Source organism: Mixophyes fleayi, chromosome 2, assembly GCF_038048845.1.
Source record: "Mixophyes fleayi isolate aMixFle1 chromosome 2, aMixFle1.hap1, whole genome shotgun sequence".
In the NCBI taxonomy this organism is placed as follows: Eukaryota; Metazoa; Chordata; class Amphibia; order Anura; family Limnodynastidae; genus Mixophyes; species Mixophyes fleayi.
This window is the reverse complement of record NC_134403.1, coordinates 143,380,544-143,452,632: the sequence shown is the minus strand read 5'-3', so window position 1 is coordinate 143,452,632 and position 72,089 is coordinate 143,380,544. Positions and strand designations below refer to the sequence as shown.

Sequence of the window (72,089 nt, the reverse complement as noted above, 5' to 3'; positions counted from 1 at the left end):
TGTTGAATGATTCCACACTGCACACGGCCAGAAATGGACACTGCACCAATGAGTGCAATTTGCAGGCAATCCATAGCTGCACTCAGCTGACACTTATTACTGCCTACAACATAAGAGTCGGAAACAGGGAGGGATGTAGCAGACTAATGTAGGCCAAGTACAATAAGGATGTTTCAACACAGTTTCAAAGATGCAAGTCCTGTGTTCATCACAAGTACACTTGTTTTCAGCAAGGCTGGTGCAAATGGTGACCAGCATGAGGCAGCACTCGATTCAAGCTTCGGGCATCTCTAAGGTACATATTTTTCTGTTAACATTTGCACCAGCTACAGGTCAGGTGAAAGGTGCTGAGTGATAGTGATGACAGGGGCATATACACGCTAGAACATTTGTTTGCAATCAAGAGCAACTGTAAAATTAATTTTATGTACAATACTTTTTTTCCCTGTGCATTCTGCTGGGACTTTATATTCCACATATGTATTGTACCTACAGATCTGCTTGTAGTTGAATACAGAGTGTCTTAATGAATGAGGCCTGATGTGAGCAAAATACTCTGGAAATTGTGCAGGAGTTGCGATAATTGAACCTGGTCCCTGTACACCTCTGCCATTTAAGTGAGTGGCAGCGTAAATAGTGGGTCAATAAAATACCAGAAAATCATGAATGCACAATTTTTCAAGGTTTCTGACTGACCTACGGTTTACACTGCTTCTCAATAGTGGCATGGACGCACCTGGATCAGTAATCTTGATGTCTGCACAATTTTCATAGTGGTTCGGACATCTAAATTAGCCCTTACAGCCTTGACAAAAAAGAGAAGTCACAAGAACATTGTCACAAGATAAACTCTGACCTATACCTCTTCTCCTCTCTCGTAACCATCTGTTAACTCCAAGACTTCTTCTGTGATGCTCCCCACTTACGGAAATTCGTACCCCGCCTGATCAGACTCTCCCCTAGCCTTCAATATTTCAAGAACTCTCTAAAAAACTCACCTCTTCACTATAGCCTGTCCTATCCCCAACTCATACTCCTCTCCCAATGTATTCTACCAGCTCCAGTCCCATGCCCACACCTTGTCTGTACTTGTTCTCTTTTTATATGCGATTGTATTTTGTATGATTTGTAAATCTGACTGTCCAACACTATGAAAATTATCTAGTTTTGGCCTGTAGAACTAGAAATGGTGACTCAAGCCCTGCCCAGCAAATCACCCACTTAAACTTTTACTTATTGTGCCCAAATAAGAACAGTCACACCAGCAGAAGCATATTACTACAATAGCAATAGTGCCCTAAACACTGTAACACTACATGTGTCCCCCATATTATACAGGCAGACTATCAACGTTACCTTTAGCCTCTAGCACCAACACATATATCAGCAGCCAGTGCTATCACATAATATATATATATATATATATATATATATATATATATATATATACATATACATATATAAAAAAATGCAGACCAGTGCCAGCAATAATAAAAACACAAATTTTAACAGAAAAAAATAAAAAGATACATTACAATAGTATACCCATTGCTCTCACATATTATATATATATATATATATATATATATATATATATATATATATCATCATCATTTATTTATTTATATAGCGCCACTAATTCTGCAGCGCTGTACAGAGAACTCACTCACATCAGTATCTGCCCCAATGGAGCTTACAGTCTAAATTGCTTAACACACACATGGACAGAAACACAGACTAGGGTCAAATTTGATAGCAGCCAATTAACCTACCAGTATGTTTTTGGAGTGTGGGAGGAAACTGAAGTACCTGGAGGAAACCCACGCAAACACAGGGAGAATATAGAAACTCCACACAGATAAGGCCATGATTGGGAATCGAACTCATGACCCCAGTGCTGAGAGACATATATATATATATATATATATATATATATATATATATATATATATATATATATATATTTGCCACGCTTCCCCTGTTTAGGGGCAAAACTTGCCTTTAAAGACATTGCCGTTTTAAATTTCCCCTAGAAAGTTGCCGAATATCATCAACTTGCACAATCCGCAGTTTAATACATTTACTTTCAAGTCTTCAAAGCCCCCACATATATTAGCAACATGTCAGACCATGCGCTTTGTCAATCGTGCACTGCTGCTTCATTCTCTGTTAATGTTTCTTGCTTTTATATCATACCTTCCAACTGTCCTGCAAGTCAGGACTTATGCCCCTATTAACAGAATATTGGAAGGTATATAACACTCACAACCGTTCTGCTGTGCTTCAGCATCATGCCAATGACGTGTAATGGCCATGCCTGCTTTTGGAGGTGATGTGGCTGTGTCCTGATACTGAAATATAAAATATTAGGAAATATGTTATACTGTGTAAGATTTTCACAATGGGCTGCTCTATTATGGCCCACTGTAAATTCATGTATCAGTTGTTGGTATTGCAGTGATACAGGATCCAATAATGACTGTTATGTTAGGGAAGTGGTAATTGTAAATTGATTTAATTCATGGAAAGTTTGTGGCTGTATTCATGAGTTAAATCAAATCACAATTGCCTTTGCCACCCATCCCACTCCTTTTAATAAAAATCATGACGGTCCTGGAACAACTTAGAGAGCACAGATTGGAATGCGATTAGATACAACAAACCTCTAGTCCTAGTGGTAAATTTTGTCATTGTTACATAAACGGAGGTCAGGGTGTAGCCTAACATGTATTGGAGCAGACATACCTTGTCTTGTCAGTGCTCTGAATAAAATACTGAAATCTACATCCGTGAGTTTACCCGACTCAACTACCTCTAAAAGAGTTTGATCTGCCCTCTGACATCATGGACAGTTCAGGTAGATAATTTTTGGCTGACTTAAGCTGGTAGGTGAAGAATAGTAGGTTACGGCCAAAAAAACAGTGTTTCAGTTGCAAGCCATGAGGCTCTCCTCACTTACAACACTGGAGTGTCAGGGCTGACACAACAGACTTATCAATACCCTACATGGGGTGTCTCAGGAGAAATTAAGAGGATAGAAAAGGCACGGACCATCTGTTTCACCTCCTCCAGAGTCGCGGTGCTCCCCAACTTGTTCTGGTCCTGGTCTCCTGCCAGACCTCCTGATCTGCTTACCTGCCACTGCCAGTGAGGCCCTATAGGGAAATAGGAAATAGCATCACCCTCATAAAGCCTGCACGGCAGCACTCTGATTGTCTGTCATTCATAGCTAGGAGATTGGCTCTTCCTGAGTGAATTTTGTACTCTTTGGGGACTCCTTCAGTTGGCATAAAGGACAGTGAATTTCAGGCCAGGGCATTCCCCATACAATTCAAACTAATCAGACTAGATTAACATGTGCAAAATCATCAGTGGCTTGTAGGGCCTAGGGCTTTTATATGATATATAATATATGCTTGACTACACCTCAATGCATCCTATAGAAGTCTCTTTACCAATCCGAATGTCAACTTGCATTTGTGGGTTCTTTCCCTGTGTCCTTTACAAAGTCCTCTTGTTCTGTCTCCTTGCAAGTTCCGACTAACTCTTAGGCCATCCGCTAACAACATGGGTCTCTGGGCACTTCTTATGGTGCCTGACAGTCAGGGTCCTGTTTGGTGCTTTTTCAGCCCAGGCTGAAATTGCCCTCATATCAGTCTCCCATACTGGGGTCAGTGTGTTCCCTTCTGCCCAAAATTTTCAACCCCTTCACCTATTCCCTTCTCCCTCTCATTCAGTGCTGCCATAAACAGAGACATTTTGTCAGGTCCAAGGCTGCTCTGCTCCTGGGTCCACTGTTTAAATAATCTACCATGGCCCTTAAAATCTTATAAATAAATGCTAATGGGTTAAATATTTAAAACAAGCGGACTATGTTTTTGCAATTCCATAAGAGACAGAGGGCTGCTATTGCTCCAGGAGACTCACTTTAACCATGCCCAGACCTTCCTGTCAAATAAAACTTTCTCCAAGCATTTTATTCCACTTGAAACTTAATTGAATAGCAATACTGGTTTGCAACAGCACTCCATTTAAGTTAGAACAATCTTTTGTTGATCTATAGGGCAGGTACAATATCCTAGTGGCCTAACACAGCCATGTTTCTCTTACATTGGCTTTGATATACTCCCCCATTGTGGGGCATGGTGCATTAATTGAAGAATTGTTAGCATGATTGGAAAACGTGACACAGGGGCGAATTGTGATTGGAGAACACACCAAATTGTATCTGTTACCTAATATGGCTATTAGCCTGTCCTCTCTCTGAACCCATGTACAACACGGTGGCTAAGTGGTTAGCACTTCTGCCTTACAGCACTGGGGTTATGAGTTCAATTCCCGACCATGGCCTTATCTGTGTGGAGTTTGTATGTTTTCCCGTGTTTGCGTGGGTTTCCTCCGGGTGCTCCGACTTTCTCCCACACTTCAAAAACATACTGGTAGATTAATTGGCTGCTATCAAAATTGACCCTAGTCTGTGTGTGTGTCAGGGAATTTATACTGTAAGCTCCAATGCGGCAGGGACTGATATGAGTGTGTCCTCTGTACAGCGCTGCGGAATTAGTGGCGCTATATAAATAAATGATGATGATGAGCCTCTAAAAATGGGCTAAAGCTATAAAGGGTGTTTATCCACAGAACATACATATACCCTTACTTGACCTTACAGGGCCTGCAGATTGAATCCCGGCTCATGGCTTTGTCACGCAACATGAATCATGGTCGGACCACGCAGCCGATTGTCCTAGACTCATGCAATCTCCCTTCCAAATTCAGGTAGAATTAATCCACATAATAATGCGTGTTCGCCCCTGAACCTAATGGACTCCCAGTGATAAACTACAAGAAGTTTCAAAAAACCTCATCCTGGTACTAGTAGATCTATTTAACAATATCTTACCAGGTGTCAAATTGGATGGAGCCCTTGTGATGGCTTTGGATGTTGAAAAAAGGCATTTAATCATGTTTCTTGCATCTTCATTTAGAAAACACTACTTTGTTTGGGTTTCATGTGCGGCTTCACACTATCTCTGGCTCGACAAACGTATTCATTTTTCCTGCTTTGGAAAATCACAATGGTGCCAGGCAGGGTTTGCGTTTTCTTCACTCATCTTTGCGCTAATAATCAAGCCATTTTCAACAAAAAGTAGAAGTAATCCAAATGTATCTGGCTCCCAGGAGCACAAGATTGTATTTTACACCTGGATTTGAACGGTACTCTTTTTCCACATAGATTGAGCAAGGTCTTCTGTCCTTAACAGACATAGCGCCACTCCAGGGCTTCCCTTCCTTTGCCGAGACTACGGATAGATTCTATATACTGAACTCAGGGCTGTTTCAATATTTTCAATCGTGACATTTTTATAGTCAGTGCCTCTGAAACAGGGGCGTGCAGGACAGGGGAGCAGGGGACTTATGCCCCCCAGGCCGGACAGTTAATTTGTATTTTGGGCCGCCTGGTGGTGCAGTTTTAATGCAATGGAGACAGCCTTTGTAGTCTGTGCAGGGGCTGTCACATCGCATAGTACTCACTGCAGCCTCATCATTCATTCACAGAATATTGTACTACAGCTTGTAGTACAATATTCTGTGAATGGATGATGCCCCTGCAGTGAGTATTACGCAATGTGACAGCCCCTGCACAGACCGCAAAGGCTTTCTCCATCGCATCTTACTTGTAAATTAGTGGCTAGATCCCCTTCACCATGTGACATCAGCAGGTCATGCAGTCACATGGTGCACAGTGCAGGAGCTGCTGATGGAAATCGTCATGTTCCTGTGCTGTCATTAATTGAGGAAAAGGTAAGAAGAAGGGGTAAAGTGATGGGGAGGGGGCATGTGTGCGTAAAGCATACGGCAGAGGGGGTATGTGTGTGTAAAGCATGTGGCAGAGTGGGCATGTGTGTGTAAAGCATGCGGCAGAGGGGGCATATGTGGGCAGAGGGGGTATGTGTGTGTAAAGCATGTGGCAGAGGGGGAATGTGTGTGTAAAGCATGTGGCAGAAGGGGCATGTGTGTGTAAAGCATGTGGCAGAGGGGGCATGTGTGTGTAAAGCATGTGGCAGAAGTGACGTGTGTGTAAAGCATGTGGAATAGGGGGCATGTGTGTGTAAAGTGTTATGAATATTGTTTTATGAATAATTTTAACATGGTGTTTTCAAATGTTAATGTAGTTTTATTTGAATAAATAAAAGTATTTTCACACCACTGCCTCTATTATACATAAATATAACAGACTTATAACATCTGTATCTGGTACCAATCCTTGGTAATCTACCCAATCATAATAGACTTAATATAACATTTGATTATACAAGAACTAGTGTTGACCAACACAATATGATTAGTTAATAACACATTACCCATGCTGGGTCATATCACAAGCAGCAACCCCTATACATATTATAAAGTACACAGGAGTTTTTACATACTGTCCAGTAAGCACCTGAGAAGTTTAAACCTTAATACACTTTGTATTACACATTTTGATAGCGCTGGATCAATCATATATGTGTTTAAGCAGCTGCTTTACTTATACACAGATGACTGTTAAGGGGGTATATTTACTAAACTGCAGGTTTGAAAAGATGGAGATGTTGCCTATAGCAACTAATCAGATTCTAGTTATCATTTATATAGTACATTCTACAAAATGACAGCTAGAATCTGATTGCTATAGCCAACATCTCTACTTTTTCAAACTTTCAGTTTAGTAAATATACCCCTAAGTGTAATTCTGTGTGCACAAATACAGTGTATGGAGTATGCTAATATATTGTGTGTGTGAGGGGGGTATGTTAATATAATATGCGAGGGAAGAGAGGTCTTAATATAGTGTGGGAGGTAGGCTATTAATTTAATGGTGGACTGTGAGTTGGAGCTAATTATGTAATAGTGGGTGCTATTAATTTATTTGTGTGGTGATGGTGGGGTTATTTCATTTAATAGTGGGGCCTATTAGTTTAAGGTGAGTTGATGGGACCTTTAATTTAATGCTGGGGTGGTTTGGGGCTATTAATTGAATATGGGGCTGAGTTTGGGGAGGAGTGTTATTTATTAAATGTGAATATGAATTATTTAATGCAGGAAATGGTTGTGGAAAATGGTTATATTTAGTAAACGAAAATGCTATTTAATTTATTGCTGTGGCTGTTTGGTTGAAGGGAAATAGGTTTATTTATTAATAGGGAATAATGTTAAGTTAATGTTCAGGCTAGTTTTAAGGAAATAGATTTATTTATCAAATGTGAATAAGATTTAGATTTTAATGTCAGGGCTGGAGGGGGGCCTAATTATAAAATGTGGGTGATATATTGATAACATGCTGGGGATGGTTGAAGTTTTCTAAATTTCATGTATCCATTCTTTTACCAAATAGGGCCTCCGAGGATCCAGACAAGCAGCAACTGAGCTAAAGACACCAGCATCCACAGGTGGTGACAGTGACAAGAACGGGTAGGAGAGAGCAGGATTCTGCCAACTGTCCTGGATCTGGTGGGGCACACCCAAATGTGGGTGACTTTCTTGCTTAGTCAGGATTTGGTCCGACTACAAAGGACAGTTGAGAGGTATGACCCGCTTCACACTGTACTGTTCGTAATATCACAGATGCTTGCACCTAACAGTAGTGCACACAGTATTGCCTGTATAGTTGTCTAAAATAACCATGTTACATCATAGGGGCTCCCCTGTCTATAGTCCCCTGTGCCCCCCAAGAGCCTTAATCCAGTTCTGGGCCAGGGTGTCAGATTGAAACATAGTGCTTTGTTCCTCCTACCAGTACCACACCTCATATTATTTGTTTTAGGTTAACCCTAAAACAAATAATAGCCCTATTAGAATATAGGCTGAAGCAAAAACAAGCCTTTTGCTGGCAAAAACTTCTGGTTTTTAAAGTTTTTTGCATTTTGATAAATCAGCACCCGTGTTCAGTACTGTAATAGAACATTATTATATAATGTATTGCTATAATATGATATATGCCCCATTATAATCAGCCAGGTAAGAAAAAATAAATAAATAAAATAATATAATATAAAGTGAAGTTTGTTTTTGGTTGCATTATTTGTTTTTATTATTTAAGATTTATCATTTAAAATAATAAAGCATCGCTGGTTTAAGCAATACTAAAATAGCCTCTTTTTCTATTGATAAATATATATTGTACCAAAAACCACCCTTTAAGGATGGGCCGCTACTTGTGGGCCAGTGCTGTGTGTTTGCACACAGCACTGCACCACAAATCTGCCAGCCAGCCCCTGCTCTGAAATAATGTGCCACCTCTCCCCAGTGCTCTATGTTACAATCTCTTTGTTGGGTGCAGGCAGGCTAAATGGACTAGTGGCTACAATATATGGACTCCTACTTGCTGTGAAGGCTCAGTCTAAGGAAATTCATAAGTTGGTATGGGAGTGGGAGATGAGGGCGCCCTAGTCCTGGAGGAGTGTTTTGGGGTTAGAATCAATGTGCCTTTTGATCTCCGTGGGTGTGTGCATAAGAGAAAATGGCATTAAAGTGTACCTAAGACAATATCTTGTCTCTAAAAAGCTACATAAAATGTTTCTGGACTCGTTTATCCCCTGCTGGAGGTCTAGCAGTCATGAGGGCACCCTGTCCCATATTTGATGGGAGTGTCTAATACTTTTCCCTATGTGCAAATGCATGTTGCTTACCTTTCATATTCCGTGTTACGACACCTCATTCCAAATACACCTAAACACACACACACAGAGGCTGGTTTGGCATATATTGACTACAGCTAAATGTCAGATAGCTGCTTGATGGAAGAAACCGGAGATCCCCTCTCTCTCCAGTATCCTTGATAGAATTTGGTTTGTATAATGAATGGACATCTCCAGTGTTATATATAACTCACCAAATACATTTTTGTAGATTTGGTCTCCCTGGCTAGATTATTACATGGCCACCCCTCCTCTCCTCTAAGAGTAACATGGTCCTGGTGGCGGAGCAGCTTGAATCCCCCCCCCCCCCATGTCCTCAATATCTTTAGTGCAGGGATCCCAAATCCAATCCCCAGGGGGCCTTAAAGTGCATATTTTCTGTATCTCCTTACTTGAGCACAGACATATTCATTACTGACTGACACATCCACAGGTGGTATAATTATTTTACTTTGTGACCTGGAAAACCTGCACTGTTGGGAGTCCCGGAGGACTGGGTTTGGAAAACTCTGCTTTAGGAAATTAATTAAATTTTTCTTTTTTTCCTTATCTTTTCTGTTGGAATGCTGTATGTTAACTTGAAAGTGTTAATTGGGCAATTTTCATTTTATTTTATTTTTATGTGGACTGCACTGTAACCTCCATTCTGTTACCCGTTCCTTTCTGTATCCCTTTACCCTCATATGTTTGTTGAAATCTCAATAAAAAATATTTCAAAAAAAGAAATTGACGGAGGTCTAACAAATTTCTTCTGTACATTCCAGAAAAGTTCACATGAGGTAGGGGGGATATACACAATCAGAACTACTTGGTACCCACTCAGCAAAGTCATCTGCATCTCCTTGCTGGCTTCTATGAAGAGGAATATAAGAAATTCAGTTTGGCTTTGTAACAGACAGTAGATGTCATTAATATTTATTTATGTTATCTTTTATATTTAATGTGTTTGTGACAAGTCTATTTTAAAGTACATGTAGTTCAGCGACAGCTGGTGTACCTATCTCTGATTTATGTTTGTAAGAAAGTCCTTATCATTATCACTCTGCGCACAGAGCAGCAGCACTGGTCACACTGGTGAAGTTTATATCAGGAAACCATTTATTTTATTCAGCTTTTCCAAGGTCAGTTAAATAAAAACTACAAAATTTCCAACAGTAGACCTAAAGGGGATTTTAAAGTAACTATGCATATTGATAGTTTCTCTTACTATTATAGTCTTTCAAGTGATTGCATCAGTAGGCTAATGAAGATTTGCTCTTGTGCAATAAACATAATTAAGAGAGTGTATGTTATTATTATTATTATTATTATTAATTTTTATTTATAGGGCGCCACTAGGTGTCCGTAGTGCCGTACAGGGACAAACAAAGTTACAATACAAGGGGAGACAGTACAGTACAGTAAACAATAAGCACAGTAACTCGGTGAGCTCAAAGCACAGCTAGAGGAGCGAGGGGAAGGTCCTGCATACGGCCGAGCCCGAGAGGGAGGGCCCGGATGACAGGGAAACCCCCAGAGGGGAGAAGAAAGAGTGAGAGGGGACAGGGGGGAAGAGGGTCCTCGAGGAGGAGGGCTAGGTAGCTGGAGAGCCGAGTTAAGAGTGGTGAGGACAGGAGGAGAGATGACCCTGCTCAGAGGAGCGTACAATCTAAGGGGTGGGGTAGACAGACAGAGAGACACGGGGGAGAGAGGGAGAGATAAGGAAAAGGGAATGAAGGGGAAGAGGTAGAAGGTAAGTTAGGAAATTAAGTGGGAGACTGGAAGGCTTTAAGAAAAAGGTGGGTTTTTAGAGCCCGTTTGAAACTGGACAGATCAGGGGAAGTTCTGATTTCACAATGTTACATTGTGTTTAGATGGTACTCACCATACAGAGTGATATTGGGAAAATTGATTATATTAATGAAAAATTGTGGTATATTTCCTTCTATAAACAAAATATTTTCAGATGTTACATAGATTGCAGCTACTGTTTATGTACCTGCCTGCTTTGGTTAAAATGCTTTCTCATACAGTTGAAAATGATGGGTGGTGAAATGGAATAATATGATGGCTGGTGTGATATGGGCACAGGCTGTTGCAATATATCTGGTATAGGCTGCACTAATGTGCTAGATTCAGGCTAGTTTAATGGGAAGGACGCAGGTTGATGTAAAGTGATGGGTAAAGTCAGGGATAATCTGGCCGCCAAGAGGATTCCAGCGCCCGAAAGCGTGTGCTCCTTTCGGGCCACCCTAGACTTATGGGTGGTAACCATGTGGTCCAGTAAGAAAAAATTGGCTCTCGCAGTCAAAATACGACTCCAACCTTACCTATTCACCACCTTCCCTGGTGAAACTACATTGATAATCAACCAGTTAGCTAGTTATATCTAATTTGAAAATTCTTATGGAGTGTGTGCAGTTTATTTTAAACAAGAATCAGACGGAGCTTATTTTCAATTCGTTTTTTTATTTGATTAAAAATATGCAGAGGAGCATATGAAATATTGCTCAAGTTTTATTTATTAAATAACACAGTCAGCCCTGTGATCTGGTTTGAGTTACTGATCCAGGGGAAGGCAAAGAAAGCCTCTGGAGACATTTCGAAGGGCCTCATTCATTAAGTAAAGTAAGGCAAAAAATGAGTAGGTTTTCTCCTGGACAAACCATGTTACAATGGCCGCCAAAAATATTTTTTAATTTACCTTTCCTTTTTTGTTGGTTCCTCACTCATGTATGCATGCCAATGTATGGGGAGAGGTTTGTCTGTGGTCTGCGGCTGCTCAGTTTTTAAAATTGTTAAAAAAAAAATTAAAAAAAGGATGGCTGCTCCTCTCCTTGTGGGGGCCGTGCAGCTTTTTGCTACAGTGCGCAGCCCCTAACTCCTTCCTGGTGGCCCCTTCTTACATGCTGTGGCAGGATCACCTGCCATTCGCCTGCTGTGTATCAGCAGCATTACGGAAGATGAATCGGATTAGCAACAGGTAAGTTGGGGTGAAGTGAAGGGAGGAATACATCAGCAACAGGGAGAAGGGAGAGGAATGAGTATAATTGAGGAAAGTAATTATTGTAAATAAGGGTGATGATTGGGTTTGATTTTGAGGGTGAAGAGGTTAATGGATCCCTAATGGAGTTAATTATGGCGAGGGAGGTAATGAGGGGGTTAATGAATATGAATGAAATTAATTGATGATGTAGGGGTTAATTAATAATGGGGACGAAGGAGTTTATTGTTATAATCGGGTTACTGAAATGGTTAATAATTTTGAGGAGGGATTAATTAATGACAATGGGGATGAATTTGTATGGCGGTCACTAGTATGCTCTCTGCATTGTATGGTGCTCACTAGCATGCTCTTTGTATTGTATGGTGCTCACTAGCATGCTCTTTGTATTGTATGGTGCTCACTAGCATGCTCTTTGTATTGTATGGTGCTCACTAGCATGCTCTTTGTATTGTATGGCATTCAAAACATGCTGTCTGTATTGTATACTCACTACAATAATACTCTCTGTATTGTATGGCGCTCACTACCATGCATTCTGTATCATATTGCGGTCACTAGAATGTGTCATATATTTATCACCAATACTGGCGAACTTATCATTAAAAGCAATATAATAACTGCTTTTGTCTTGCATTACATTTTGCATGGAATATTTTTTGTTTAAGTCAAACAGAAAAAGCATTTGTTGAATTGACCACCATAGTTGGGACATCCCAAACTTTTGCATACAGGTAGGCAGAGACAATGTGATTTTTATTTGTTATACCGCTGGGTAGAGTTTAGAATTGGGAGATTTACAGGGATGAGGCCCCAGTTAGAATGATCCATATGATAGTGGTCAGGCTTCATGCAATAGGAGCGGACTTCCCCTACACAACTACTATTATGTTAATGCAAATTCTGGGAAACTTCTGCTGGATTAAGCTGCCCCGGTAACTGTAACCGATGCATGTACTCCAACCACTGGTGTGCTGAGTCTGCCCACTACATGGTCCATTGGCCTCACCTACCATCGATGTGGCAAGGGCTAACTATGTTCTAACCCCGCCTACTTTTGTGACCTTACCTATATTTGACTTGGTCCTGTCTACAGGAGGCCACATTATGTTTTTTTCCAGGGCACATTAAGTACCCAATCTTAAGACCCTGGATGGGTCATCCACCACATTTCTGAGTCCATACCACATGGCATGTTGAAAACATTTCACAATTTGTTCCTTAGTGGAGTGTGGAAAAGACTTAATATAACCTTTCCATGTTTTAAAAAACTTTGCAACTCTTGTCCCTCTCCATTGAAGCCTCCACCCAATCCATTCTAAATATAAATGCAATTTGTTCCTTAAATAGAGATATCATTGGGTTACCGCTTTGAAACCAGAGCTGGAGAATTGTTTTTGTGCGGCTGCAATAATTGCTAGCAACACATGCCATACCCTATATCATATCATTTACCAAATAGTCTTCAGTGTATTGGTTTATTAACTACCAAAATCTTCTGATTATTGAACACCCCTATAAACATGGATATAGGCCTGCCCCAGAGGCATCACATCTAAAGCAATTGTCATTCAACAGTTATCCCAATGCAAATCTTTTGTGTGGGGAGAAATTTGTATGATGAAAAAATGTTCAGAAACATCTTTACATATATGCTAGAAGTTAGCAGTCTGCAAAGTTGATCAGTGTTTTGAGTAGGATGTTATTTGACAAGGAGGGGAAACATTTGGTAGTGTAGATATAGCTTTACGTTTAGGAGGTAGTGATTGGAACAAACACACTGATAACTTTGCTTGTGCTTGTTAAACGCAATGGGAGTTATCCGAAATTTGTCATATTTTATTCTTTATTATTTATTCTTTGTTAAAAAGTTGCTATCTTATCCCCATAGATGTCCAGACGGTAAAGGGATAGGATGCCATGCCATTCTATAATTACAATTATAAAAATGTTTGGTCTGGCTGCCATTGTAAGACTTTGACATTGTGGTTAACAATCTGCCCCTTTTATTTCCCCATCTATAGTATTTGTTCTTTGAGAACTCTTAAATTCTGTTTTGCCTGACTTAAAAGAAAATTTTCTAACAGATACCGGAAAAGTTTGTAGTTTTACAGTGATTCTTCCATTGGGCGGTCAATGTACAATCTAAAAACCTGGACCCTGGAATTTAGTAATTTCTGATATCTAGTCCTGGTTTCTATTTTTTTTTAAGCATTTATAATGTGACCTCTCATGACTGCCTTTGATGTCTCTCAAAAGAGTACCAGGTTCTCCTAGTGATCAATGTTATCGTTGGCGAATTTCATTCATTGCGCATTCAAAAAAGATTTAAGGAAATGCCAAAGGAAGGTAGAGTCCTGGTGCCATGTGATTTCAATTGAGATTTACACTGGGGCAAGGTCAGAAATAATAATGTCGTGCAGTTTTGTGATATGACTTTGAGACACAAGTTCCGCCATAACCAGAATATAATCTATTCTTGATAATGCACTGAGTGGAAGAAAAAGGATCTACCAGTTGGATTGATTACTGTCACGCTAATGATACTACAGATGCCACTGACTGGTATTGGCGCAAGTAAATGGAGGCGCGGAGTCTAACGCACCCCTGGTATTCACCAGGGACCTCCGCAAGGAGGTATGAACTTAGCTGCATGAGGTGCGCAGGTCGCAGTTCATCAAGTTAGTTACCAGTGGAGTGGGTGAAGTATAGGGATGGTCGTGCAGTCTGAGTCAGATATCAAATGATAGTGCGGTACACAGGGAGGATAGAGAAGTATGGTCAAAGACAAGCCAAAGGTCAGAATCCAGACAGTGAGCAGTACCAAAACTCAGGACAAGAGAATAGTCAGGAACAAGCCAGAAGTCAGAACCAAACAACTGGAACAGGGAACTGGAGACAGGAACACTGGAGCTGGTGAACCAATACTCTGGCACCAGACTGAGGGAAGGATGTGCTGAATATAGTGGTGGCAAGCTTCTGATAGTATACTGGTGATTTTGACAGTCAGATGCACCTGACCGCCAATAATGGAAGAGGAGAGTGCCCCGTTGCCTGGCAACGGGACGCGGCCTCACCGCACATGCATGTGCAGCGTCGGGGCAGAACCCAGAAGCGCATCCTGTTGCCAGGCAATAGGACACAGCCATCAAGGAGTACAGGTATCCGTCCCCGCCACCTATGGATAGTGCGGGGACAGCACCTGACAATTACTCTCCACTGATCAGAAAGGGATTGATTTGTTGTTAAGGTGTGGATTTGTTTTCATGTTTGGTATGTGGGTTCTGGGCAGATGGCTGTTTGTCTAGCAACAGGTTCTCTGCCGTATTAAATTCTCGTCCCAGTACAAGATGTACATTCACCTACTAGCAAGAAAATGTTGCTAAACAGACTCAATTATTATTATTATTTATTTGTAAGGCGCCACAGATTCCATAGCGCCAGATACAGAGGCAGATAACAAATAGATGAGGTAATATATAATACATACATAGAACCGATGAGTGTGAGTAATGCTCTGGGGACACTGAGTGCAGCAAAATACTTAACAGGACATACAAAGGAGTCAGACAGTGGACAGACATGGGACAACAAGTAGAGAGGACCCTGCCCACGAAAGCTTACATTCTAGAGGGAAGGGTGGTGAGAGACAGTAGAATCAACTGGGAGAAAAAGAGGATGGCAGGCGAAGAAAGGAGGTGATGGATAGAATGGTTAGAAGGTGGTAGGATAGGTGAGCTTGAAAAAAGGAGTTTTGAGTGAGCGTTTGAAGACCTGAAGGTTGAGGGAGAGTAGAGTGAGATGAGGTTTGGAGTTCCAAAGAATGGGGGCAGCACTGCAGAAGTCTGAGGCGAGCATGGGATGAGGTAATTAGAGATGAATTGAGGCAAAGGTTAGATGCAGAGTGGAGTGGTCATGTAGGTATGTACCTTGAGATAAGGTCAGAGATGTAAGGGGGAGAAGCATTGGTATGGCTTTGTAAGTGAAGCTAAGGCACTTGAATTGAATTCTGAAAGAGATAGTGAGCCAATGAAGGGATTTTCGCAGAGGAGTAGCAGAAGAGGAAGATGAGCCTACCTGCAGCATTCTGTATGGATTGAAGGTCAGAAATGTGAGAGTCAGGTCGGCCAGTGAGAAGGAGGTTTCAATAGTCGAGATGAGAAATGATGAGTGAATGGACCAGGATTTTGGTTGGATTCAGAGAGAGGAAGGGACAGATTTTTGTGATGGTACAGAGGAGGAAGTGAGAGGATTTGGTGAAGGACTGGATATGGGGGGTAAAGCTGAGGGCTGAGTCAAGGTGACTCCAAGGCAGCGGGCTTGGGTGGCAGGAGAGAGAGTGATGTTGTCAACCAGGAGTGAGATATTGGAAGGGATAGCAACATTGGCAGGAGGAAAGATGATGAGCTCAGATTTGGAGATGTTGAATTTCAGGAAGTGCTGTGACATCCAGGTAGTTAGACAGCTAGATATCTAATTTAAAAAGGTGGTGAGGAGAAGAGAATGATTGACGGTGTCAAAAGCAGCAGATAGGTCAAGGAGTATGAGACAGGAGAAGTGAATTTTGGACTTTGCTAAGAGTAAGTATTTTTTTTTACTTTAGTGATGGCAGTTTCAGTTGAGTGAGGGGACAGAAACCAGACTGGAGAAGGTCAAGAAAAGAGTGGAAAGAAAGAAAGTTGGACAAGTTGTTAGAGAATTTTAGAGGCAAAGTGAAGCAGAGATAAGGGGCGATAGTTGGAGAGAGAGGATGGGTCAAGGTAAAGGTTTCTTGAGAATAGGGGAGATGAGAGCATGCTTGAAAGCTGAGGGAAAGATACCAGTGGAGAAAGAGAGGTTAATGAGGTGAGCAAAGTGACAACAGGCAGTGGAACTGAGGGAGCGGAGGAACTTGGAGGGGAGAGGATCGAAAGGACAGATTGGAGAAGAAGTGGATGAGAGAATAGAGTGGATCTCTGGCACAGTTACAGGAGGGTAGGAGCCAAGGGTGGCAGAGTGAATGATAGAAACTTAGATAGATTGTTACTTACCTGCTTGTACTTACCCGTACATTACAGCAGACAGAATATCATCCATACATTATTATAAATGAAAAAATGAAATTTAAATTATTTATTGATAAAAATCTTGATATTATTTAAGCATATATGAGGAGCGGACAGCATGTCCCACTGATGTTACAGATTCTTGAGTATTTGAAGTTGTTTTAATTCCAACGATGTACCACCAATGAATCTCTATCAGTGATCCTTGGATTCAACCTCCCAACTGACTGATGGCTTAGTGGTTAACACTTCTCCTCACAGCGCTGGGGTCATGATTTGATTCTGGAGCATGGCCATATCTGTGTGGAGTTTGTATGTTCTCCCGGTGTTTGCAAGGATTTCCTCCGGGTGCTCCGGTTTCCTTCCACACTCCAAAAACATACTAGTAAGTTAATTGGCTGCTATTAAATTTACCTCAGTCTCTCTCGGTGTGTGTATGTTAGGGAATTTAGACTATAAGCTCCAATGGGACAGGGACAGATGTGACCGAGTTCCCTGTACAGTACTGTGGAATAAGTGGCACTACATAAATAGATGAAGATGATGATGACTGGAACAGTTTCTGATCCTTACAATCAGCCTTATAATGATAACAAGATGAAATATACTGTTAAATAAAACTATGTGAGAAACTTCAGGCCCCCAAGAGAAATTTCAGGCCCCAGTTTTATTGGACTCCTTCTACAGCCACTGAAGGCGGAGCGGCCACACCTGGATGGGCCCACTACACAGGCCACCCTTTCTGCGCCCCGGGGTATAACATACTGATTCATTAAGGAAAATAAAGCAAAAACTTGAGTAACTTTGGACCTTGGCAAAACCATGTTGTTTTGGAGGGGGAGGTAAATTTAAAATGTGAGAACAAATTTACAGTTGGGGTAGAGCATGTCCTAGATCAACTCTAAATTTCACTGTACAAATAAGCTCAAGTATTTGTGTGCTACATGAAAAAACAGACAGTATATATCTTATGTGCAAAATAATGATAAACTGATTTGCATCCCTTGCATTGTAACATGGTTTTGTCCAGGAGAAAACGTACTTTCCTTAATGAATCAGGCCCACTATGCCCAGGCGCATATAATGTAGATGATGTAAGTTAGTTGTTGGTATAGAGCTCAGTGGCTGATTAATCAAAGGGCAAGAAGCTCATTCAATTGGGAAAATGGGTGTTTTCACTTTGCCCTTTTTAATGGAGTTATAGGGAGCCTATATATCAAGCATTGAGGTGGTACATTTTCCTTAGATGGCATTACCAGAACTGAAGAATTAAAAATCATTTATTAAATACCATTGCATGAGCCTATTTATCAAGCATTGAGGTGGTACACAAGTGCAGGCACTAAAAATGCTTTATTTATTACTGTTGAAATTACTTTTATTTATTTATTATACAGGCTCCACTAAAACTCATTAGTGCCACACTGCTTGTTCCACATGAACCATTGTTTTCAAATTTCCCACTGCCTGGTTCAAGTCAGTGAGTAAGCGTGTAGAGTTATGTGAGGAGGCTGGCAGTGGACTCATCCGGTCATCTGGAGCAAGGCAAGTTCCCTGGGTGGGTCCCCTGGTTCCCTGGCATTGGTGGCAGCAAATCAAAACCACCAATTGGTGGCCGGGATGCTGCCAGCCAATCGATGGCCAGGATGGTGAACAAATCAGGGCTCACCCCCAGCCATTCAAATCTTTGGCACTGCAGCAGCGGCTGATATTTCAGCCACTGTGCTCGGCGCCATTTCAGCAGTTTGTCGGTGCAGAGCAAGAAGAGAGGTCGTCGTGGGACATCAGGAGTGGCAAATCAGAGAAGAAGATAGCAGTGGCAAGAAGCCTTTGTCAGGGATAAGCGCACCCCTGCCCAAGAATATAGAAGAATTCAGAAGGAGACAATAGAAGATGGAAAAGAATAAGAGAAGCCGCAGAAGTACCTTGAGGATGGCGGCAGCGAGGAAAGCATTTGAGGACACCCCAGGAAGTTTGGTCGGAGCCAGGTAAGACGCTTGTGTGCAACACATCTAGTAGGCCTGTGCCTGCACTCTCCACACTCCCTTCTTTTTCACACTTGGGCACAAAGCTCTGACTACATTCAGGCACTGAGTCCACGGGGCATCAGTGGGCACAAGGCCTAACGACTATAGGGCTATTTAGGAAGCAAATAATCACCGCGGGGTGGAGGTGGCGACGATCAAAAGTATTGGTGGTCAGTAGTCAGCAAGGAGGAGCGAGGCTCCTCAGCGAGGAGCGACGCTGGCCAGCACATCTCAACTACAGGTAAGTGAAGGGGGGAACTGACCATGTATATCTATAGGGATGGAGGGGGGACTGCCATGAATATCGATAGGGATGAAGGGGGGACTGCCATGTATATCTATAGGGAGGGAAAGGTGGGGACTGCCATGCATATCTATAGGGAGGGAAAGGGGGGGACTGCCATGCATATCTATAGGGAGGGAAAGGGGGGACTGCCATGCATATCTATAGGGAGGGAAAGGGGTGGACTGCCATGCATATCTATAGGGAGGGAAAGGGGGGGGGGAACTGCCATGCATATCTATTGGGAGGGAAAGGGGGGGACTGCCATGTATATCTATAGGGAGGGAGAGAGTTGGACTGCCATGCATATCTATAGGGAGGGAGAGGGGGGGGGCTGCCATGTATATCTATAGGGATGGAAAGGGGTGGGACTGCCATGCATATGTATAGGGAGGGAAAGGGGGGGACTGCCATTCATATCTTTAGGGTGGGAGAGGGGGGACTGTCATACAAATCTATAGGGTGGCAGGGGGGGGCTGCCATAAAAATCTATAGGGAGGGAGAGAGGTATATATGTGTGAAGGAGGGCAGAGGAGGGGGGCTGATATATGTGACTGGGGGAGTTTTGATGTGACGGGGGAATAGCTACAGAGTGGAGGTAAGGAAAATAGCTGCAGGGGGGGATAGATGCAGGGTGGGAGGTAAGGAAAATGCCTGCAGGGGGTTAAAGAAAATGGCTGCAGCAGGGTTTAAGGAAAATGGCTGCGGGGGGGGGGGGCTGTGTTAAGAAAAATGGCTGCAGGGGGTATTTAAAAAATAGAGCAGCTTTGGGGTGCATAATCCCATGATTGTGTGGCGGTTACATGGATACTCTCTGTGGTCTCAGCAATCACTAGAATACTAAATATTAGTGAGATGGGGCTGGTCAAGTTTTGTATTTGATTGACCACAAATATTCAGATATTGCTTATATATGCCTGTACAATGGGATACTTTTAGCTGGCCATAATGGAGTGTTTTGTTTTAACTAAAGGGCCTAATCATTCAGGGTTTGTTAACATTTTGCATTATAATTAGAGATGGTCACTGACCCCCGTGTTTTGGTTTTGGATTCGGTTTTGGATCTGGATTACCGTCGTGTTTTGGTTTTGGTTTTGGTTTTGCAAAACCGCCATTGCGTGTTTTGGTTTTGGTTTTGGTTTTGTTTGGTTTTGTTTTGCTATTTTGTTGGAAAATACATGTTTTTGTGCCTAAAATAACCCAATTTAGTGCTCCAACTGTTTTAGAGATAAGTAATCTAATTGTTGAGGTAATAAATCATCCAAAAAAACTGTTTAATTCTTCGTTGGTAGGCCTTCATTTATTCTACACACAAAACAGATTGTCTTCCTCTCCATCTATGCATATTGGCAATGCAGCCATCGTCTTTGAATGTATATTACACCCTACACTTATAGTTAAATAGGTAAAGAAATGGAAAAAGACAGTTTGCTTTCTGTCTCTATAGGCCCCCTCCACTTTTTTAAAAAAACAAAAAATTCAGCCATTATAGACTGTACAATATTAATTGACATGGAGAAAGCCAGTTTGGTTTCTGTCTCTCTAGGCCCCCCTCCACTTGTATAAAATACCAAAAAATCCAGCCGTTATAGACTGTACAATATTAATTGACATGGAGAAAGCCAGTTTGGTTTCTGTCTCTCTAGGCCCCCCTCCACTTGTATAAAATACTAATAAATTCAGCCGTTATATACTGTACAATATAAATTGAAATGGACAAAGGCAGTTTGGTATCTGTCTGCATCAGATCCTCTCTCCACTAGGAGTAAAATAGAAAACTATTCAGCCGTTATATAATCTAGAATATAAATAGAAATTGAGAAAGGCAATTTGGTATCTGTCTGCATCATAATCATCAACATCATCATTAGCGCCCTCGTCGCCTACACAAATCTCCCCCTCATCCTCTTCTAATTCCAAAGTGGCATCCTCAATTTGGGTATCACCGGCTACACTCGGGCTATTAAGGCACACATCAGCAGAATGCTCACGATTAGACATCCCACTGTTGGATGGACTCTCCACAGGGATTGTTGTCATTTGTGAATCAGAGCAAATATTCTCCTGTAACGCCTCACTGTTATCTTGCAGCTCGGCTTTGACGCGTAACAGTAGTTGTGCACCAATTGTAGGCTTGGTAACTTTTTGGGATCTGCCACTAATAGCCAAAGGTGAAGGCCTCATTCTCTCTTTGCCACTGCGTGTGTAGAATGGCATGCTTGCAATTTTTTTTCTATCGTCACTTAACTTTTGCTCAGTTACACTTCTTTTTCGCTTCAATACAGTAAATTTTTTTGGGGTTTTTGTTTTTTGCACTAATTTGAAAACACTCTGTTGTTTGACATCGCCTTGGCCAGATGACGTACTGGGAACACTAACATCAGGACTGGTGACAGAACCTGGTTGCTCATTTAGATCATATGTGGACTGCTTTGAATCCATTCTGAGCGCAAACCACTGAGGAGTGCTAAAAATTATTGAGTAGATACTGCTGACAGATATGACTTTTGACAGCCAGAAATATTAATGCACAATTAGGGAGGACACCCCAAAAACACTGAGGAGTGCTAAAAATTATTGAGTAGATACTGCTGACAGATATGACTTTTGACAGCCAGAAATATTAATGCACAATTAGGGAGGACACCCCAAAAACACTGAGGAGTGCTAAAAATTATTGAGTAGATACTGCTGACAGATATGACTTTTGACAGCCAGAAATATTAATGCACAATTAGGGAGGACACCCCAAAAACACTGAGGAGTGCTAAAAATTATTGAGTAGATACTGCTGACAGATATGACTTTTGACAGCCAGAAATATTAATGCACAATTAGAGAGGACACCCCAAAAACACTGAGGAGTGCTAAAAATTATTGAGTAGATACTGCTGACAGATATGACTTTTGACAGCCAGAAATATTAATGCACAATTAGAGAGGACACCCCAAAAACACTGAGGAGTGCTAACATTTATTGAGTAGATACTGCTGACAGATATGACTTTTGACAGCCAGAAATATTAATGCACAATTAGAGAGGACACCCCAAAAACACTGAGGAGTGCTTAAAATTATTGAGTAGATACTGCTGACAGATATGACTTTTGACAGCCAGAAATATTAATGCACAATTAGAGAGGACACCCCAAAAACACTGAGGAGTGCTAACATTTATTGAGTAGATACTGCTGACAGATATGACTTTTGACAGCCAGAAATATTAATGCACAATTAGAGAGGACACCCCAAAAACACTGAGGAGTGCTTAAAATTATTGAGTAGATACTGCTGACAGATATGACTTTTGACAGCCAGAAATATTAATGCACAATTAGGGAGGACACCCCAAAAACACTGAGGAGTGCTAAAAATTATTGAGTAGATACTGCTGACAGATATGACTTTTGACAGCCAGAAATATTAATGCACAATTAGGGAGGACACCCCAAAAACACTGAGGAGTGCTAAAAATTATTGAGTAGATACTGCTGACAGATATGACTTTTGACAGCCAGAAATATTAATGCACAATTAGGGAGGACACCCCAAAAACACTGAGGAGTGCTAAAAATTATTGAGTAGATACTGCTGACAGATATGACTTTTGACAGCCAGAAATATTAATGCACAATTAGAGAGGACACCCCAAAAACACTGAGGAGTGCTAACATTTATTGAGTAGATACTGCTGACAGATATGACTTTTGACAGCCAGAAATATTAATGCACAATTAGAGAGGACACCCCAAAAACACTGAGGAGTGCTTAAAATTATTGAGTAGATACTGCTGACAGATATGACTTTTGACAGCCAGAAATATTAATGCACAATTAGAGAGGACACCCCAAAAACACTGAGGAGTGCTAACATTTATTGAGTAGATACTGCTGACAGATATGACTTTTGACAGCCAGAAATATTAATGCACAATTAGAGAGGACACCCCAAAAACACTGAGGAGTGCTAACATTTATTGAGTAGATACTGCTGACAGATATGACTTTTGACAGCCAGAAATATTAATGCACAATTATGGGGGACAACCCAAAAGCGCTGGGGAGTGCCAAATATGAAGAAAAAATAATAAACCTCTATCCTCCTCTCTGCACTAGCGATTTTGGTTAGAGCAATTGCAAGAACAATATTGTATTCTTTCTCTGTCCCTGCTCTAATTAGCCTATGACTACACCCTGCTCTCTCCCTCTGTCAAATGGCGATGGATTGCTGTGGAGGCGTGTATTTATAAAGTTGAAGTATCGCGAGAACCGAGTCCCGAGATCCGACGACGTCACAATGACGTTCGGCCTCGATTTGGATTCGGAATTGGCGGGAGAGTACCGAGCTGCTCAGCTCGGTACTCGGATACCCAAAGTTCGGGTGGGTTCGGTTCTCGGAGAACCGGACCCGCCCATCTCTAATTATAATAAAATTTTGCATTTTCAAAACAGGACGCCAACTTTCCAAAAGCCAGCGAGAGGATAACAAAGTTGCAAGAGAGAAGAGCAAGAACAGGTAGAGACAATGGCACAATCTGTCTAAATTTGAATGCTGGAGAATAGACCTGAACATTCATATTCAGGAGTGTTCCTATACACTTATATATTCGGGGAAGGGGGGGTGGGGGTGCTGCAGCTGTAATAGCCTAGGGCGGCCAGAACCCTTAATCAGGCCCTGCAAATAATTGAGCCTAGGCTCATATGCCTATGAGCACAGTTACGTTCAAGTTATAGGTCTGGGGCATATAGGAGCAGTACTGCATTTCTACCACCAGTGGCCTCAATGGGGATCATGTGCCTTAGAAGCAGTTAATCTGCCTCCCTCAGCTGAAGCTGATAACCCTAATGACTACCCTTAAATAGAAGCTTTGTGCAATCAGGCCTGGCTGGGTCTTTGCTGCTCTTGGTTTACAGCTCCTGGTTCTCAGTTCCTGTTTTCCAGCTCATTGCTATTTAGTAGTATCCATCTTGTTATACCTGACTTGGCTTATCTTGACCATGCTTCTGAACCTCTGGAAACCTGACCCTTGCAAAGGACTTTGAACTTGTGTTACTGGTTGGTTATTTTGCATTTTGTGCATCGCTCAGCGAATTTTGTGTCCTTTTGTACCTGCATCAGAGCCTGTTTGTTTACCAGTGTGTTGCAGCACCAGTATATTCATCATATGGACTTTTATTTGTCTTTGCCTGACCCTTCAGCCTTTGAGAACCTTAACTTGCGTGTTGCAATCAATAAATATCACCTTATTTCACCTTGATCATTGTTTCAGTGTGATATTACAATGTGGGCACAAGAGAACGTTGAAAGAAAGATCCAGCCTAACCTCGTGGACCTTGACCTGTGTCAGCACTTTCAGACACCACTATGCTTCAGACTCTGCAGTTTGAAATATTACAACTCTGCTCTCAGCTAGCTTCCTGAGCTTATTAAAGGACTTTCCACAAATAATGATCAGTGCAGTGCTCGCTCTGAAACGCATTCCTGCCCGGAATCAACTTCACTGACACAAACTCAAGTTATTACAGGACATTTGTTACCTGGGCATAATCATCAGTAGCAGTATAATGCTTCTTTCCCAGCTGTTGCCTGTTCTAATGCCAGATCAACAATTCAGCCAACCAACATTGCTCCTTTAACATATAAGACACCAGTTATCACTGTCACTCCAACAGAACTTTCTAAAGTTAGAGGTGGTCTTTATAGTCCCCTTTCACAGGAGGAACCTAGCCGCCGAAGAACTTTGAATTTTTGATTTTATTGTGCTAGTACTCCACATATCTTACTGTCATGTCCACCCTGAAAACAGAGGTGACCTGCTGAAGAGCCTATAGCTAGACTGACTCATCATCAACATCACCATTTATTTATATAGTGCCACTAATTCCGCAGCGCTGTACAGAGAACTCATTCACATCAGTCCCTGCCCCATTGGAGCTTACAGTCTAAATTCCCTTACATACACATAGAGAGACTAGGGTCAATTTGAAAGCAGCCAATTATCCTACTAGTGTTTTTGGAGTGTGGGAGGAAACCGGAACACCCGGTGGAAACGCACGCAAACGTACAAACTCCACACAGATAAGCCCATGGTCAGGAATTGAACTCATGACCCCAGTGCTGTGAAGCAGAATTGCAAACCACTTAGCCACCAAGCTGACTCCCAGTAAAAATATTATCCTGGATCCCCCATTTATTAGAAGTCAGCAGGGTTAGCATTTATTGAGACAGCTCGCTGCAGATCAGGGATGACTGGCAAATTTTATTCCGCAGGGCAAGAGTCAACTCAGTCGACTCATTAGGAACATTTTGAATGAAAAATCTGCCATCACATTTTATATTTAGCTTCCCCTCCATTGCAACATGGTTTTTCAAAGGTGCAAAGTTACAATTTTTTTTGCCTTACTTAATGAATCAGGCCCAATATGAGGAGTATAATACAATAAACCTAGGCATTCAAAAGGTGCCTCTAAAATATATTGATATTAATTTGCAAATAATAATGTAAGGTTAGACCCAACAAAGACAATTATTTTCTCACTACTCTATAGCTACTCTAAAAAGGGACGCTAATCCTTATAATGCACAGAAATATCTAAAAATAAATAGAAAGCATTAAAAAACTATTTTTCAAATTATATAATTTTTTAAAAATGAATTATCTTTCCTAACGGTCTTGCAAAATGTTTACTAGAATGTGGCAGAATTCGTAGCTAAAGTAAATGACTGCAATTGTATACTCAGCAGTCGGAATAGGTATAAATGCTTTTAGGAACACCTCATCTCTTCAGAAATTTGAAAGTTAACCAGACAATGTCAAATTTTGTTTAATTAAAGTGAAGCTCGCAGGATTTAAGCAGTAGAATGAGTATGACCCGACGCATTTCATCATGAAAATTACTTTCTCAAAATGTAATAAGGTGGTATTCATCAGGGGGGTATAAACCCTCCCTGTTCTCAAAAACTACCAAAAACTCCTCCCTTCTAAAAATAGTGCTGAGCCGCATTAAAAACCAATATCAGTTTAAAATCTCTATTGCACTTACATAACCCATTGTTTATGGAAATTTTGGCCTGCAGGATCCGCAACAATATCAACTAGTTAGGACTGGTCCTTGGGAACATGAGATGACCCTTTATGCTGATAATATTTTACTAACAATTGCTGAAACTTCATCCTCAACCTGATCAAAGAATTTCAAGCTTATGGCTTACATTAAAAATGTAACATAAATGCAGATAATATAAATATCTTGGTTAGTATGCAGAAAACACTATGGGGCAACTTCAAATTTAGATGGCAAGCACATGCAATTAAATACCTTGGTGTCTTTCTCACCAGAAAATATTGGGAATTATATTTATCTAACTTTCCACTATTACTCAGGGAACTAAAATTATATCTATTGGATTGGAAAAATCAATGTATATCTTGTATAGGTAGAGTTGCAACAATTAAAATGAATTGTCTCGCAAGATTATTAGACTTGTTTCACACCTTACCAATTCAAATTAGTCTGTCAGTCCTTAATAACCTTCAAAATGTATTTGATTGGCCCAAGAGTTCAATTTTGCCTTCTTCAAAGACACTCGTGTGGGGGAGGCTTGGGTGTCCCAGATATAATAAAATACTATCACTTGACATCTGGTACAATATGTGCTTTGACATGCTCCAACCTCCCACAGGGTGTGGACATCCATAGAATCTAACCTATATAAATTACAACCCATCTACACTCTACTATGGATTGAACCTCACTTAAGACCTATCACAGTGAAACAGCTTCCCATGCTAGCTTTCTCTTTAACAATTTGCTGTACACGTATGTTACGTCTATTAACAAAACACCCACTGAAGTCACCCCTTTGGAATAACCCAGCATAGTAACTTCTCCGATTGAACTAAACATGACTTTTTAACAGATATTGCACCATTAAAATGCTTTCTTGAATTCTCAGAATTGCATGACTGCTATTCTCTGTCTATGTTTTCCAATATTTACAAATTAAGTATTCTTACCAATCCCACTTGAGAATTCACAACTCAAACATATTGGCTAGAATCTTTATTTAAAGGTAATATACCCTCTAAAGCAGTAGTTTAATTTATTTATGTAATATAACCAGTCGTTAAAAGAACACCATGAATGTAAGCGGGAGGAGGAGACAGGGCAGATCTTGGATTCAGAAGAATGGAAGCGCATTAGGATAATGTTGTGCGAGCGCTAAGGATAATTCCACGCTTTTCCGAATGTTCCAAATTTCTTTTTGAGAAAATGTGGCGAGAGGGGTCCTTTTGATGGTCCTGTCCTAAATAATATCAATGTGGACAGAAATACATGCCCTCATATATGAAACAATTAAGGCTTGTTTCTGGAAATCATGTCTATTATTTGCTTCCCAGCCTTACATATGGGGTACACAAACACAAAAATTAATAAATGCTGCCAAGTGCATGTTAGGAGAACCCAATATCGACTTTCATTTAGTCTATCATCAATGCAATCTGGGTAATATACCAAATGGAATATGTTTTTTGCAAAATACCCAAAATACATTCACAATTATGTGGACCCCATTGTACCTTAATATTAAGTTTTATTGTATGTATTTAATTAGCTATATTATTTATATACTGATTTGGATTTCATTGTTTATTGAATTATTGTTATAGATTACATATTTTTAACTTGTATCTGAGTTGCATACCCCCTTACCTATCTCCCCCCTCACTTTCTTCATTCTGCCCTGTGTACCACTTGTCAGCATCATTCCCCCCCCCCATCTGTATGATTTTTATCATTAAAATCAGTAAATAGATTTTTGCAAAAAGAAAAAAATAATAATTATAGAAATATAAAGGGTTTTCCTGGTTATTTCTTGAGCTGTCATAGTCCAAAAGGAAAAAAAATAAAAACCAGAAAAATCTCCATTAAAAAGTATCAACTTATACACTACAAATGACTGACAATAACTATAGTCTGGAGTATTGGTGACTTCCCTTCACTACTTAGCCAACCACAGGAGTTTTTCCACTTTAGCTGCTTCTAATTGACTGTTGGTGTAGGGTAGATTTGGTTAAGTTTGGTTACTGTCATTTCACAGTTTTGTTATTTTTTTGCACTCTTTAACCTACACATTTAGACTAGGATGGATAAGTAATTGTTTTCTTGTTCTCCTCTTCGTGATGGTACCAGCTTTGTACTGACCAGTTGAGCTGGTTTTCACTGTAGTAGGGGAACCCTGTGCTTAAAGTCTCTCTGTTGGTTGTCTAACCCTGAGGTAGTTTGATGACTTGTGGGGGTTGGAGAAGAGCATGTTGCTTGATTTTGTATATTATTTATTTATTAAAACAATGCACTATACATGGAAACTGTTTTATTATAGGTGTGATTGTTTCTGCAAACACGCTTTTCCACTAAATGGTTTCCATTAAAATGATAGACGTTTGGTAGAGAAGTGCATTTCTAAACACACTCCAAACAATTATTATTATTAGCATAGATTTGCAACGATCCACAGCGCCTAACAATGTAAGAAAACGCTTCACTTATTGTTTAGCCTTACACTCTTTATGCATGGTAAAGAGTGTAAGGCTAAGCAATAAGAGGTTTTGTGCAATAAAAAGAGGAATCAACAGTATGCAGTTTAAGGGCTAGGAACGTGCTTGTGTTTCATTTACACTTTTCCACAATGCACCTTCTAAAACATTTTTAGCCTCCCTGCACATTAAGGTGCCCTTATAGTTTGCTGAGACTACTTCAAGGTATTTTGCTCTGTATATCAGGTTTTCTTCATAAAGGATCCTCACAGTGTAGGAAAAAATAAAAATGCAAATTACTTTACTATTTCTACAAAAGTCATAGATTTAAAAAAATATATACAGTACTTAATTATAAATTGTACACCTAATAAATGTTTTAGTGTGATGGTATGCATTATGTGCTAAACTTTGACATGTATCAATACTGAATTGTATGAATGGTTTAAAGAATTTATGTCCAAACAGTGAGACAAAGCCTTTAGTGATTCCAGCAGATCAATATTAAACTGATTGGAAATGTTACGCGGTGAGGAGGAAACTGTGCCAGTTCTGTGTCTTTGGTTATCAGCTACTGCATTTTCCCATTTCTTTCTATGCAAACCAAGTAAAGTTAATTCTTTAAAAATTTTATACAAACATAAGGATTGATTTGTTTCTACATTTTTAAAAATAATAGCAAATTTGTAATATACAAAGTATCAGTTTTTTGCATTTAATTATCAATCACACCTGAATTTGAATGGCCAGAAAAAGCATTTTTAAATAAAGATAGCCAAGCTGTCAGTCCCTTGTGGTCCGATCAAAAAATGCCCTGCCTGCACACATCCATGAAGCCATATACTGAGCCCTGCATGATGGAGAACACGCTGTGGAAGCTGTTAATAATATAAAGTAGAGATGTGCTCTGACCCTCGTGTTTCGTTTCAGCTTTGCTACCGGTTCTGTTGAACAAACACGAAAGTTTTTGAATTTGGATCTGGATTTGACTAAAAATTTTAAAAAATAGGTAAAATAATGTCATTTTGAGCTGTTGTTGCTCCTATATTACTATTTATAGCATTAGCATTTATTTCCAGTTATTTCCTGCCTATTTGCTAATGATCCCTTCACAACAGTCCCAATGTTCACCACTTTTGGCCAAAGTCTGCAGCAGTTGTCTTAATTTTATTATTATTATTATTATTAATATTTATTTATAAGGCGCCACAAGGCATCCGCAGCGCCGTACAGAGACAAACAAAATCACAATACAATGGGAGACAGCACAGTACAGTAAACACAGCAACTCAGTATGCTCAATGCACAGCTAGAGAGGGCGGGGAAGGGGGAGGGAGGATCCGCAAACGACGGGGCCCAAGAAGGAGGGCGCGGAAGACAGGGAGACCCCCAGGGGGGAGGAGGGAGCGAGAGTGGACGTGGGGTGGAGGACCCTCGAGGAGGAGGGCTAAGTAGCTGGAGAGCAGAGTTAGAAGTGGTGGAAACAGGAGGAGAGATGGCCCTGCTCAGAGGAGCGTACAATCTAAGGGGAGGGGTGGACAGACAGAGAGATGCAGGGGAGAGAGGGAGAGTAGGGGGACAGAGGCAGAAGATAAGGTAGGAAGTTAAGTGGGAGACAGAAAGGCTTTAAGAAAAAGGTGGGTTTTTAGGGCCCGTTTGAAGCTGGACAGATTAGGGGAAGTTCTGATGGAGGGAAGGAGCTTGTTCCAGTGGAGGGGGGCAGCGCGGGCGAAGTTTTGGATACGTCTTAATGAAGAATTTTGTAACTTTGCCATCATTGCATTTGCTTACTCTGATTCAATTAATAAAATAATAATCTGCATAGTGTTGATATCTCCCTTTCATTGCACCCAAACCACCTTCGCATGTTCAGACTTATAATTACTGTAATTGAATAAATAAATAACCACACAGACACCAATGTAAATTTGACAAAAGGTCACAGTTTTAATTGAAACAAAAATGGTGGCGGAGAGAGCATTGCGAGTCAGCTAATAAATAATAGCAAAACCAAACTAGAAGGTCAGATTGTTATTACACCACTGGTCCCAGGATATAATCCTTTATAGTGTTACAACTTCCTATTAACTAACATACACTTTAAGAACCAGCAGAAGAGGTCTTCACCTATAGCAGTCGCCTTTCCTGTAGAGTTGGACGCAGTCACAGCTACTCGGACTTAACTCAACGCAGTAAAAGCTTATGAGCAAGAACCAGTAGCAAGGAGATAGGAGAAATGGGGCCAAGAGCACGCCCCCCACGTCCACTCAAGAGGCAGCAATAATTTAATTATAGCTGTGCGCCCCGACTGCCTGTCACTAGCCGGGACGCAGTGGCAGAAGGAGTCATCCCGGTTGCCCTGCGTCAGAGTGAGTACAACCCTTCTTGTGGACAGTTTCTGCTTCAATTATCAGGCAATCCCCATTACCCCGGGGTTGGACGAAGCTTATCCCAGGGCAATGATTTTTCTGCCCTCACTCTCACATAAATACTTATGAGTCCTCTGGTTTGGTTCAAAAGGGCACTATTACGGCACAGAGCATATAAGGAAAACAAGGTAGGAAAGCCCTGCTCTTGGCTACAGATGAATGCTCTGGCAAAGTATTGTGTGCCTAATCTTTGAATTTTTGTAGTATGGGTGCATGCACTTCATCTATTTACTTTCAAAAATGTCTAACTCTATTCATTCAAACCACTGTCAATCCAATGACCCCTGCCTGTTACTTTAATTACAGGCATGCGCTCCAGCTGCCTGTCACTAGTCGGGACGCAGCAGCAGTGTGAGGTGTCCCGGTTGCCCTTGCATCAGAGTGATTATACCCCTTCTTGGGGACTGCCTTTGCTGCAAATCTCAGGCAGTCCCATTTACCCTGGGGCTGAATGAAGCTTTCCCCGGGGCAATGATTTTTACACCCTCTCTCACACATAAATATTTACAAGTCCCCTAGTTTGATTCAGAAAGGCAGCAGTACAGCACAGATCTTCCTCACTCCAAGGACAATGCCATCTCAAATTCCAACATTTAACATTGTACCTCTCATCATTGTTTAAATGTCTGTAGTTGTCCACTGTTGTCTTAATGAAGGTTTTTGTAAATCTGCCACAGGTGCATTTGCTTTCTCTGATTCAATAAAAAAAATAATTAGTCATACTTTATGATCCTTTAATTCCATCATATAGCATAATTCATCATGCATCATATCTTCATCAATACATGTATTCTTTGCCAGGTCCAAAATCTGTCCAGTTTGTGAGGGACAGCACGCAGCTGCACACCCCAAAAAACACTATATATTCTAATGTTTTCTATTCTTCAATACTTGTCCATTTTGGAAGGGTCATTCTTTTTTAAATATAGATTTCACTGAAGGACCCTTCCAAAATAGACAAGTATTAAATATATACCGTTTTTTGGGGTGTGCAGTTGCGTGCTGACCCTCACACACAAACTCTCTTTTTAAATATAGATTTCCCTGAATGACTCTTCCAAACTCTTTCACTACTTGCTGTGTAGGCTACCAATTGCTAGTGTAACACCCCTAGTGGTGTTTTAAGGAACCACACACCCCAGGCTGGTTGCTGTGCTCACCACACACCCCAGCCTGCTGAAGTGAGAAGAAGGAGGTGCTCTTAGCAAGGGGGGATTGGAGAGGAGTAGGATAAAGAAGAAACAAATGCAGGGCTCACCTGGCAAATTCAGTATTTTGTGGAAAAAGAAGGAACTTCGAGGCCTCGAAGATCATGAGGTTTCCCATAGAGATGAGCGCACTCGGATTTTGTGAATCCGAGCCCACCCGAACCTTTCCGATCCGAGTCGGATCCGAGACAGATCCGGGTATTGGCGCCAAATGAAAACTTGAAACCGAGGCTCTGAGTCATAATCCCGCTGTCGGATCTCGCGATACTCGGATCCTATAAATTCCCCGCTAGTCGCCGCCATCTTCACTCGGGCATTGATCAGGGTAGAGGGAGGGTGTGTTAGGTGGTCCTCTGTCCTGGTAGATCTTGTGCTGTGCTGTTTAGTTCTGTGCTGTGCTGTTTAGTTCTGTGCTGTGCTGTGCTGTGCTGTGCTGTGCTCTGTGCTTCTAAGGGCATAGTTATTTCCCCATTATTCCCAAGTGTTTTAAAAAATAAAAAAAAGTTATACAAAAAAATAATTTAAAAAAAAATTAATTACAACAAAATTTGCAAAACCAATCCTGCAGTATAAGCCCATTAGTACTGCAATATTACCAAGTTCACACATTCAACAGTAAAAGTCCAGTGGTGCTGTGTGCTGTGCTCTGTCAATTTTGAGTTCAGTGGTGCTGCTGGGTCCTGTGCTGTGTCCTGTTCAGTCCAGTGGTCCAGTGGCCCTGTGTCCTGTGCTCTGTGCTTCTAAGGGCATAGTTATTTCTCCATTATTCCCAAGTGTTTAAAAAATTAAAAAAAAGTTATTAAAAAAAATACCCAAAAATAATTAAAAAATTTTTTAATTACAACAAAATTTGCACAACCAATCCTGCAGTATAAGACCATTGGTACTGCAATATTACCAAGTTCACACATTCAGCAGTAAAAGTCCAGTGGTACTGCAATATTACAAAGTTCACTCATTCTGCAGTATAAGTCCATTGGTACTGCAATATTACAAAGTTCACTCATTCTGCAGTATAAGTCCAGTGGTACTGCAATATTACCAAGTTCACACATTCAGCAGTAAAAGTCCAGTGGTACTGCAATATTACAAAGTTCACACATTCTGCAGTATATCAGTCCAGTCCAGTGGTGCTGTGTCCTGTGCTCTGTCCTGCTGAGTTCAGTGGTGCTGCTGGGTCCTGTGCTGTGTCCTGTTCAGTCCAGTGGTGCTGTGTCCTCTGCTCTGTGCTTCCAAGGGCATAGTTATTTATTTTACCCATTATTCCCAAGTTTTTAAAAAATAAAAAAAAAGTTATAAAAACACGCTAAAAAAATAATAATTATAACTAAATTTGCAAAACCAATCCAGCAGTATAAGTCCATTGGTACTGTCTGCAATATTACCAAGTTCACACATTCTGCAGTATCTTGTGCTACATATAATGGAGACCAAAAATTTGGAGGATAAAGTAGGAAAAGATCCAGACCCACTTCCTCCTAATGCTGAAGCTGCTGCCACTAGTCATGACATAGACGATGAAATGCCATCAACGTCGTCTTCCAAGCCCGATGCCCAATCTCCTAGTACAGGGCATGTAAAAACCAAAAATCCCAAGTTAAGTGAAAGTAGCAAAAAGAGAAACTTAAAATCATCTGAGGAGAAACGTAAAGTTGCCAATATGCCATTTACGACACGGAGTGGCAAGGAACGGCTTAGGCCCTGGCCCATGTTCATGACTAGTGGTCAAGCTTCACCCAAGGTACTAAGCCCTCCTCCTCCCCCCCTACAAAAAATTTAAGAGAGTTATGCTGTCAGCAACAACAACAAAACAGCAAAGAACTCTGCCTTCTAAACAGATGACATCACAAATCCCCAAGGCGAGTCCAAGGGTGTTGTTGGTTGTGAACCCTGACCTTCCCATCACTGTACGGGAAGAGGTGACTCCATCCAGCATTTGCAGCACGCCCTCTGCATATGCTGGAAGGATCACCCACAGTCCAGTTACAGATTTGGCTAATGAAGGTGTGAATGTTGTACACTGGGAGGAGTATATTGATGTAGCTGGCGCTGAGGAGGATGTTGATGATTATGATGCAGACAGATACCAAATTGCCTTTCTCAATTTCTATTTATATTCTAGATTATATAATGGCTAAATAGTTTTCTATTTTACTCCTTGTGGAGAGGGGATCTGATGCAGACAGATACCAAACTGCCTTTGTCCATTTCTTTGTATATTTGAACTTCTAGTTCTACAGTCTATGCAGGCTGCTTTTTTTATATTCAACTACAAGTGTAGGGCGGGGGGGGCATAGATAGCCACCAAAGTAACGTGGTCCATTTAATTTCACTTTCTAGCTCCACAGTCTGTGCAGCCTGCTTCTTTTATCTTCAAAGTATTTACAAGCCTTGCAATCTAAATTAACTAGAGGTAGTGACGTGGTAGAACTCCAAAAGGCAGTTTGGAAGCCCCTGTACAAACTGGCTCTATTTTACCTGAGTTGTCCCCCCTCCAGTGTGTACTCGGAAAGAGTTTTTAGTGCAGCGGGGAACCTGGTCAGTGAGCGGAGAAGGAGGTTGCTTCCTCACAACGTTGAAAAAATGATGTTTATAAAAATGAATAATCAATTCCTCAATGAAGTACAGCACTGCCCTCCAGATAGTACAGAGGGACCTGTGGTTGTGGAGTCCAGCGGGGACGAATTGATAATGTGTGAGGAGGAGGAAGTACACACTGTAGGGGGAGAGGAATCAGAGGTTGAGGATGAGGACGACATCTTTCCTCAGTAGAGCCTGTTTAGTTTGTACAGGGAGAGATGAATTGTTTTTTTGGTGTGGGGGCCCAAACAAACCAATCATTTCATCCACAGTTGTTTGGTAGGCCCTGTCGCTGAAATGATTGGTTTGTTAAAGTGTGCATGTCCTATTTCAACAACATAAGGGTGGGTGGGAGGGCCCAAGGACAATTCCATTTTGCAACTATTTTTTGGGCATTATGTGACCATTCAACAGTCGTTTGCCATGTTCAAAAAGTAAAAGAAAATGCCAACAAATTCAATAAATTAAATCAAAAGTTAAATGTCCTGTCATTATTTAAAACAAGAGGTTTTGACGTGCTAGAATTAGTGTAGTGTTAAGATGTTATAAACACTACACTTGGAACTTGGAGGAGGTATTGTGGCCCCGGTATCAAATTGTGTACCGGGGCCACCCCACTACGCAGTCCAGATACTTGTTTGGTGGAATTCTGACCAGTTAAGGGTGGATTTATTTTATTGTGGCCCCGGTATCAAATTGGGTACCGGGGCCACCCCACTATGCAGTCCAGATACTTGTTTGGTGGAATTCTGACCAGTTGAGGGTTTTATTATTATATTGTGGGGACCACTCTATACCACACTACCACTCTATACCACTCTATTTAATACTTTAATTCTATTTAATACTTTAATTCTATTACTAATTCCCATAAAGAGGAACTGCCGCTTCTATTTAATACTTTAATTCTATTAGTAGTTACCATAAAGAGGTACAAATTAAACAAATTTTACCAAAAGTATAATATGACTTACAAACACGACACTTGAAAGATGGTGCCTTTAAATTAAAAAGTCAGTCTTCATTGCACGACTATGTGCAACAGGGACAGTTTGTTGGTTTACAAAGTCAACCAATAACACTTCGACCCTGTCTGTCTTTAACATACTTGATGGGATCTCAATGATGAATGCTCTGTACCATGGTTGGAGGAGGTATTGTGGCCCAGGTACCAAATTGGGTACCGGGTCCACTCCACTATGCAGTCCAGATAGAGGTGTATCAGATATTAAACAACGTTGACTGTTGCTGCAAAATTTTTAAATAATATTGTGGGGAACACTACACTACGCAGTCCATAAACTTTTTGGGTGGAATTCAGACCCGTGGAGGGTTTTTTAATAATATTGTGGCCCGATAAAAAATTGTGTACCGGGGCCACCCCACTACGCAGTCCAGAACCTTTTTTTTTGGAATTCAGACCCGTGGAGGGTTTTTTAATTATATTGTAGGGACCACTCCTCTACGCAGTCCATATAAATTTATTGGTGCGATTCATACAAGTTCAGGGTTTTTAATTTATATTGTGGTGACCACTCCTCTACGCAGTCCAGGTACATTTTTTGGTGCGATTCAGACCAGTTGATGGTTTTCTTATTATATATATTGTGGTGACCACTCCTCTACGCAGTCCAGGTACATTATTCGGTGCGATTCATACCAGTTGATGGTTTTCTTATTATATATATTGTGGTGACCACTCCTCTACGCAGTCCAGATACATTTATTGGTGCGAATCATACAAGTTCAGGGTTTTAAAATTATATTGTGGTGACCCACTCCTCTACGCAGTCCAGATACATTTATTGGTGCGAATCATACAAGTTCAGGGTTTTTAAAGTATATTGTGGTGACCCACTCCTCTACGCAGTCCAGGTACATTTTTTGGTGCGATTAAGACCAGTTGATGGTTTTCTTATTATATTGTGGTGACCCACTCCTCTACGCAGTCCAGATACATTTATTGGTGCGAATCATACAAGTTCAGGGTTTTTAAATTATATTGTGGTGACCCACTCCTCTACGCAGTCCAGGTACATTTTTTGGTGCGATTAAGACCAGTTGATGGTTTTCTTATTATATTGTGGGGACCACTCCACTACGCAGTCCAGAAAGATACATTTTGGACTAATAACTATATTGTGAGGTGTTCAGAATACATTGTAAATTAGTGGAAATGCTTGTCATTGAATGTTATTGAGGTTAATAATAGCGTAGGAGTGAAAATAAGCCCAAAAACTTGATTTTTGAACTTTTTATGCTTTCTTCAAAAAAAATCTGAATCCAAAACCTTAAATCCGAACAAAACCTTTCGGCAGGTGTTTTGCAAAACAAATCCGAACCCAAAACATCACGAAAATCCGAATCCAAAACACAAAACACGAGACACCAAAAGTCGCCGGTGCACATCCCTAGTTTCCCATCACTGATTTAGAAAAAGTTTTTCTAAAGCTAACTTCTAATTTCTTGCTATGGTTTTTAGCATGTTTGTACACATTTCATCATAGAAAATAAGCTCCCCTGTTTCCAATTCTTCAGGGATGAAAGTATTTTACAGGCCTAGAGCAGCACTTTGCAGGAGGAAGCACAAAAGGTTATTTTGCTTCATTAAGTGCAGAGGGGTGGCTTTAATCCACCTGTGCTGTGGCTCATTTTTTTGCCTGTGCCTGTGCACAGATATAAGTGATCACTTGTGTACTGCAACATCCACTATGTCTCTTCTCTGTTAAACGGAGGAAAATGGAGAGCGACACAGGGGGCATACCCCATGATCTCACCTTCCAGAGATTAAAATCCAGAGCATGCTAAGTAGGTATAAGAAGAATTAACTTTTAGAGATAAAGTCCATGAGCATGCTCAGTAGGTATTCCTGGTTTTCATCACTCTCCTTTTGCATTGCAGAGTTCTTGGTGATTGTATGTTACTTCACTGCAATCGTTGAGCTCTACAACTGCAGCCTTTTACTAATGTTCTGAATACTTCAACTTTGGCTAAATCTCTGATATTATGGACTTCCATTTTCCTGACCTTGATTTTTGTCTTTATTTGGACAATGCTTTTGTGTGCTATCCAACTATTCCAACCTTGTTTTCTGCTCAGCGTATCTGCAAGTATTACTAGTGTGTTCCTAATTGCAATTCCTGACTACAGTGTGCTGCTGTCCTGCCATTGCTCAGCCTGGTTAAGTGCATCAGTTACCCAGGACTTGTTTGTGCTTAGTGTATTCACAAGTATTACCAGTGTGAAATCTCTAAGATCCTGTGACTACAGTGTATCTCCAGGCCTGCTATTGCTCAGTCAGTTACTCAGCCTTGTTTCCTGCTCAACATATCTATACTAGAGTATTGCTAGTGTACTTTTGTACGTCAGTGGTCGTGTGACCGCAACTTTAAATCACAGGCAAAGCCACCCCCCCGCTGTTATCAGGAACGCACTGAGGGGGAGAGCCAGTTACCCAGAACCTCCCCCCCCTTCCCCCCTCCCCCCAGTCCAGGGCTCATTAACAGCCTGTTTCCTGCTTTGGAACCATCCAGTTTAGTGCAACAGATCTATAGATCCATTCCACCCCTCCCTTCTACAGCGTGCATCTCGTCCCTCTCTTCTGTACAAAAGGGTCTGCCACGGAAATCCACAGAGCCAGATGGAAGAAGGTAAGTGTGGGGAAGGGCTTTTATTGTAATAGGAGTAGAGTTTGAGTATGAAATGGTGAGGATGGGTGATAATCATTTGATAGTGAGTGGGAAATATTTATCTATTAGTGGGGGGCAATTTATGTTATGGTGGGGACTATTTGATTTAATAGTGGAGTCATAGTTATGACTATTAATTTAAGGTGGTGGCATTATATAATTAATGCTAGAGTGGTTTGGGAATTATTAATTTAATGTGGGGCTGAGCTTCGGGAGAAGGGGAATTAAGTTTTAATTGTGAACACCAAGTATCTTATATTGAGACATTGCTGTGGTTAAGAGGTTTAATTATTAAATGGTAATGCTATTTAATTAATATTGTGGCTGTTTGTGGGGAAATAGGTATATTTATGAATGTGGTAACCATTAATTTAATGTCAGGGGATGGTAAGGGGGGATGATAGGTCTATTTATTAATTCTGAATGCTATTATTTTAATGTTGGGGCTAATTGGGGGGAAATAGGTCTATTTAATGTGAATGCTATTATTTTAATGCTGTGGCTGGTAGGAAGAAAATAGGTCTATTTATTAAATGTGAATGCTATTAATTTAATTGGCTTGTTTCAGCTAGACTAAGCCTAATTACTAAATGTAGGTGCCATTGATTTAACGTGAAGGCTGGTTGGGGATTGATGGCCTAAATGGTTCATTCACTGCTGGACTTTCCATATTTTATGTATCTACAATGTTTCCAAGCAGCACATCAACATTCCAGTATTCAGACAAACAGCAAGTGAGCTTAAGAGACAAGCACCTTGCCCTTAATAAGCAGTACAGTGTGAAGCAGGACATTCATCCCAACTGCCCTTGCACTCAGATACAAAGTCCTGACTGAGTGGGAAAGTCACATAAAATTGCGACTGAACCACCAGAATCAGGACAGTTGGCTACCATTGCCCACATATTTGAAGTGCATGGAAAGAATTGGAGAGAAGTCTTGCATGGTGTCTAGCACCCCTTCAATACACTCTGGTGGCATGGCATGGCATGGAAACCCCCTTCTAGAAATCCTGTGTTTGCCCCTGGCTATAGACAGCTTGGCATTGATGGCGACACTAAACAACTAGCACCGTAGCAGGGAGAGTACATCTGACATTAGGTCTGATAAGTGACTGCTGGATTTCAGGCCAGGGTCTGGAACTTCTGCAGCTTTGGGACACAGTTTTGTGACAGTATCAAAACCAAGTATGTGCACTAGCCCTATAATTTGTATCATGGTTAATTTGTACTAAGTGTCCATGAATCCATTTAGAATCAAGGGGTGTATCAGCATGTATGACACACACAAACTGATTAGTAAGACTATAGTTCATAGTGTATGTGGACCAGCTCCCAAAAAAAGACACATTCCTGAAGTACCTTTCTGAGTGCTGTGTCTTCGTTTTTGTTCCTTTTTCATAGCTAAATGTATTCCTGTTCTTTTTCTATGTCCCATCTGTTATAAGAATTGCCCAGTGCATTTTCTGACAGAGTTGAAGCTAAGTTTCCTTCATATATAACCTCAACTGCGTTAAGCCATCCAGATGGGCAAAGCTTATTATAACCTGTTATATCACAGAAAATAGACTATGATTTATTTGCAACAAATCTGGGACCAAAGAGATTGTGTGCAGGGCACAGAATCTATAAATCTTCATTCCATATTTTTTTCCCTCTACGTTGCCCCACCTGAGTAAGAAGATAGTGTATCTTGGCACACAGCCCAGCATATTGTCGTAAAGCAGTTTTATTTTCTCTTCTCTATCTTTTGAAATAATTGTTTATTGAGAAAAGAACATTGTGTGCATTGTTTCTACAAGTTTGTAAATGCAATATCAGTCTTTTAGAAAAGAGGATTTGGATTGATTGGAGTGACCTCAAAATAGCTATTGTCAAGTTTGCTTTTCTGCAGTAATGACAGTGCTTAGATTTACTGCATCATTATTGGTGTGTTTTTACAATTGCCACCATTGTCTGTCATACATAACATTTCAGTAAGAGCCCCTTATACGTGCTTGGAAACCAGAGAATATCCCACTGTAAGTAGTAATGCACAATACCTTTCTGTATTAGTATGTGGGACCAAATGCAGCGCTAAACCTGGGTACACAGTACACACCTTTGCAGTCTTACTTCAGTTGCAATTTCTGTAATGACTGAAAGTCACGGTGAGCATGCCGATTCATGTGTACACACCTATTAACGTCAGATCTGAGATCTGCATCTCTCATAACCATCTGCTGAAAAGATTGAGACTCCATATATACTTTACAGATATCGGCCTACTCTGCAGCAATATGTAAACATAATTTAGGTAATGGGCCCAACCTCACTGCACACAAACATCCAAGAAGAGGACATGGCATCATATCCATTCATTGCTTTGTGTTGCTTTCTGTATAGTGTAAGTTCGGTTAATTCCTTGTAGAACTGTACACTAGGTAGGTTTTATTGTTTAAAATGAGCCTAGCAAATTAAAGAAAATCACGTGCTTGTTTGCTTGTCATCATGGCGACTATGCTGCAAACAATAAACAGGAGATAAAGGAGAAGCAAGAATAGCAGTTGTTGGACCAAGGACTGGTTGCTGAGGAGACAGTACTTTTCACATATGCTGTTGTTACAGGAGAAAAGTGCTGATGACTTCAAGAATTTCTTGTGAATGGATAACCCTACTTTCCAGGAGCTGCTGCAAATGGTCATCCCACTTATAGAAAAGGATGACACATATTTCAGGAGTCCTATATCTGCAGAGCAGGGACTGGTTGCTACACTGAGATTTTCGGCTACTGGAAGGACACTGGCTAATCTCAAGTATAGCACAGCTGTTTCACCTAAAGCTCTGGGTCTGACCATATTGCCATTGTGCAAGCTCTCAAGGGACAGGTTTGTGCAAGAAAATATATATGGAACTCAAGCCTTAAAAAAATGCATAAAAATAAGATTGAAGGTGCTCATAGGGGTTATGTTCTATATTTTCCAAAGATGAAGGGTTTCCACTTTATTGCAGCATACTGGCACTGCTGCTCAGTGTAAAGGTCTTATAGACAGGAAGAGTACTGCAGCATCTTTCTATTAATTGATGATGCCTGTGGGCAGTTAATGGCAACTGAGGGGATGGAGCAGGACTATAGAAGTCTTGTGCATGACTCAGTGGGAACTCTGTGTATTGGGTGAGTTCCCCTCTGTTCTCCCTATACATGACCTCCATAATCAATAGCTCTGTCCAGGGCCGGACTGGCACTAAAAATCAGCCCTGGCCTTTAAGGTACACAGGCCCACCTTAGCTCCAGCAGGAAAGAAAACATGTGCCGCCGCGCAGCGGCGGCCATGAAAAGGGCGTGACCTCATTGTGTTGTGGGTGTGGCCAACATGGGGCATTGATACATACATTATAATAATACATTACATTTATAATTTTAGACAAATACACAGGCACTACTGTTAGAAGCACACAGCTTTGCCTTCACAAGCAGTATGTTGTGAAGCGGGACATACCTCCCAACTGTCCTTGCAGTCGGACCAAATTCAGGACTGCCCCACCAGGTTAAGGACAGTTGGCAGACTGTCCTGCTCTCTTCTACCTGTCTTGGTCACTTTCACCACTTTTATCAGCTGGTTTCTTCAGCTCAGTTCATTCTTGTCTTGATCCTGGAATATTGGATGCCCTATTTTGAAAAAAAATGGATATATGAGATTTAGAAAACTCCCCGGTGTTAAAACAATAGCACTCACGTTTTATAATTAGGCCTCCCACCAGTCCCCCCACAATAATAATATTCACATTTAATAAGTAGACTTATTTCCCTCCAACCAGCCCCAACATTAAATTAACAGTATACCCATTTACTCAAAACATATTTCCCTCCATCCAAACAGCAATAAATTAAATAGCATTAAAGTTTAATAAATATAGCCATTTTTCACAACCATCCCCGACAATAAATAATTCATATTCACATTTAATAAATAGCCCTCCTCCACAATATCAGCCCCATATTCAACTGATAGCCCTAAATCACCCCAGCATTAAGTTAAAGGTTCCTTCACCTCACCTTAAATAATTAGCCCCCACCTACACTCCACCATTAAATAGCATACCTCCCACACTATATTAAGATCCTCCCTTCCCTCACATATTATATTAAAATACTGCATGCACGCACACACATGCACACTATGTGAACATGGCCAAACGCACACTATAGCAACATGAGGCCACACAGAAACACTATTAGCCACACACACTATTTTCCACACAGCCACACTATTAGCCACTAGTGATGGGTAGTTCACGAATGATTAGTTCAAATGAACTAATCTTCAAAGTGAACTAAATCATTTAGTTCACAGCTCTGGCAAAGATTAGTTCACCAGGAACTAAAACAAGTGGGAGGAGTTAGAGATAAAGCCGAGCAGCTCCAGCAGCCTCACTCACTGTCTCATTCACATTGGCTCTTTTGTTTCTATTCAGCTCTCATTTAATACTCATGAGTCAGTACCTCTAAACTGCCAAAGGTGGCGCTGCTGTGCTCAGACATTGTGTGAGACTCTGGAGCTGATCACTGAGCTATGAGTCATGAGTCATTCTCCTCACTCAGGAGTTCAATAGTTCATCTAGTTCATTTCACTCTTCAAATCTTTCAAATCATTTCACTCAGTAACTCATATGAGTCTTCAAATCTTTTCAATCATTTAGATCATTTAGCTCATGAGTCACAGGATACATTCCCTTCCCTGTCAGCTCCAGACACACTGCACTGATGAGTGCTGCATGTTATATACTGTAGTTCTGTTTACTGCACCATATATACAGGGGAGATGTATTAAACCTTCAAGAGAGATAAAGTGGAAACGTTGCCCATAGCAGCCAATCATTTTCTGCTATTTTATAGACTCTGCTAGATAAATGACAGATGCTGATTAGTCATAATTGCCAACATTATGTTGGTTACATCTGGGAGTTCCTGGAGCGGGGTATGGGCGTAGGGGGCGGGGGTTTCATGAATTGCGCCACTTTGGCCCCGCCCCACAGTGACGTGATGCCTATTTGGTTTTTTTTTACAGCTGTAAAAAATTCACCCCTAAGATTTGATACATCCCCCCTATATCCTGATTGCACTGATCTCAATTTTATAGGGGTGATGCATTAAACTTTCGAAAGGGGATAGATAAAGGAGTTACTCTCAGCAACCAATCCACTTCTGCATATCATTTTATAGAATGTACTTCATAAGTTATAGATAGAAGCTTATTGGTTGCTATGGGCAACTTCTCCAACTATCCTCTTTAGAAATGTTTAATGTGCTTCCACCTTGCTTTTGCAGTGACATATTATTATACTTTCTCTCACCAAACAGATTAATTGCTGGACTGTCATTTGTACCTAGTAGTGATTTAAACAACTATGAGTCATTAAGGAGAGCAATGTAAACAAAGCAGTAAATTAGAACCTTGGCAAAACCATGTTACAGTAGAGGGGGATTTATATTTAAAATATGTGTACAGTTTTCTAGTTGGGGTAGAGCATGCCCTAGCTAAACTTTCAACTTCATTGTAAAAATAAAGCTATCAAGTATTTGTGTGTCAGATGAAAAAAACAGCCAGTATTTATCTTATGGGCAAAATAATAAACACATTTGCACTCCTGCATTATAACATGGTTTATCCAGAATCAGAAAACTCTATTTTTTATCTTTGCTCTCCATAATGCCTCAGACCCTATAAGATACACCAGAATAAACTAGGCGCTCATTGACTATAGGTATCTTACTGATATGGATATAATAAATTTGTGGTAAAAACCTGAGTGCAAATAGCAAATAAACAACAACAACTGAATACATTCCACAAAAGTCCAGCTAGGACGAAACGCGTTGGAACACGCCCACTTCTCGTAATGTCACCCTGACATCCACCACGAGGGATTTCCTACAGAACTATGCCCTGCACAGCTTTAACTCATCGGGACTAAGAGCGATTATTCCACCTTGCCGCGCGGCCGCTGTGAGGGATCATAACAGCAAGTATTTTTACTCGAGCATTACTGCACTTACACTTTTTTTCAATGGGCACATGACTGGATCTCCCATCAGTCATTTTCACTAATCCATAAGGACATCTATTGGTGTTGGTAACACCACATAGATTTGTACTGTTACTAGGACGGTTGTATCTCTACACCAATCCCTTCTATCTGCCATTCTCTTTGGAATCCAATACAAATCTACCTCATGTATAATTGGCTGGAGGCCATCAAGTTTTAATGTATAACATTTTATGTTATTATTGTGCACAACGCTTATGGTTATTATTTATTGGTATTTATCATGTTGGTTCTATTATTGTAATTCTGATTGATCATATATTAGTGACATGCAGTCAGTTTTTAACCTAATTCTGTAATATTTGGAATGTATTAAATTGTTGTTGTTTATTTGCTATTTGCACTCAGGTTTTTACCACAAATTTATTATATCCATATCAGTAAGGTACCTATAGTCAATGAGCGCCTAGTTTATTCTGGTGTATTTTTTGTTGATAGAGGGAGGGATACCCTCAACTAGTGCAGCTCTTGCAGTACATTTTTAGAGAGCGTGATCCTTCCATATCAGACCCTATAAGACCCTTAGACCCTTTTTCATTTGCATATTATGGAAGAAAAAAATAATAATGAAAATGTAATTAACTTTGCAGAGCTCAACGTGTTACTACTAGTTTTTGTATAAGTTATTGCCCTTTTTAAAATATTAAAAATGATCTGACATATTAAACTTATCTGATCATTTTAACAGGACTATAACTATAATATGCCTGCAGTATGTGTAATATACTAGATCTATGTCTCCAATCACTTCTCTCAGCAGTGTTCCAGAGCCAGTGATCTAACTGAACTAACTGAGCTAAATGAACTAAATGAACTACTGAGTGAAATGAACTACTGAGTGAAAAGAACTACTGTGTGAAATGAGTGAAATAAGTGAAAAGAACTACTGAGTCAAATGAGTGAAATGAGTGAAAAGAACTACTGAGTCAAATGAGTGAAAAGAACTACTGAGTCAAATGAGTGAAATGAGTGAAAAGAACTACTGAGTCAAATGAGTGAAATGAGTGAAAAGAACTACTGAGTCAAATGAGTGAAAAGAACTACTGAGTGAAATTAACTAATCTTTTGAACTAATCTTTTGTGTGAACTAGATCAGAATGAACTAATCTTCCAAATGAACTAGATTTCCCATCACTATTAGCCACACAATTTGCCACACAGACACACTATTAGCCACACAGACACACTAGTAGCCACACAGACACTCTATTAGCCATACAGACACACTATTAGCCACACACACTATTTGCCACACAGCCACACTATTACCCACACAGACACGCTATTACCCACACGGCCACACAATTTGCCACACAGACACACTATTAGCCACACAGACACACTATTAGCCACACAGACACACTATTTTCCACACAGACACATTATTTGCCACACAATAGCTACACAACCACACTATTTGCCACACAATAGCCACACAACCACACTATTTGCCACAAAATAGCCGCACTCACTATGTGCTACACAGCCACACTAATAGCCCCACACACACTATTTGCCACACAGACATATAGATATTTACTTTCCTCACCATTGTCAGTTGTATATGCTGATAACGATATGTATCTTGTTATATTGATCTCACAATCAGAGAGGAATTAGATCATTGTATAACATCTGTGCAAATTCATTGGGAGATTTATGAAAACTGGTGTAGCAAACCAATCAGATTCCAGCTGTTATACCAAGCGATCTGCAGCATAGTACTGAACTGTTATACCAAGCAATCTGCAGCATAGTACGGAAATATTATACAAAGCGACCTGCAGCATAGTACTGAGCTGTTATATCAAGCGATCTGCAACATAAAAAAACAGAAGTCACACACGCACAGACACTTACCTTACATCCTGCAGCTGCATCCTGGGCGCAGCCCGGCAGAAGGAGAATCAGTGACAGCCGCCTATGCGAGTAATCACATGGGACGGCACTACGTGACAGGTGCTGTCTCATGTGATTGCTCGCATAGGCGGCTGTCACTGATTCTCCGTCCGCCGAGCAGCGCGCAGAGTGCTGCTGCTCGGTGGGCATGCGGACCGGCCCATCTGGCCATCGGCTCTTCTGGCATTTGCCAGAAGTGCCAGACCGCCAGTCCGGCCCTGGCTCTGTCTCGGCCCTATTGTCAGAATTCAACCTTAAGTTGTTTGTCTTTTTTTTGCTATGGCCGCATATATAAGGTCACACTCACCCTGTTCTTTTTCCACCACCCATTACCTTTTCTTTCCCCTCCTGCCAGGTTGTTGACCAGTTTGCTGGGTGGGAGCTGGTGTCTGCAGAGGATTCACCACCGAATCGGAAAACCCCTCCTCAATGAACACAGACGGCTGTTTAAGAAAAAAATAAAGTTAAATGGTTAGTGTGATAACAATAGATGCATATATTGATTTAAGATTACAACAATCTTTCTTTTTGTAGTCCCCACCAAAGGCTAAGGAAAGGCAAAGCTATCGCTGAAGAATTTGAAGAAATGTGTAATTTCTCAAATTGTGTTGGGGCCATAGCTGGTAAACATGTCAGAATTATGCCACCCTCTATGCCAGGTTCCTATTTCAACAATTAGAAGAGATTCTTCAGTACTATCCTAATAGTTATAGTGGATGCTAAATATAAATTCATCTCCGTGAGCATTGGAAAAAATGGCTGATGATGGGGCATTGAAACAGATGCCCTTTTCTTGACAAGCTTAAAAATAATAGACTTAGTTTACCTACCCAAACAAAATTAGGACTTAATTTTGTATTTGTGGCTGATGAAGCACTTGCACTCCAAGTTAATGTTTTAAAAAATGACCCCCAAAAAGCACTCACACCAGAATTCAATATTCAATTACAGATTATCAAAAACAAGATGAGTAGTGGAGAATGTATTTGGTATATTAAGTAACTGACTCAGGATTTTTCATACCGCCAATAATCTTTGCCTTGCTAAAATATATAAGGTGGTGAAGACATGTTGTGTCCCACACAACTATCTTAGATGTAAAAGTACCAGTGTGCACAGCACAGCTACTACTTTTGAACATAATACAGATTATGTTGAGGAATGTGGCAGGGTTAACATCAACTGGGGCCTTCTAAAATGAAAAATATGAGTGAAAAGGCCAAGGTGAACAGGGATAATATTAATATTAAGGGTGAAGGTGTTGTCATGGCAGAATGACATGTTCTAAAATATGTATGTTTATTGACATTCTATGTTACATTAAAGTACTCATTTTGACCAATATGTTAATAAATATTTTAAGCATTCATTATTGTGTGTTTGCTTACTATGCCACTTGAGAATATGTCTTCAGCTTTGGGAGGTACAGACGACGAAGTTGACTTGCCCTGGGATAAAAGTCCAGTAGATCTCCTGATCACTGTAAACTTTAGCAGATCAAAGTATCATAACTTTGGCACATATACTTCATCAGCTGCAGCCCCAGATCTTTGGGCGCTTCCCTTTGATTCTTTCTGGAAGATAGTACCCATATTTTGGATCTCTGACCCAATCAGGTGTTGCCTCCATATAGTGAGGAAGGCTCACTCTCACCATTTCCTCATAAGCCTTCATCCTCTTCTGCCTGTTGGAATAGTTTTTACACTTGCTTTGATACAAGCAGGGATGCGATTTTCAGGCCATAATGAAATCCTTTATGGGCTCAACATTATTATCTGCTGCCATGATAAAGTGTCTGAAAATAGATAAAACATGTATTATAATATTTCCATCCACACACCTTCTACATCAAAGTCATATGTAATAAAATACTTACCTTTGTAAAAGTTCAATGAAATACAGGAAATAAATCGATATATCAGTTGCAAATAACTGGTATCATGATTACAATGCTCTGCAAACCCAACCACAGCAGACGAATGCTTATGCCGAATTGAACGTTCACTCTCTCTTACTAGAACTGCCAAGATTGGTCTATACCAATTGTACACACTCACATTTGCACATGAATATTTAGATAAACACAGAGGAACCAGTCTGTCTCCAGTGGTGAGATGGAAGAAGATAAAAATATTAATGAAGGGGGTGAAGTGGAAGGAGAAGGTAATGCCATCAGATGATGGATAAACAGCAAAACCAATGATTCAAAGGGAGATGGAGATGACTGTCCGGACCAACATGATTACGATTGCTTAAAAAAAAATCATAACAAAAATAATTACCAAAAGGAAATGATGTAATTGATAAATATGTTAAGAGACAAACTAGGAAAAAGAAGAAATAAGTTCCAGATACAGACACGATGGCTTGATCTTAAAAGCAAGGAACAAGGATAATGCTAGTAGTCCATGGAATGGTAACCCGTTATTCCTGAAACCTAACTACATTTCGATTCCGTTCTCCACATAGATATCATCATTTCAGATGAAACTTCGGAAGCAGAAAAAGAGGGGTCAGATATCAAAAGTTCACAGGCTTCCATTTAAAGGATGACAAAGCTGCAAGAATACCTCAACGCATTGAGGGGGAACCTTACTGATGTGAAAAAAAAAGTGTTAAATTCTCAATACTGTAAATCATATTTTATATTTTTGGATTCATAGACCCTTCTCTGTTTGAAAAGTGTATAGGAATTTGTTAAGCACCTCACAACATCAATCAGGGCTATATAGCATATATTTATGGTTATATATTTATATATATATATATATATATATACATAATATAAAAAAAATGTTCAAATATATATATATTTATAAGGCAAACTTATAGTATCACAGTAGAGAATGCATATTGTATCCTGTGTACAGCATGTGTACATGAAATGGTCATATACGTATGCCTTTTGTTAAAGGTTCAGTGGTTGAAGTGGACATTTAGAAGTGGCGGGATGACAATTTAGAAATGATGGTATGCAGAATGTCAGAATATAATGGCTGAAAGAGATAATTATTGATTCCATTTTCGTACAGTTCTATACACTGCAATTAGGCTTTTATTAAGAGTTTATTATTAATGCTATAATGTTATGTACTATAACTGTATAACCTTTTTGTTCTTTGTGCAGAATATTCTGATAATAAATAAAAGAAAATCTTTTCGTTTTGTACCTGTCGAGCAGTCACCTTGTAAAACTTGACTGACGTTTTTATATAATAGGGTTCTGTGTTATCTTATTGCTTACCAAAATACTACATTTGATTTCAACACTGACACAGCAGTCCTTGTCCTAATTTCTTGCTTCCTTGGAACAAAACTTAGTCTCCGTATCCCCTTGTGAAAATATGGCTTAAAAAAGAAAATCTTGCAAGGAACCCCCAGAGAGATCTAGAAGAAAACAAGTAAGATGTACTTAAGCAGGTTGGTTATTATTTGATGTTTTCTTTCGTTATTCTGAAGCTGCCTTCCTATCTTTTGACAAAATCACAGCATCTTTTAAAGGATTGTACTTGCAGTCTGCAGAAAGCCAAGCGCTGTTTCTAAACCATGTCAATATTACAACTTCTAAGCCTCACAAGCCTTGACATTCTTGAATATTTTATGATACTTTCTTTCAATATATAGGTGAAACTGGAAAACTACACAAAAAAATTAACTGAATCAACTGAAAGTAAATCATTTTGTTGTAAAACAATACAGGTCTTATACAATAGATTAGAAGTAGGTAGATCTAGTGCTTTGTAACATAAATGATATTGTTAAAATTTGCTATTGTTATATAATGTTGTGATATGATCGCTTTGTTGTATTCTTCTCTGCCTTTTGGCTAAGAACAAGTGTAGCATCTATTCTTATCAGGCCCAACAACCGGTGGTCCTAATGCTGATTGTGGCTGGCTCTGGCCCATAGTCTAACACTGGTGAGGGTTCAAACTTCTTGTGCCTCAATTGTCCTTTTAAGGACTCGCCGCTATAACATTAACAGCTGCCGAGGAAGCTTGAAGACTACAATGAGAAAGATCGACTTCGGGGAAAGAAGCTCTGCTGAATTCGACCAACGGTAGAAAACTGCAGGTTAAACCCAGTGGAAGAACCCCCTTTTCTCTACGGAAGATCCTGCTCTACTCTGCACAGCAGGAAGAAATTGCATAGTTCTGCCCCATTGAAGAAGACCTTCCTCCAGATCATGTTTAGAGCCCCTTCTACTCCAGAAAAAAAAAGTCAGGAAAATGGCTTCACTCTTGCTCTTACTCCTAGGCAGAAGGGAGGAAAGAACACAGAGAAGGCTATCCAGGAGGCTGGAACTCCTGCTTCCTCCACCCCCACAGGCTTCAGAACAAGGGAAGCCCAGCCAGAATCCTCTCCAGAGAAATCCCACCCTGGAACCCTGGACGAGGCAGACTGTCGCCCTCAAGTTGAAGGGAGAGTGCCAGACATTGCGGCAGAGAAATTTGGGCTTCTTGAAGGCTGAAACTCTCAGCATCCAACTGGAGCACACCCCCAATTGCTTCTTTGAGAAAGGGCTTGACTTTTAATTAACTGACCTATTTTAACACACATCACAAGTGTATTTTTTAAAAACATTACTAAATACCTTTCTACTTAATTACCTTTCAATGCCTGTCCCGAATGCTAAATGTTAAAAAAAAAAATCTAAAAATAATATTTAATTTCATAGTCACTGTATGTGAATTTAAAAAAATGTATTGTGCAGAATGACTGAGCACTATAAATAACCTTGGAAGCAAACAAAGGATATGACAGGCAATAACTCTATACCTAGGCATCCCACTGTTTGAAGCATTACAAAAAGACAGTTCAGCAATTAATTTCTGGTTTTATTTTCATCTTTCCAAAAATACATTGACATCTGATATAGGAGAAATAGAATGACACTTTCTAGCCGCAGGAGTGTGTGTGCAGAAAACTAGCAGTGACTCTTTGTGGCAATCAGTGCATCCACGGGAACACAATGTATTTGCATTGTAAAGAGGCACCACAGGCGATCACAGATGTTACATATACCAGGTGAGTCAATTATTCATCTCACACATACACCAGCCTATCTTTGTCAGACAGTAAATACATTGGCAGATTGAGATTTAACATTATACCTAACATCTGCGTAGGGGATGGACCAGAGAGTTATGCCAGTTTCAAGTTCAATTCTGCAATTCACAAGCATAGAATATCAAAGACTTCTCAGAATGTCAAGTTTGGGAGTTCAGAACATCAGAGTCTGCATTGAGTGTATGTTAATATTTCCTATATTGGTAGGAAGGACATGGTGTCACAGTATTTAGGCATCACTGCTTAAGGATGCTAGGGCCATTTGAGTTCAATTCTGGACGACGTGCCATCAGTGTCCGATTTGTGCATTCTTCACATGTGTTTATTCAATGTGCCCCAGTATTCAGTCCAAATACATAGTGGTGACTGGCACTGATGTGCTTAAGTAAAGATTTCAGATTGTATGATGTAACACTTGTGCTATGTTTAATAAAGAATAATAGCGATAACCTCAATAAGTTATTGATACTCACTCAAAACTGCATACCTACACTGTCCTGTATATAGGAGAATAAGAGAAAAGATTAATTATACAGTTTTGTAAAGGTTAAAAATATTGTATATAATTTTTGTCATTAATCACAGAGTTTGTCAGGAGCCAATGAGCTGGAGGCTTCCAAATGATATAAATTTGAGTAAAAGGGATAGAACTGGTGGCTCCACATCTTGGTTGCCGTGGCAACCACTGGTGAGCCAAAATTACCAAGCACGAATCCTGTGTGGGAGGCTTGTCCAGGTAACTTGTCTTTGAATGGCTGCCTTGCCTTTTTAACCTGGGAGTCCTGTAGCTTGCTTGTCAGTTATAGCTGCAGCCTTGTTCTTCTTAGAACACCAGCTTTTTTGTTATTTGGTTTTGACCCTGTACAATGAAACTGTCTTTCCTGTCTACCGCCTACCCTGACTTTGAATACTGACTACACTTCCTGTCTGTACTGGTAGTCAGTATTTCCCCTGCAATAATGCAGACCACAGTTAGCCTGATGTAAAAATTGGTATTACTATAAGCTTGACAAGGAGGAAATAGGAACTTACCATATAGCAGACATACAACATTCACTACACGCTTAATTGCCGGCAGAGTACAATTGCTGGTTTTAAAGCGGAAATGGATGGACCCGACTCCAGGATTACAATATACAGGCAGCATGTCCACCCATGGCCGCTTTAAAACCGGCAATCTCACTGTGGCCGTTGTAACTGATATTTGCGTACTTGAGGCATTTCAGAAAGTCGCTATTCACATGTCCCGGTAATTAAGCGTATAGGCAAACTTGTATGTCTGCTATAAGGTACGTCCCTATTTCCTCCTTGTCGGGCTTATAGTAATTTTAATTTTTACATCGGGCATTATTGCAGCCGAAAATACGTACCCCATCCCGTCTGCCACCTGCACTGATATTAGCTTTAGAAACTAGCCATGCTTCTTACTACCCACTGCCAGCCGAGACCCTGTTATAGACCCTGTTATAGACCCTAATACATTTCCCTTTAATTACAGTCCTCCCAAACAACTAGAGCCATGTCAGGGAATCATTGATGAGGGCATCAGCAAATTCTTGTCAAATAGAAGGACTGAAAAGCAGGGACTCGTCAAGTTTCCAGGAGGACTCCTTTTTAGTAGTAGTAAACATTAGTGTAAAACAACAACAATGTAAATGCCTTATGTCTGTGTCCAGCAGGATCTAAAAGATCTGAGCTCAAAGTCCTCATAATGGTCAGCAGAAGTCGTCTTCCATAGGTCGGGGCCTGCAAGAAAAAAAACACAGAGTAGCAAAAGGGGGGAACAAGTACCATTGGGAACCTTAATACAGTCAGCAATTTCATCATGATCATCACCATTTATTTATATAGCGCCACTGATTCTGCAGCACTGTACAGAGAACTCACTCACATCAGTCCCTGCCCTATTGGGGCTTACAGTCTAAATTCCCTAAGACACACAGACACACAGACTAGGGTCAATTTAATAGCAGACCATTAACCTACCAGTATGTTTTTGCAGTGTGGGAGGAAACCGGAGCACCCAGAGGAAACCCACGCAAACACGGCGAGAACATACAAACTTCTCACAGATAAGGCCATGGTCGGGAATTGAACTCATGACCCAAGTGCTGTGAGACAGAAGTGCTAACCACTTAGCCGTGCAATATGTAAATTAAAGATTAGGCATTTGCTCAGACACAGGTTACTAGTAAAAAAAGTTGTTTTTTTCTGATTTCCTCCACTAAGGGGAGAGGAACTTCCTCTGTAGTGAGCAAGGAGAGGCCTGTTGCAAGGAAAAAGGAGTGCTGCCCAAGCCCAAGTCCACTTAAATAACACCAGCTTCTTTTAGATTCTTGGTGAATAAAATCTGGATTCCGTGAAGACCTGGAGTTAGAACGGAAAGCACCATCTATATCTGTACCCATGTTATCGTAACACATGCTGACTTCAAGGAGGTCTCTCCTGTTCTAAAGTGGAGTGATTCTGTAATTTCCATATTGTATGTGTGTTTTTGAGTATGTTACTTTGATGGTTACTAATGTTTTCATGAAAGCAACTAATTTTTCAAGTACACGTTTAAACCCATGCAGTGTAATTTAAAAATGAATTAAATTATTTCAAATAATACCTTTTAGGTCTGTGTCCTATCTGCTTTTGAAACCTGTGGGCCAGTCCAAGCAGGTTGAGAGTTCAGAGTGAGGCACTTGACTGCAAAATCCATTCTTTTATTATTTCTTTTAAAAACAGCTGCACTATACACAAGCATATCAAACATAGCAGAGACATAATAGAGACAAAAAGTGCCCTAACCTCTATAGATGACAAAATCCCAACAGTTGCTTTATGCCACAAGAGGCACTAAGTCACAGTAGGCCAATACTTTTGTAAACATGCTAATGACCCAGTCATTTTAAAACATTGAAATGTCATATATAAAAGGTAAATATTTCATACACTTTTCATAAAACACAAAATTACCATTAAAAAATGCCCCTGAGTGTTAGGCTGCTGGCCCTGATCACCAACCCACAGAACTAGATGACGGAGATCTTCGCCTATAGCAGCCGCCTTTCCCTTAGAGCTTGACGCACTCACTGGTACTCGGAGGCCCCCAGGACTTAGCTCGAAGTTGTAGTGTGAGTTGGTAATGCAGGACCACAGCGGCGGGCCAGGAGACTGGTAGAAGGCAGTGGGTAGTCAAAACGATAGCCAAGGTCAAGGGTCACAGGAAAGCAGAGTAATCGATAAACACGCCAGAGGTCGGGGTCACAGGCACGGTAGCAAGGTCCAAGGTACAGGCTGAAGGGTCAGGGTCACTGGCAAACAGGCAGAGTCCAAAGTTCAGGCAGGGGGTCATACACAAGAAATCACTCCAACAGGTTTCCACCAACACAATACAGGAGCAGGTTAGCTGACAAGCAAACTGTACGCTATAACCGGAAGGGAGACTAAGCCCTCCCTGCCTAATATACTGCCACCAACCAATCAGGGCTCAGCCCTCTAATAATCAACAGGCCCCAGTTAAATAATTAAGTCCCTAATAAATCAGCCCACAGGCTGGGATATAATTAGCGCCTGTGCCCGGCTGCACTACCTGCCGGGGCGCTCTGTTTAGCACACTCGGCGTCCGACCGGTCGGGGCTGAAAAACCGGAAGTGACGCCCGGTCGTCATGGAGGCGGCCGGGACACCGCGGCTCCTAACAGTACCCCCCCTTGAGGAGGGGTTAAGGAACCCCGACACCCAGGCTTACTAGGGAATTGCTTGAAGAACTCCTTTATAAGTTTCTTCGCATGGAGGCGCCTTCGAGGAACCCAGGACCGTTCTTCAACACCGCGATTCTTCCATTGAACCAGAAAATGGATCTAACCTTGAACTCTCTTGGAATCAAGAATTTTCTGAACCACAAATTTCCTGGGACCATCTAGATCTGGAACCCGAGAACTTATTATTATTAATATTTATTTATAAGGCGCCACAAGGCATCCGCAGCGCCGTACAGAGACAAACAAAATCACAATACAATGGGAGACAGCACAGTACAGTAAACACAGCAACTCAGTACGCTCAATGCACAGCTAGAGAGGGCGGGGAAGGGGGAGGGAGGATCCGCAAATGACGGGGCCCAAGAAGGAGGGCGCGGAAGACAGGGAGACCCCCAGGGGGGAGGAAGGAGCGAGAGTGGACGTGGGGTGGAGGACCCTCGAGGAGGAGGGCTAAGTAGCTGGAGAGCAGAGTTAGAAGTGGTGGAAACAGGAGGAGAGATGGCCCTGCTCAGAGGAGCGTACAATCTAAGGGGAGGGGTGGACAGACAGAGAGACGCAGGGGAGAGAGGGAGAGTAGGGGACAGAGGCAGAAGATAAGGTAGGAAGTTAAGTGGGAGACAGAAAGGCTTTAAGAAAAAGGTGGGTTTTTAGGGCCCGTTTGAAGCTGGACAGATTAGGGGAAGTTCTGATGGAGGGAGGGAGCTTGTTCCAGTGGAGGGGGGCAGCGCGGGCGAAGTTTTGGATACGCGCGTGGGAGGAGGTTATAAGGGGGAAGAGAGGCGACGGTCAGAGGAAGAACGGAGAGGGCGGGATGGAGCATGAATAGAGAGGAGGGTGGAGATGTAGGGCGCAGTGGAGTTGGCGAGGGCCTTGTAGGTGAGTGTGAGGAGCTTAAAGTGGATTCTGAAGGGGAATGGGAGCCAGTGAAGGGCTAGGTAGAGGGGGGAGACAAAAGAGGAGCGGCGAGAGAGGAAAATAAGCCTAGCTGAAGCGTTGAGGACGGATCGAAAGGGGATCGAGATGAGAGTGGGGGAGGCCAGTGAGGAGGAGGTTGCAGTAGTCCAGGCGGGAGATGATCAGAGAGTGGATAAGGCATTTGGTGGCATCTTGGGAGAGGAAGGGCCGGATGCGAGCGATGTTGCGCAGCTGGAAGCGGCAGGATTTAGCAAGAGAGAGGATGTGGGGGCCAAAGGAGAGAGAAGAGTCGAGGATGACACCAAGGCAGCGAAGTTGGGGGACAGGGGAGATAGAGGTGTTGTCAACAGTGATGGAGAGGTCAGAAGGGGATGGGGTATGAGAGGGAGGAAAAACTATGAGCTCAGTTTTGGCAAGGTTAAGTTTGAGGAATCGAGAGGACATCCAGGAGGAGATGGCAGAGAGGCAGGCGGACACCCTAGAGAGGAGGGAGGGAGAGAGATCAGGAGAGGAGAGGTATAGTTGAGTGTCGTCAGCGTAAAGGTGGTAGCTGAAGCCGAAGGAGCTGATGAGTTCACCCAGGGAGGAGGTGTATAGAGAGAAGAGTAAGGGTCCCAGAACAGAGCCCTGAGGGACCCCGATTGGAAGGGTGGATGGGGGGGAGAGAGACCCAGAGGTGGTGACAGAGAAGGAACGGTGAGTAAGGTAAGAGGTGAACCAGGACAGGACTGGGCCGGAGAGGCCGAAAGACTGGAGGGTGTGAAGGAGGAGGGGGTGGTCAACGGTGTCAAAGGCTGCAGAGAGGTCAAGGAGGATGAGAAGGGAGAAGTGGCCCCTGGCTTTTGCAGAGAGGAGGTCATTGGTGACTTTAGCCAGGGCAGTTTCAGTGGAGTGGAGGGGGCGGAAACCAGACTGGAGAGGATCAAGGAGGGAGTATTCAGAAAGGTAGGAGGTGAGACGGCTGCAGACGAGCCTCTCGAGAATTTTGGAGGCAAAAGGGAGAAGAGATATGGGGCGATAGTTCGAGAGAGAAGTGGGGTCGAGATTAGGTTTCTTAAGAATGGGGGATACGAGAGCATGTTTGAAGGAGGAGGGGAAGATGCCAGTGGAGAGGGAGAGATTAAAGAGGTGAGCGAGGTGGGAGCAGGTGGTGGGGGAAAGGGAGCGAAGAAGGTGGGAGGGGATGGGATCCAGGGGGCAGGTAGTGGGGGGGGGAGGATAAAATGAGAGAGTGGACTTCCTCGCCGGTGGTGGGACAGAAGGAGTGGAGGGGAAGGTGGTTGGGGGGGGAGGACAGAAGAGTGGGAGGGGTGGAAGAGAGAGTGGAGGAGGAGATTTCAAGTCGGATGGCCTCGATTTTAGAGGAGAAGAAGGAGGCGAAATCAGAGGCAGTCAGGGAGGAGGGGGTGGGGGGAGGGGAGGGGGCCAAGAGAGTGCTGAAGGTGGCAAAGAGGTGGCAGGGGTTAGAGGACTGGGAAGAGATGAGGGATTTAAAGAAAGATTGTTTAGCGAGTGAGAGGGCAGAGCTGTAGGATGAAAGGATGAATTTAAAGAGGAGGAAGTCAGCCAGGGAGCGGGATTTTCTCCAGTGACGTTCGGCGGAACGGGAGCATTTTTGGAGGAAGCGGGTAAATTTGGAGTGCCAGGGTTGGGGTTTGGAGCAGCGGGGGTGGACGGAGTGGGCAGGGGCGACCGCGTCCAGAGCGGAGGTGAGGGTGTGATTGTAGAGGGAGACCGCCTGGTTGGGGCAGGCCTGGGAGGAAAGGGGAGAAAGGAGGGTATCGAGAGAGGAGGACAGAGAGGCAGGGTCAAGAGCATCGAGGTTGCGTATGGACAGAGTAGGTTTGGGCAGGGGGAGGGGAGCAGGAGAAGAGGAGAGAGAGAAGGAGAGAAGATGGTGGTCGGATAGGGGAAAGGGAGAGATGGAGAAGTCGGAGAGATTACATAGGTAGGAGAAGACAAGATCAAGGGAGTGACCAAGGCAGTGGGTAGAGGAGGAGGTCCATTGGGTGAGACCAAAGGAGGAAGAGAGGGTGAGCAGTTTGCTGGAAGCAGGGTAGGTGGGGTTGTCGATGGGGATATTAAAGTCACCGAGAATGATCGAGGGGAGATCGGAGGAGAGGTAGTGAGGAAGCCAGCTAGCAAAGTTGTCAAGGAAGAGGGAGGTGGGGCCAGGGGGGCTGTAGATGACAGTGACGCGGAGATGGATGGGGTAGAAGAGGCGGATGGAGTGAGCTTCAAAAGAGGAGAAGGAGAGGGAGGGTTCAGGGGGAATGACACGAAAAGTACAGGTGGAGGAGAGGAGGAGGCCAACTCCACCGCCAGGGCGGGCACCAGGCCTGGCGGAGTGGGTGAAGGAGAGGCCACCATAGGAGAGGGCAGCGGGGGAAGTAGTATCAGAATCGGAGAGCCAGGTTTCAGTAACGGCAAGAAGGTTAAAGGAGTTGGATAGAAAGAGGTCGTGGATAGCAGTCAGCTTGTTGCGGACGGATTGTTTCCTTTCCATTCCTTTCCGGGTAAGGGCAACAATAGGAGCCACTATATCAGAAAAACTGCGGTTGAACCTTCTATAATAATTTGCGAAGCCCAAGAACCTCTGCACAGCTTTGAGGTTGTTGGGTTGTACCCAGTCGAGAATGGCTTGGACTTTAGTTGGGTCCATGGAGAAGCCAGAAGGGGAGATGATGTATCCCAGAAATAACACCTTCTGTACCTCAAATTCACACTTCTTCAACTTGGCAAAGAGATGATGGTCCTGAAGTTTTTGGAGAACCCGCTTAACATGACTCCGATGCAAGGACAGTGACTGAGAATATATCAGGATGTCATCCAAATAGACAACCATGAAGTGGTCGAGAAATTCACAGAGAACTTCATTAATCAAGTCTTGAAATACAGCAGGTGCGTTACTGAGGCCAAATGGCATGACCAGATACTCGTAGTAGCCGGAGTGTGTGTTGAATGCCGTCTTCCATTCATCTCCCTCTCTGATGCGGATGAGGTTGTATGCTCCACGGAGATCAATTTTGGTGAAGACGGTGGCACCCCTTAGCTGATCGAATAGCACTGAGATGAGAGGGAGAGGATAGATGTTCTTGACTGTAATTTGATTAAGGCCCCGGTAGTCAATGCAGGGCCGCAATCCACCATCTTTTTTTGACACAAAGAAGGATCCGGCTCCCACTGGAGATTTAGATGGCCTGATGAACCCTTTCCCAAGATTTTCCTCAATATAAGCTTGCATGGCCTTGGTCTCTGGACCAGAGAGAGAATACAAGCGCCCCTTAGGTAACCTGGAACCAGGAATCAGCTCGATGGCACAGTCGAAGTCGCGCTAAGGTGGTAGAGAATCAGCAGCTTGTTTAGAGAACACATCCAGGAACTCATGGTATTGAGAGGGAAGCTGCTTAGGAACTGATTGCAGGATTCGGAGTGGCAAGGTCAAGCAGGACTGTGAACAATAGGAGCTCCACTGGATAATTTCTCCTTTCACCCAATCCACAACAGGGTTATGACGGGAAAGCCAAGGATGGCCCAGAATCAACGGAACTAACGGACAGTCGATAAGGAAGAAGGTCATGGACTCTGAATGGAGAGCTCCTATGTTTAATTGCAGTAGCGGGATCTCCCAGATAATCTTGCCACCAGGCAATGGACTCCCATCTAAGCCACAGACAGTAATAGCAGACTTGAGCTTCACAGTCGGAATTCCAGCAGAGCAGGCAAACCCGATGTCAAGAAAGTTGCCCGCAGCTCCAATATCAATGAAGGCCGACAGAGCCACGGAACAGGCACCGAAAGTGACTTGTGCGGGAATCAGGACAGCATTCTTTGAGGAAACAATTTGCAAACCTAAGTGCACCTTCCCCTCGTTCCCTAGGCATGCTCCTTTTCCAGGTTTGTTGGGACAAAAACGGGAGAAGTGGCCTTCATTACCACAGTAGAGACAAAGAACTTGTGATTGCCTTCTGTCTCTTTCCTCAGGAGAGAGGCGATATGCCTCTAACTGCATGAGTTCCTTAATATCCGTAAGAACGGGAATATATGCAGAAGAAAAGGAAGATGTCTCTTTCTCTGTCTTCCTCTCCTTAATTCTCCTGTCAATTTTAATGGCGAGTTGCATAAGGGTCTCCAACTAGGTAGGAGAAGGATACTGCACCAGTGAATCTTTGATCTGCTCTGACAGTCCTAGACGAAACTGGCTGCGTAACGCTGGATCATTCCATTCACTGTCAGAAGACCATCGGCGGAACTCAGCACAGTATTCCTCTGCAGAACGTCGCTCTTGCTTTAGAGTCCGTAGATGAGCCTCAGCGGAGGCAACTTGGTCAGGTTCGTCGTAGAGCAGACCCAATGCATTAAAGAAGGCTCCCATAGATTGCATGGTAGGACTCGTCTGAGGCAGGGTGAAGGCCCAGGACTGAGGGTCACCCTGAAGGAGGGAGATGACAATCCCGACCCTCTGCTGTTCTGAACCAGAAGACCAAGGTCTCAGCTGAAAGTAGAGCTTACAGCTCTCCTTAAAGTTCCGGAACAGGGCTCTATTTCCGGAGAACCGGTCCGGCAAATTTAACTTGGGTTCATCGGCGGGACCAGAAATGGTTAGTGTAGTCCGGGAGTCCTCCTCTTAAACAGACAAACCCTGGGACAATCCCTGGACCATTTGATACAGGGTCTCAACGTGACCCGCCAGAGCTTGAAATGGAGACAATTTGGTTCCACTTTCATCCATCCAATTTCGTCTTCGTAATGTCTGTATGGCCGGTTATAATGTTAGGCTGCTGGCCCTGATCACCAACCCACAGAACTAGATGACGGAGATCTTCGCCTATAGCAGCCGCCATTCCCTTAGAGCTTGACGCGCTCACCTCGGGTGCCCCCAGGGTACTCTGATGTCCCCAGGACTTAGCTCCAAGTGTAGTGTGGGTTGGTAATATAGGTCCACCGCGGCGGGCCAGGAGACTGGTAGAAGGCAGCGGGTAGTCAAAACGATAGCCAAGGTCAAGGGTCACAGGCAAGCAGGGTAATCGATAAACACACCAGAGATCGGGGTCACAGGCAAGGTAGCAAGGTCCAAGGTGCAGGCTGAAGGGTCAGGGTCACTGGCAAACAGGCAGAGTCCAAAGTCCAGGCAGGGGGTCATACACAAGAAATCAATCCAGTTGTCCCCAAGTCCTGTTAAGGTATATAAATTGAAACAAAAAACAATAAACAATAGTGCTCAGTTCAGAATTGTGTAGATAATTAATATAAGTTCATTCACACGAAAAACACTTCCTTCCTCCAATACTTTGGGTGGTAAAGTTGATTGAAACAAAACCTAAGAAAGAAAAAAGTGGATATACAAGGTTGAAGCGGTACAACCCTGAATTTTTGTATACTACACTATTAGGCGCCCTTGTGTCCTTTTTTGTTCCTAAAGTATATAAATGCTCACATATAGTATATCTATGAATATTTAAACATGTTTTGACATTGTCAAGCAACATTAGTTTGTAGCTGTTACTTTCTCTTTTGTAAAGCTATTTTTTATGGGTGAATCAGTATACTTGGCAAGAGATGGAGTGTTCTCAAATCATGAGTTAATCAAGAGGTCAGGTTCTATAAAGACAGTTTTAATGCGGCAGAATAGCCAGAGGAAATCAATGAAATTTCAAAGGATTTCTTAAATTATTAATATCATACTCCTCCTGCATTTCATATGCTTTTCTTTGGTTATATTGAATTCTGTTTGTGTAAACTAAAATTAAATGTATTATTGAATTTTTAGTTGGAAAACAGTTTCAAGAAATAGTATTGCGGTGCAGATATTAACACAGTGAGGTATATTGCTTAACAGCATAATGATAAATATAAAAAAAAAAACATTTCTGTACGGCCTTGGACATGTGATGTTTATAGCCTATGTACTGTAGCATTCATCGTGTTTATAGGAAATGGAAAACAAATGAGGGTCAATTTTTTTCTACCCATGGTTCAATTGTCTGCTGTCTTCTGAAGTACAAACAATGTTTTAGTAAAGGTATAAACAAGCATTATGTCTAGCCCTGTTCCCGCTCATTTCACCCTATGGAGCTTGGCTATCAACTGACATGTGTCAATGGCACAATACACAGTAGTTGTAATAAATTGTTATGCTTAAAATCCACATGTGTTTTGGTGGCAGGACTGGAGAAAGGGCACTAGGCGCTCTTGGAGTCCTTCACCCTCAGAATGCTCTTGCTCCCTCTCCCTCCTTGGATATTGTCAGAATTAGTATTTTTAAAAGTGAAAGCAAATGTTTGTATTTTCTTTCATTTATATTTTGTATTTGCATTTGTATTCAAATATTTTATTATATTACATCCAAATATAGTATTGTGACATTAGCATTTTCTACCAACACTGTCAACCCATATCTCTGGGCTATCATGGAGCATAGATATACACACTTGTATGTCTGATATATATACCTGGTGCAAATGCTGTTTTTGAGTTGGGTGCATCTTGAGATGTGTCAGAATAAACATATAGTCATGGCCAGAAATATTGGCATCATTGCACCTTTTTTAAATAACTCACAATTTTTCTAAGAATAAATTTAAATTAACAACATTTGGTCTCCACAATTCTTTCTCTGTTAATTTTACAGTACTTTTGATTTTTATTCTGAATTTAATACTGTATATTTAATACCGAACATCTTTTTAAACCATAAAAAGAAACAAAATGGCATTAACAAAATGTACTTACACATATATATTACAAATGTATGTTCATATATATATATATATATATATATAAAATCATATAATCGTTTATGCATATTTAACAACACTTGTACAACCAACAGATATAAATAATTATGACCTGGATAAAAATATATGAATTCAAGACTTTGAAACTCGTGTGTGTGTGTGTGTGTGTATATATATATATATATATATATATATATATATATATATATATTATATATATTATATATATATATATATATATATATATATATACCGTATATACTCGAGTATAAGTCGACCCGAATATAAGCCGAGGCACCTAATTTTACCACAAAAAAATGGGAAAACTTATTGACTCGAGTATAAGCCTAGGGTGGGAAATGCTGCAGCTACTGATCAATACACGATGAAATTAAGTTATTAAATTGTAAGCATACTTGTTTTCTGTTTTGAAATTATTTATCCCTGTGTATTTATCTACCTATATATGTATATACTCAGCCACTTAATTTTGTTCAGCTTTTGTCAAGTAAACATTTGTATATTTAGCAGACACAAACAGAAGTTGAGCGTAAGTGGCTGAGTGTAACAATGGGCATTTCTTGTCTGTACAATTATCGCAGGAACACACTGTGCCTCTTTCTGTCATCTATATTGCATGCAAAGCTTTTTCCACTTGTGATTGGTTGATTAAAAAGAAGAAAATTAAATAGGAAACATTCCAGTTTGGAAAAAAAGAGAATGGGAAACTATTATGAAGTGCTTATTTTCTATGCTTACACCTTAGTAAAAAGAAAAACATACAAAAACTATTTATAGCCCCACAACCCAAAAATAATGCAATTGTTTTGTCAAATTATATGCTGTAAATGCAAATGATACAAACACAGATGCAGAGGTTTATAATCTCTAAGTTATCACCCACCTGGCTCTTTCATAGCTGTCCACTGTTAATATGGGTTTTGTATCCACTAACGACAGAAAAGCACATTAATAATAGGATGCATGTTTTCAAAAGAGCGCCTTCTCTCCATTTAATTGGTAACTTCTGCAGCGGAACGCATATGCGTGTGCTTTCCACTGACAGGAAGTTTGGCAGTTGGAATGCAAGTTTGCGTTCCAAATGCCGGACTTCCTGTCAGTGGAACGCATAGGAGTTCCATTGCGGAAGTTAACAGCGGCGGGATCGGAGAGCAAGTCGGAGAGATCGGCGGGATCAGGTAAGTCACTCGAGTATAAGCCGAGGAGGGCTTTTTCAGCACAAAAAAATGTGCTGAAAAACTCGGCTTATACTCGAGTATATACGGTATATATATATATATATATAATATATAAAAGAGAAAATTTGTCCTTCTGTCTGTCTTTCTATACAAATCCACATTTTTCAAGCGAAGATCATGAAATTTTGCATACGAGTGTATTAAAACATGACGGAGGCAACTAAAAAAAATTGAAATTGAAATTCATTACGGGGTGGGGTGGCGAGGGGGATAACACCTCAAAATCATTGAAAACGACCATAACTCTGGAATGTCTGGAACAATTTACACTAAACCTGGTACACATATGACTTACAGTCTGACACCAAATATTGTGGGGGCAAGACACCCCTAGCACTCCTAAGGGTGGGGGTGGCGAGGGGGGTAACACCTAAAAATCATCGAAAACCACCATAACTCTGGAATGTCTGGAACAATTTACACTAAACCTGGTAAACATATGACTTACAGTCTGACACCAAATATTGTGGGGGCAAGACACCCCTAGCACTCCTAAGGGTGGGGGTGGCGAGGGGGGTAACTCCTAAAAATCATCGAAAACCACCATAACTCTGGAATGTCTGGAACAATTTACACCAAACCTGGTACACATATGACTTACAGTCTGACAACAAATATTGTGGGGGCAACACACTCCTAGCACTCCTAAGGGTGGGGGTAGCGAGGGGGGTAACACCTAAAAATCATCGAAAACCACCATAACTCTGGAATGTCTGGAACAATTTTCACCAAACCTGGTACACATATAACTTACAGTCTGACAACAAATATTGTGGGGGCAAGACACCCCTAGCACTCCTAAGGGTGGGGGTGGCGAGGGGGGTAACACCTAAAAATCAACGAAAACGACCATAACTCTGGAATGTCTGGAACAATTTACACCAAACCTGGTACACATATGACTTACAGTCTGACAATAAATATTGTGGGGGCAAGACACCCCTAGCACTCCTAAGGGTGGGGGTGGCGAGGGGGGCAACACCTAAAAATCATCGAAAACGACCATAACTCTGGAATGTCTGGAACAATTTACACTAAACCTGGTAAACATATGACTTACAGTCTGACACCAAATATTGTGGGGGCAAGACACCCCTAGCACTCCTAAGGGTGGGGGTGGCGAGGGGGGTAACTCCTAAAAATCATCGAAAACCACCATAACTCTGGAATGTCTGGAACAATTTACACCAAACCTGGTACACATATGACTTACAGTCTGACAACAAATATTGTGGGGGCAACACACTCCTAGCACTCCTAAGGGTGGGGGTAGCGAGGGGGGTAACACCTAAAAATCATCGAAAACCACCATAACTCTGGAATGTCTGGAACAATTTTCACCAAACCTGGTACACATATAACTTACAGTCTGACAACAAATATTGTGGGGGCAAGACACCCCTAGCACTCCTAAGGGTGGGGGTGGCGAGGGGGGTAACACCTAAAAATCAACGAAAACGACCATAACTCTGGAATGTCTGGAACAATTTACACCAAACCTGGTACACATATGACTTACAGTCTGACAATAAATATTGTGGGGGCAAGACACCCCTAGCACTCCTAAGGGTGGGGGTGGCGAGGGGGGCAACACCTAAAAATCATCGAAAACGACCATAACTCTGGAATGTCTGGAACAATTTACACCAAACCTGGTACACATATGACTTACAGTCTGACAACAAATATTGTGGGGGCAACACACACCTAGCACTCCTAAGGGTGGGGAAGGCGAGGGGGGTAACACCTAAAAATCATCGAAAACCACCATAACTCTGTAATGTCTGGAACAATTTACACTAAACCTGGTACACATATGACTTACAGTCTGACAACAAATATTGTGGGGGCAAGACACCCCTAGCACTCCTAAGGGTGGGGGTGGCGAGGGGGGTAACACCTAAAAATCATCGAAAACCACCATAACTCTGGAATGTCTGGAACAATTTTCACCAAACCTGGTACACATATAACTTACAGTCTGACAACAAATATTGTGGGGGCAAGACACCCCTAGCACTCCTAAGGGTGGGGGTGGCGAGGGGGGTAACACCTAAAAATCAACGAAAACGACCATAACTCTGGAATGTCTGGAACAATTTACACCAAACCTGGTACACATATGACTTACAGTCTGACAACAAATATTGTGGGGGCAAGACACCCCTAGCACTCCTAAGGGTGGGGGTGGCGAGGGGGGCAACACCTAAAAATCATCGAAAACGACCATAACTCTGGAATGTCTGGAACAATTTACACCAAACCTGGTACACATATGACTTACAGTCTGACAACAAATATTGTGGGGGCAACACACACCTAGCACTCCTAAGGGTGGGGAAGGCGAGGGGGGTAACACCTAAAAATCATCGAAAACCACCATAACTCTGTAATGTCTGGAACAATTTACACTAAACCTGGTACACATATGACTTACAGTCTGACAACAAATATTGTGGGGGCAAGACACCCCTAGCACTCCTAAGGGTGGGGGTGGCGAGGGGGGTAACACCTAAAAATCATCGAAAACCACCATAACTCTGGAATGTCTGGAACAATTTTCACCAAACCTGGTACACATATAACTTACAGTCTGCCAAAAAATATTGTGGGGGCAAGACACCCCTAGCACTCCTAAGGGTGGGGGTGGCGAGGGGGGTAACACCTAAAAATCATCGAAAACGACCATAACTCTGGATTGTCTAGAACAATTTACACCAAACCTGGTACACATATGACTTACAGTCTGACAACAAATATTGTGGGGGCAAGACACCCCTAGCACTCCTAAGGGTGGGGGTGGCGAGGGGGGTAACACCTAAAAATCATCGAAAACAACCATAACTCTGGAATGTCTGGAACAATTTACACCAAACCTGGTACACATATGACTTACAGTCTGACAACAAATATTGTGGGGGCAAGACACCCCTAGCACTCCTAAGGGTGAGGGTGGCGAGGGGGGTAACACCTAAAAATCATCGAAAACGACCATAACTCTGGAATGTCTGGAACAATTTACACCAAACCTGGCACACATATGACTTACAGTCTGACAACAAATATTGTGGGGGCAAGACACCCCTAGCACTCCTAAGGGTGGGGGTGGCGAGGGGGGTAACACCTAAAAATCATCGAAAACCACCATAACTCTGGAATGTCTGGAACAATTTTCACCAAACCTGGTACACATATAACTTACAGTCTGACAACAAATATTGTGGAGGCAAGACACCCCTAGCACTCCTAAGGGTGGGGGTGGCGATAGGGGTAACACCTAAAAATCATCGAAAACGATCATAACTCTGGAATGTCTGGAACAATTTACACCAAACCTGGTACACATATGACTTACAGTCTGACAACAAATATTGTGGGGGCAACACACACCTAGCACTCCTAAGGGTGGGGAAGGCGAGGGGGGTAACACCTAAAAATCATCGAAAACCACGATAACTCTGTAATGTCTGGAACAATTTACACTAAACCTGGTACACATATGACTTACAGTCTGACAACAAATATTGTGGGGGCAAGACACCCCTAGCACTCCTAAGGGTGGGGGTGGCGAGGGGGGTAACACCTAAAAATCATCGAAAACCACCATAACTCTGGAATGTCTGGAACAATTTTCACCAAACCTGGTACACATATAACTTACAGTCTGACAACAAATATTGTGGGGGCAAGACACCCCTAGCACTCCTAAGGGTGGGGGTGGCGAGGGGGGTAACACCTAAAAATCAACGAAAACGACCATAACTCTGGAATGTCTGGAACAATTTACACCAAACCTGGTACACATATGACTTACAGTCTGACAACAAATATTGTGGGGGCAAGACACCCCTAGCACTCCTAAGGGTGGGGGTGGCGAGGGGGGCAACACCTAAAAATCATCGAAAACGACCATAACTCTGGAATGTCTGGAACAATTTACACCAAACCTGGTACACATATGACTTACAGTCTGACAACAAATATTGTGGGGGCAACACACACCTAGCACTCCTAAGGGTGGGGAAGGCGAGGGGGGTAACACCTAAAAATCATCGAAAACCACCATAACTCTGTAATGTCTGGAACAATTTACACTAAACCTGGTACACATATGACTTACAGTCTGACAACAAATATTGTGGGGGCAAGACACCCCTAGCACTCCTAAGGGTGGGGGTGGCGAGGGGGGTAACACCTAAAAATCATCGAAAACCACCATAACTCTGGAATGTCTGGAACAATTTTCACCAAACCTGGTACACATATAACTTACAGTCTGCCAAAAAATATTGTGGGGGCAAGACACCCCTAGCACTCCTAAGGGTGGGGGTGGCGAGGGGGGTAACACCTAAAAATCATCGAAAACGACCATAACTCTGGATTGTCTAGAACAATTTACACCAAACCTGGTACACATATGACTTACAGTCTGACAACAAATATTGTGGGGGCAAGACACCCCTAGCACTCCTAAGGGTGGGGGTGGCGAGGGGGGTAACACCTAAAAATCATCGAAAACAACCATAACTCTGGAATGTCTGGAACAATTTACACCAAACCTGGTACACATATGACTTACAGTCTGACAACAAATATTGTGGGGGCAAGACACCCCTAGCACTCCTAAGGGTGGGGGTGGCGAGGGGGGTAACACCTAAAAATCATCGAAAACGACCATAACTCTGGAATGTCTGGAACAATTTACACCAAACCTGGCACACATATGACTTACAGTCTGACAACAAATATTGTGGGGGCAAGACACCCCTAGCACTCCTAAGGGTGGGGGTGGCGAGGGGGGTAACACCTAAAAATCATCGAAAACCACCATAACTCTGGAATGTCTGGAACAATTTTCACCAAACCTGGTACACATATAACTTACAGTCTGACAACAAATATTGTGGAGGCAAGACACCCCTAGCACTCCTAAGGGTGGGGGTGGCGATAGGGGTAACACCTAAAAATCATCGAAAACGATCATAACTCTGGAATGTATGGAACAATTTACACCAAACCTGGTACACATATGACTTACAGTCTGACAACAAATATTGTGGGGGCAAGACACCCCAAGCACTCCTAAGGGTGGGGGTGGCGAGGGGGGTAACACCTAAAAATCATCGAAAACGACCATAACTCTGCAATGTCTGGAACAATTTACACCTAACCTGGTACACATATGACTTACAGTCTGACAACAAATATTGTGGGGGCAAGACACCCCTAGCACTCCTAAGGGTGGGGGTAGCGAGGGGGGTAACACCTAAAAATCATCGAAAACCACCATAACTCTGGAATGTCTGGAACAATTTTCACCAAACCTGGTACACATATAACTTACAGTCTGACAACAAATATTGTGGGGGCAAGACACCCCTAGCACTCCTAAGGGTGGGGGTGGCAAGGGGGGTAACACCTAAAAGTCATCAAAAACGACCATAACTCTGGAATGTCTGGAACAATTTACACCAAACCTGGTACACATATGACTTACAGTCTGACAACAAATATTGTGGGGGCAAGACACCCCTAGCACTCCTAAGGGTGGGGGTGGCGAGGGGGGTAACACCTAAAAATCATCGAAAACGACCATAACTCTGGAATGTATGGAACAATTTACACCAAACCTGGTACACATATGACTTACAGTCTGACAACAAATATTGTGGGGGCAAGACACCCCAAGCACTCCTAAGGGTGGGGGTGGCGAGGGGGGTAACACCTAAAAATCATCGAAAACCACCATAACTCTGGAATGTCTGGAACAATTTTCACCAAACCTGGTACACATATAACTTACAGTCTGACAACAAATATTGTGGGGGCAAGACACCCCTAGCACTCCTAAGGGTGGGGGTGGCGAGGGGGGTAACACCTAAAAATCATCGAAAACGATCATAACTCTGGAATGTATGGAACAATTTACACCAAACCTGGTACACATATGACTTACAGTCTGACAACAAATATTGTGGGGGCAAGACACCCCTAGCACTCCTAAGGGTGGGGGTGGCGAGGGGGGTAACACCTAAAAATCATCGAAAACGACCATAACTCTGGAATGTCTGGAACAATTTACACCAAACCTGGTACACATATGACTTACAGTCTGACAACAAATATTGTGGGGGCAAGACACCCCTAGCACTCCTAAGGGTGGGGGTGGCGAGGGGGGTAACACCTAAAAATCATCGAAAACGACCATAACTCTGGAATGTCTGGAACAATTTACACCAAACCTGGTACACATATGACTTTTCATCTGACAACAAATATTGTGGGGGCATATTACTTAAATCTCTACAAGTTCATTCTTAAAATCCCAGGCAATGGTGGCCTTCTATCTTTCTATAGAAATCCACAGTTTTCAACACTGCGGAGGATCTCGGGTAATTCGGGCCACGGCGGAAAAATAATAGGAAGCGGCTGTGACAGCATCACCATGAGAACGGCAGCTCCAACAAAAGCTGAGGCCCCTGCTGCTCATCACTGCACATTACACATATAATTATCTAACCCCATGGCATACAGGAAGTTGATGCCACGTCACCATGGCAACAGTGGCTCTAGCTGAGGCCTGGAGACTGCTGTCCTTCTGTCTTCCTATGTATTTTTCTTTTCTTTTACAAATATGTTAGCAGTTGTGCATATATTATCTTCCTTAATATTTTATTGTTCTTTCCTGGTACGCATGAACTTGAAATAATAAAATGCCATGAAAGAAAAGAGTTAGATATGGTGGAAATAAAAACAATTCCACAAGGAATAAAATGTTAGTGGCAAATAAACAATCTTCTCGGACAGTGGAATCTTAAGAACAAAGATTTAGAAGACTTGAACGTGATCGCACAGCTCATGCTGTTGCCAGAGCTGAGGAATCTCCAGAAGAAAGATCTGCTAGGCTGGAAGCTGATCGCACAGCTCATGCTGTTGCCAGTGCTGCAGAATCTGAGCATGAGAGAAATGCAAGGCGAGAACGTAATCGTACATCTCATGCTGTTGCCAGAGATAAGGAATCTCCAGAAGAAAGATCTGCTAGGCTGGAAGCTGATCGCACAGCTCATGCTGTTGCCAGTGCTGCAGAATCTGAGCATGAGAGAAATGCAAGGCGAGAACGTAATCGTACAGCTCATGCTGTTGCCAGAGATGAAGAATCTGAGCAAGAAAGAAATGCAAGGCTAGAAGCTGAAAGAACAAGACAAGTTGCTATGAGATCTACCAGTTTAGAATTACAAGGTGCAGCTTTTGTTTACAATCCAGTAAGTGCAGCGGCTATTTCAGAAAGCTTTGCCATTGGAAGGATGGAACATGCCTGCCCTCATTGTGGTGCTCTGAAGTGGAGTGGCTAAAGTAAAGGAATGTGTTGCTGTAATGGAAAAGTAAGGTTGCCTGTACTTCAAACACCTCCACAACCACTAAAGTCACTTATAGCCAATGAAACGGATGCATCAAAACATTTTCTTCAGAACATCAGACAGTACAACTCTGCTTTTTAAATGACTTCATTTGGCTCAACGAGCATTGTTGCTGAACGGGGATTTATGCCGACATTTAAAGTTCAAGGGCAAGTTTATCATAGAATTGGAGCCATGTTACCCCTTGAAAATGAAGAGCACCAGTTCCTTCAAATATATTTTATGAGAGATGAACGGGAACAGGCACAGCATTGTTGCACCACTATTCCGGGAACACGTGCGCATATCTTACAGTTACAGTCATTTTTTGATACATATAACAATTATGTACAAAGCTTCAAAATTGCACTGGATCATATGCCGACAGATTACAGGTTAGTTATTCGAGCTGACAGGACACCCGCTGGAGAGCACGAGCGACGTTTCAATGCCCCAGTTATAAGTGAGGTGGCAGTTGTTATTGCAGGGAATGAATTTAATCAGAGGGACATTCTT

The 72,089-nt window shown here is 41.8% G+C and overlaps 1 pseudogene; it reads left to right on the top strand.

Moving 5' to 3' along the window:
- The first annotated feature begins 50,254 nt into the window (after window positions 1–50,254).
- LOC142142040 (U2 spliceosomal RNA) lies at window positions 50,255–50,386 on the top strand (annotated as a pseudogene).
- The last annotated feature ends 21,703 nt before the right edge of the window (window positions 50,387–72,089 follow it).